The 70,164-nt window shown below is 46.2% G+C and overlaps 3 protein-coding genes across 5 annotated transcripts; all 3 read left to right on the top strand.

The window, feature by feature from the left end:
* Window positions 1–15,684: 15,684 nt before the first annotated feature.
* LIN28A (lin-28 homolog A) lies at window positions 15,685–27,815 on the top strand. The gene is made up of 4 exons (XM_030873538.2): window positions 15,685–15,715; window positions 16,181–16,365; window positions 26,683–26,867; window positions 27,599–27,815. Exons 1-4 carry the CDS (start codon window positions 15,685–15,687, stop codon window positions 27,813–27,815), a joined length of 618 nt encoding a protein of 205 aa, XP_030729398.1.
* Window positions 27,816–32,264: 4,449 nt separating this feature from the next.
* Window positions 32,265–61,636, top strand: DHDDS (dehydrodolichyl diphosphate synthase subunit). 3 transcript variants are annotated; one of them, XR_009566162.1, is made up of 10 exons: window positions 32,265–32,365; window positions 33,095–33,210; window positions 35,255–35,371; window positions 37,760–37,902; window positions 40,693–40,809; window positions 41,636–41,737; window positions 48,014–48,128; window positions 50,657–50,764; window positions 58,352–58,667; window positions 59,305–61,636. XR_009566162.1 is itself a non-coding variant. In XM_060309349.1 (9 exons), exons 2-9 carry the CDS (start codon window positions 33,148–33,150, stop codon window positions 58,589–58,591), a joined length of 1,002 nt encoding a protein of 333 aa, XP_060165332.1. In that variant the 5' UTR covers window positions 32,265–32,365; window positions 33,095–33,147; the 3' UTR covers window positions 58,592–61,636. The 3 variants fall into 3 exon arrangements, 2 of the variants coding, with proteins under 2 accessions (XP_060165332.1, XP_030729366.1); XM_060309349.1 differs by having other exon boundaries at window positions 58,355–61,636; XM_030873506.2 differs by having other exon boundaries at window positions 58,352–61,636.
* A 215-nt stretch (window positions 61,637–61,851) lies between these two features.
* Window positions 61,852–65,550, top strand: HMGN2 (high mobility group nucleosomal binding domain 2). Its single transcript, XM_030873529.3, has 6 exons — window positions 61,852–61,991; window positions 62,991–63,035; window positions 63,237–63,266; window positions 63,633–63,683; window positions 64,117–64,212; window positions 64,707–65,550. The coding sequence occupies exons 1-6, from the start codon at window positions 61,977–61,979 to the stop codon at window positions 64,740–64,742; spliced, it is 273 nt and encodes a 90-aa protein (XP_030729389.1). The 5' UTR covers window positions 61,852–61,976; the 3' UTR covers window positions 64,743–65,550.
* The last annotated feature ends 4,614 nt before the right edge of the window (window positions 65,551–70,164 follow it).

The following is a 70,164-nucleotide window of genomic DNA, read 5'->3' as shown; positions in this document are numbered from 1 at the left end:
AGGGGAAAAAAATAGCAACTTGGCAATGGAGGAAACTGACACCTCAACCAAGTGATTCAAGTTCAACATACAATGGTTCAAATTAATATCATTTATCCCCTGATATGATATACTGAGAAAGATATACCAACTTCTGTGATATTCCTGCCAAAAATGCAAATTTTCAATCTAATCATGAGGAAACATCAGACAAATCCAAACTGAAGGATATTCTACAAAGTAACTGGCCTACTGGACTTCCCTGGTGGTGCAGTGGTTAAGAATCTGCCTGCCAATGCAGGAGACACGGGTTTGGCCCCTGGTCCGGGAAGATCCCACATGCTGCAGAGCAACTAAGCCCATGCGCCACAGCTACTGAAGCCCGCTCACAGGCCAACACAGGCAAAAATAAATAATAAATCAACTAATTAATAAAAAAAATTACTGACCTATTATTTTTTTACATGTCATGTCACAAAACACAAAAATCAAGGAATGATTCCAGATTAAAAAGACAGAGATGTGAGAATTTAATGGAATGGATGATCCTGGATTGATTCTGGACAAGAAATAACATTATTAGACCCTTAACAGGACAATTGAAAAAACTCGAGTAAGTTCTGTAGATTGTAGTGTATCATCCTGGCTTTGATAATTATGCTATGATTATGTTTGAGAATGTCCTTGTATTTTTATTTTTTTATTTTTAATTTTTTTTTTTGCGCTACGCGGCCTCTCACTGCTGTGGCCTCTCCCGCTGCGGAGCACAGGCTCTGGACACGCAGGCTCAGCGGCCATGGCTCACGGGCCCAGCCGCTCCGCGGCATGTGGGATCTTCCCGGACGGGGGCACGAACCCGTGTTCCCTGCATCGGCAGGCGGACTCTCAACCACTGCGCCACCAGGGAAGCCCCGTTGTATTTTTAGAAAACATTCTCTGATGTGTTTAGGGATGAAGGAACATTACGTCTGCAATTTACTCTGAAATAGTTGAGTATACATAGAGAGATGGGGAAGGGAGAGAGAATGATAACAAATGAGGTAACTTTTTAACAGTTGGGGAATCTCCGTGAAGGGTATACAGGAATTCTTTGATTCTTCTTGCAACTTTTCTATAAATCTGAAACAATCTCAAAATAAAAAGTTAAAAGAAAACATTTTACCATTAATTTTCTCATTGGCTTTTCATGTAGAAGTTAAAAGCGAAGGTCTTATTACATCCTTATTTTACAAATGTGGGTAACAAGCGTTTGGAGAACTGAGCGTACTGGCTCAGGCTGTTCAATTAGTGGTGAATCAGAGTTTGAACCCAGATCTCTATGCCTCAGAGCTTCTTGCATGTGGGTCTGAGGGATTAGTATGAGCTAGTACCGATGGGGATGTGCCCCTCTTTTAGGCTCTATCTATCCTAAGAAATTACAACATTCAAAGCATTCTCACCTCTCCCCGCCCATCTCAAAATACCTAAGCAACTCAAGTGGACTGGGCACCCTTTCTCTACAGCACCACCTGGGAAAGGGTCCATGGAGACACGTCTGACTCGGGACTAACACACATCCATGAAGTAGATATCAAAGCCACTGAGGCCCTTAGAGCTGATGGATGGGTCATCGTAATGAAGGAATGAACTAGTGGGTGAATGGACATTGGCATGCACACAGACTTTCATTTCAGCCTAAATACCTTGGATAGTTGAAGGTGGCTCCTCTTCTGGGGACCAGCTAAGGAAGGGCTGAGGAGGGGCAGCTCCAACGCTCTGTAGCCCTCAACATGCTTCTCCACCCCTCTTTCCAAAGGGCCCCTCCCTGGCATTCCTATAACCCATGAGCCATCCACCCAATGTGGGCCACAGGGAGACTGATCGAAGGGAGAGGAAGGATCCTGGGGCCAGTTAAGGTCTGGAGCCAGCAGTCAGGCTCTGGGGTCCCACTCAGGCAGATGCAGGTCTTATTGGGCCTGGAGCTTTTGCAGTTTAGGAGGCCCGCTTTAAGAAAAGAAATAAAAGATTATAAATATAAAATATATAACCCAAGTGAACATTTATTTAGAATGAGAAAAGAAGTCATGATGAATCATAAATTTTATTTAACATCATAAAATATATTTGTATTAACTAATATATTTGTATTAACTAATTGTCTGGCACTCCTCTATACTACTTTTTAACAGACTAGTGGCTGGTATTTCACATTTCAGATTTCCAACTGTGATTAAATATCTCATTTGTGGGGAATTCCCCAGAGGTCCAGTGGTTAGGACTCTGCACTTCCACTGCAGGAGGCTTGCGTCTCCAATCCCTGGTCGGGGAACTGAGATCCTGCAAGCTGTGTGGCCAAAAAACAAACAAAAAAAAGTAATTCATTTGTTCACATTTTATAAAAATATGTCAGCATATGACTTGGCTCCCTCCACAACCTTGGGAGGGGCCCTGAGTTTTCAACTAAATCGATTTCTGTTCCACTCCTTCTGGACAAGTTTTGAGCTTAGGGAGGGCATGAACAGGAATTCTCCCTCCCAAGCTTGGTTACTCTAGAAAGGCCCCAGAGACCTGCTGGCTCTCACTCCTCCCCTTCTCGCCTGAAAATGCAGTTCTCAAGAAAACTGAGCCTTGGAAAGTTGAGGGCTCTAGCTGTGCGTGTTCCACAATAGAAGAGGTTAAACCTCTGACCAAAGCTGGATATAGCCACAAGGCAGGCTTCTTTCCTTCCTTCTGAAGGGGCCCTGATTTTTCCTGCTTCAGGTTTCTGAAGCACATTGTTCCATTTGTCTGAAACACAACCCCTGCACACCCCACCTTCACCTCTTTTCCACATTGTCACCTGGTCAAGACTTAGGCAACTGTTAAGTCTCAGTTTAAAGGGAAGTTGCTCAGGAAGGCTTTGTCTGATCCCCTTTCCCTTAAATTAAATCACAATAATTATCTATTCACTGTAATCCTACCCTGCCAGCACCACGAAGCCTAGGACCTTGTTTGTCTGTCCTTCCGTCTCGTTGGTGCCTGTATTTTTGCAGTCCATGGCGTACTGTCTGGTGCACAGTGCCTGGCACACAGTGGTGCTCAAACAGTATTTTTGAATGGGAGAAGGAAAGAAAGGACTTGACTCTGATGGGTGAGGAAAGGGGAAATGTGGGGACGGAACGCCCCCTACTGGACACGTGGAGTATCAGGGACCCAGGACTCCTCCCTGCACTGGGAAGAACAGTGTGGGGCGGTAAATTCCTTATCTGTGGGGTGGTCTTGGGAAGACTCCTACAGATTTATTCCCTCTCACTTCTATCAGCTCCACCACAGCTCTCCTCCCAAGCTTCAGAGCAGGGTCTGAGCTCTGCACCCATCCTCCCCGACACGGCAGACCAGCCCACACAGCTCCACAGGGACCATCCCCTGAGCTTCCCCAAAATTAATATCCCTCCCTCCTGGACATTTAGCTTCCAATAGAATAGGCCCAGATTCTTCCATCGATCCCTTTTTCTCCTCCTCCCTAATCAATCAATCAGGAGTGATTGGCTAGGGCACTGGGGTGGATGGATGTGGGAAAGGAATAGTGGGCAGGGAGCATGGAAAGTTGGTGGGATGGGGGTGTGGGTGGGTGAGTGTGCTTCCGAAACAGGGTCCCGCTAATATTATGGCCAGAACAATGGGGTTGTTCTTGGAGGGATGCGAGGGATGAGAAGGTACCTGGGATGAGATATTTAGAAAATGGTGAATGAGGAATTCCCATCGACTGCCTTGACTGAAAAAGCATAAAATTGCTCCACATTGGGACTTCCCTGGCTGTCCAGTGGTTCGGACTCCGCACTCCAACGCAGGAGCCGTAGGTTCAATCCCTGGTTGGGGAACTAAGATCCTGCGGGGTGCAGCCAAAAAATAAAAAGAAAAAAACTTGTTCCAGATTATACAGCACGGGGGTCGGGGAGGGAATCACAGAAGGAGCTTGGGCTAGGAGAAATATAGGGTTCCATTGAGGGAGGAACGGGGCTCAGCAACCGAGATGGAGGCTCAGATAGGAGTTTAGGGGTTCAGTGAGGGGAGTCAGTGCTAAAAATATGGGAGGAGACGGAGAGGGCAGAAGGAAATCTTGGGTGCCGGTAAGAAGGGGAAGAGGGTGGGGGTCAAGGAGAGATAGAGGTCTCGTTCTTCCTCTGGTGGGGAGGGGAGAACCGACCACACCTGTGTCTCTCCATAACGGTTCCCATCCCTGGCCCCTCCCCCAGCAGTGCCCCAAGTGGGGCTGGGGAAGAGTGACAGTTACTTAAGGACCCTGAGTCCCACTTGCTCTTCTAAGCATCCTGTGGTCACTGGAGGGCTAAAGGGGGCTGAAGCCAAAGCTTGGGTTATTGATCTCTGGCCCCAAAGGTCAGCTTCAGGGGCAGAGGGAGTGGAGTGGCCACAGTGGGAGCCTCCAGAGACCCCGCAACAGTGGGGCTGTGCTGCACAGCCTGGTTTCCATGTCTGCATCCTTGGCTTCCCATGATCCCCCAACACACACACACACACACACACACACACACACACACACTCATACCTTCTCCATCCAGTCCTGTCTGACACTTCTGCCTCTGAGATGTCTCAGACTTTTTGTGTTTGGATTTTGGAATAACTAGAGAGTATAAAGCAGGGATTTAGATGGAATTATTTACTACTAATCCCACCCCCAAGACAAAACCCTAGGAGTCCATGAATGCATCAGTGAACTCAGTGGGAAAGCACCAGTCTGGTAGTCAGGAAGGATGGCCACAATTTGCAGTGTGGCCTCAGGCAAACCACTTAACCTCTATGGATGGATCTTAGTTCTGATGTATAAAATGAAGGGGTTTAATCAGATGAGCGCTAGCATTCCTTCCAAATAAACAATCTAAGATTCTAAGGAATTAACTGGGAACAGGGACAGTAGGGGTTAGGGTAGGAATTAGGTTAGGTTCAGAAGATGGTAAAAAGAATTCTTGGACTTAGAAATAAAAACTGGATTCTAATTTAGGCCATTATTAACTATGGAATACTGGGCAAGTCATTCATTTATTCATTCAACAAACATTTAATAAGCAATTACTCTATTCCAAGTTTTGTGCTGTATGCTAGCCACACAACAATAAGGCAGACATAGTCCTCATGGAGTTTACATTCTAGTAGCCAGTGTGAGATAAAGATAAATTAAAAAATATAATAAAGTGGGGGCAAACAGTCTGTTAAAGAAGCGCAGGGTACTATAAGAACACATGAGGGACTTCCCTGGTGGCGCAGTGGTTAAGAATCCGCCTGCCAATGCAGGGGACACAGGTTCGATCCCTGGTCCGGGAAGATCCCACATACCGCGGAGCAACTAAGCCCGTGTGCCACAACTACTGAGCCTGCACTCTAGAGCCCGCAAGCCCCAGCTACTGAGCCCGCGAACCACAACTACTGAGCCTGCGTGCCACAACTACTGAAGCCAGCACATCTAGAGCTCGTGCTCCGCAACAAGAGAAACCACCGCCATGAGAAGCCCACACACCACAAGGAAGAGTAGCCCCCGCTTGCCGCAACTAGAGAAAGTCCATATGCAGCAACAAAGACCCAACGCAGCCAAAAAATAAATAAATAAAATAAAAAATAAAAACCCTTCCCCCAAAAGCCATCGGGGAGTTTGGGTCTTTAAAAAAAAAAAAAAAGAACACATGAGAGTGGTGTTGGGTAAGTGAGTGGGTGGAAGCAAGGAGATCCCTGGACAAAGTGTGACATCTTTGGAGCCTAAAGAATGAATAGTGATCAGCAAAGTGAGGTAGGAGAAATGGTGCTGCTGGCAGAAGGTAAGCATGGGAAACGCCAGGGAGGAGAGAGCAAGGCATTCGGAGGCCCTGGAATGCTAACTGTGAGAGGAGTGAGGAGCGTTAAGTTTGGAGGTAAGTCTGGTATTGGGGTCAGAGACCTGTCTCACCTGCAAAACTGAGATAACCACATGCCAGTCATGCCTCCCTCCTTTCCAGCAGCCCTGTTTTCCAGGGTCTGGTGAGATAATGCGTGGGAAAACACTTTGTGGTTGGAAAAGCATTGTGCAAAGTAACGCACAGACAATGGAAAGGAGCTATGGATCACTGAGGATCAAGCTAGGTAAATCTGGCTTTAGGCTAACTTCCACAGGAACGGTGGGAAATTAACCAAAACTGAGGCATTGAGCCTCCAGTAAATTTGTCCAAGGTCACACAACCGGGGAGGGCTGGGACTGGGGTTTGAAGAGAAAGCTTGACCCCAGAGTCTGCTCAAGAGGGAGGGGACTTGTTCTAAAGACCCCAGTGGGTAAAGGCTATCGACCTCAGCTTCAATTCAACGGAAGGAAGAACTTTCTAAGCGTCCTAAGTATCAGGGGATGGAGAAGGCTTCCAAAAGCAGTAAGCTCTCTGCTGCTGGCGGTTTGTAAGCTGAGTCTAGAAAATGGTTGATACTAAGCTTGGGATCTGGCAGGGAGTCAGCCGATCTGTAAGGTTACTTTTGGCTCTGAGAGACAGGCACTCAAGGATCCTGGGTCTCCTTTCTCTTTGTCCCACACCCCATCCTTTAACAGAACAGCAGTGGGGGCATCTCTTTGCAGAAACCTCAAAGTGCAGCTTGCATTCACGAGAGGCTGGAGGAAAGAAGGGACAGCTTCCATGCATCTGTCCTTCTCTCGCCCGTCTTCCACCATGGCCAAACCACAGGAGCCCAGTGGTGAGGAGAGGGAAGAGGTGGTCCCCTGTTATCTGGAGGCTTTGACTCCAGAGTAGCTTATATGGAGTCTGGCTCTGTCTCAGATGTCATCACTGACATGAAGTGTGGCTTAGTAATTAGGAGCATAGCCTACAGCATCAGACACCTCCTGTTACCCCATTTGAAAATGAAGATAGGGCTTCCCTGGTGGCGCAGTGGTTGGGAGTCCGCCTGCCGATGCAGGGGACGCGGGTTCGTGCCCCGGTCCGGGAGGATCCCACGTGCCGTGGAGCGGCTGGACCCGTGGGTCATGGCCACTGGGCCTGCGCGTCTGGAGCCTGTGCTCCGCAGCGGGAGAGGCCGCAGCAGTGAGAGGCCCGTGTACCGCCAAAAAAAAAAAAAAAAAAAGAAGGTTGTTGGGGGATTATATGAGCTAATGTAGGGTCTTGACACAGTACCTGGCATGTGGTAAACACTCAAACATTTTAGCTCTTATTTTGTTGTTGTTACTTGCTGGGAGAATTTGAGGAAGTTATTCAAATAGTCAGAGCTTCATTTTTCTCTTCTGTTAAGTGAGGAGATAACATCTCCCTCATAGGGTGGTTGGAGGGGACTATGCTCGGCACACAGCAGAAGTTAACAGATGTTATTTCCTTCCTTCCACTAATGGACGGGAGTCAAAGATACCATGACACCTTTTGTGCTATTCCTGCTCTGTAATTATCACAGATACAGCAAGTACGAAAATGCCTTAGAAATCATAAATCTGTACTCCCATTTAATAGATGGGGAAACTGAGGCCCGGAAAAGAAGAGATTTGCTCAAGGTCGCACAGTGAGTTAGTGATAGATCTAGGACTAGAACCAGAACTTTCTTACCATACAATTCTATCTCTATTATTGACAAAATGTTGAATGAATGTGTGACTGAAGATTGAATGAAGGGAGTACAGGTCTCTCCAGATGTCTTCACAGGGACGGGGAGGACTTGCTGACGTGGGAACCAAACTCCGTGGCTGTTCACTTTCAAGCCTCCTTGTTTTCATTTCTGCTGTTCCTCTTCTCTGTAATGCCCTGCCCTCCCCTGGCTTTCAAATTCCTATGCAAGGTCCAGTGCAATGCCACCTCCCCCCGGGAAGCCTTCCATAACATATAAAATGAGTCAGCTTTCATTGTTTCCACAGTGCATTACGTATGTCTCTATTATATGTCCCAGCCACAATCTGATGGGATATATTGGGTTGGCCAAAAAGTTCATTCGGGTTTTCCGAACAAACTTTTTGGCCAACCCAGTATATCTTTTACACGTCCTTTCCACTAGTTTTCTCCCCACTACACAGACAGGGAAACCAAGGTACAGAAACCAATCCTGAATTTGAAGCCCCATTCTCTGACTGAAAAGGGGAATACTAGGAAACCTGAGTTTCTAGTTCTTATTATTAGCTAGCTATGGAACTTGAACAAGTCACTTGGACTTTAGGTCTTGTTTCCACATTTACAAAATAGGTTGGGAGAAGATAAAGTCTGAAGATACTAACTTATAAGCCTCTTCTAATAGAAGAAGTGAAGTGTAGATTATTGAACCTGAATGTTAATTCCAGAGTCAACCTACCAGGGTTTTAATCCTGACTCTCACTTACTCCGTGACCTTCAGGGAGTTACTTAACCCCTCTGTGCTCAGCTTCATCTGTAAGATGGGAACAATAACCATGTCTATCTCATATATTCGGTGTGAGAAATAAATGAGCTAATCTATGTAAAGCACTCAGCACAGTGCCTGGCACATGGAGAACCTTCAAAAAGTGTTAACGGTTGTGATTTTTTTTTAAATTTTTTTTAGTATTTATTTATTACTTATTTGTCTGCATCAGGTCTTAGCTGAGACACGCGGGATCTTTGCTGCTGCAATGTGGGATCTTTAATTGCAGCATGAGAACTTCTTAGTTGCGGCATGTGGGATCTAGTTCCCCGACCAGGGATCAAACCCAGGCCCCCTGCGTTGGGAGTGTACAATCTTAGCCACTGGACCACCAGGGAAGTCCCCAACGGTTGTAATTTTTATCCCATTGATACCGCTGGGTTCACAAGCTCAGCATCTAGAAAAGACATCTCCAACTTCGATATCCTCAAAGCAAGCCAAGTGTCTTTTTTCATTCTGCTAGGGGTCAGCAGAGCAGAGTGGTAAGGAGTATGGCTTTGAAACAATCAAAAAAGTAATGTTAAAAAGCAGTAGGCTCAGACTTGTAAGGTCCAAAATATCCCCCTCCCTTATCTCCTTTCTTTTTTTCCTTTTGTTTTTTTTTTGGCCATGCTGTGCAGCTTGCGGGATCTTAGTTCCCTGACCAGGGATCGAACCCGGGCCCCTGGCCTAAACACTGGTTCACCAGGGAATTCCCCCATGCAGCCTTTCTTAGGTGGTTGCTTGAGGATGCTCATCAAGTGTGAAGCAAGAAAAAAAGATCCAGGAAAGAGTAGCTGTATCCACTGTAGTGAGAGGTTGTGAAGGTGACAGCTGTGAAGCAAGTCCGGAGAGCAGCCAGGAGGGAGGGCTTCAGGAAAGGGCTTAGTGGAAAAGATAATATGATGGAGCCCTTGAAAAAAGTTGAGGATATTTCAATGACAAATATTGTGGAGAGAGAGAGGAGGTTAGAGAGTCCAGGGAAAATAAAACAGAGTATAAGAAAAGAAACGTTGTCCTAGTATACTACTTGGCAATGCAGTGAACATTTCCATACTCATGACAATGTAAACACTGGTCATCAATCTAGTTGAAAATGGTGATTTAACTGTACTGGGAAGAAGAGGAAAGGAGAGGTAGGCCCTGTACACAAGGTAAGTCCTCAACCACCACAACAGGAAATCAATAGATAATATCTAAAATTGATAAATCAAGGAACAGAGGTACATGCCTATTACTTAGAGACACGGAAATATCCTCCAGAAGAAATGACCTGTGGGAGTGGAGGGGGTAGGGTAGTCAGGGTACTGTTGGTTTTCATTATAATTCTTTCAATACGAATTGATTTTTTTAACCACATGCATTAATTACTTTAACTGCTAAAAAAAAAAGAAGAAGAGGAAGAATATTTGAGTGAGTCGCTTAACTCCACTGAGTCTCAGTTCCCTCTCCAGTAAAATGGGATCATAGTAGGATGGATGAGGACAGAAAGAGACAATATACACAAAGTATTCAGCTCATACCTGGTATATAATCAGCTCTCAAACAGTAACTGCAGCATCAGGGAAGAATAAGTTAAGGACTAGGCTCAAGTTGTCTTGCGGAAATGACAGCACTTGGTGAGATACCCTGCCTTTTGCCTCCATGGTACGTGACAATCATTGGACACATGCAAATGGACACCAGGTGAAAGACAGCTGGCTGAGTTGTGATTCACAGGCCAGAGTAGAGTCACAGTGAGGAACATTGAAACGATCAGCAGCCATGAGGGAAATTACAGTTTGGCTTGGCAAGTTCCACTGCAGGAGGACACCTGGTGAGTTACAGTCTCTGGACAGTGGGCTATAGCAGGCTCATCATTTCCTCCTCTTGCTTGTACTTTGTGGGGGATATGTCAGAAGGAAAAGATTTAGAGGCTGTCAGGGTGAGGGTCAGAGGTCAGCTGGGGTCAGGAAGTCTATTTCACTGAGGTCACTCTAGTCTCCTTTCAAAGTAATGAAGCCATTATTGGTGAAAGCAAGTGCCTGGCGTCTTGCTCTGTGAAGCAAGGCCCACATGGGGAGCAGGACTGAAAGAAGGAAGGGGACTCCCTTGGCTCATCCTCCTTCTGCCAATTCAACAGGCCTAAGAGGTGAGAGGTGCACAATCCTGCTTGATGTAGGAAGCCCTGGTCCTTGGAGAGGGATGAAGATGACAGCATGGGGTGAAAACAGATTGTTTCTCAGAGCAGTTAAGAATGGGGTCTCTCTCTCTCTCTCTCTTTGTCTCTCTCTCTCTCTGTCTCTCTCTCTCTCTGTCTCTCTCTCTCTCTGTCTCTCTCTCTCTCTCACACACACACACACACACACACACACACACATCATATCACTTTAGAATGTCAGAAACGGAAGAAACATTTGTCTAAGAGCTAACCCATCTCCCTCATTTTACCCTTAAAGCATAAACCTAGGTGTCTTTCTTGAGATCACAGGACAAATTAACAGGCTGGAACTATATATATTATACATTTTACTTAATTATTTGTTTATTATCTGTCCCTCTCCTCTAGAATGTAAGCTCTATGAGGGCAGGAACTTCATCTGTTTTGTTTACTGATGTATCCCCAGTGTTGCAAACAGTGCCACCTGACTCATAATAGATGCTCAATAAATATTTGTTAGATGACTTAGTGAATGAACCGATGAATGAATGGAAACACTGCACACATCGTATTCCCTTCCTCATGAATAACAGAGCATACCACCATACTAAAGGCTTTACAAAGTCCTGTATAAGAAACCTACTTAACATACCATTTTCCAAATGATTTCACTATAGAGACTTTTTTAAAATGGTAAGATGTATTAATGATCTCATGGAACTAGTGTCCTGAGGGACACATTGCGGAAAATACTTTTTTCAAATGCACACCATCACTCATATTAGCATATGGTCATGGCTTTAATTCCAAGCAACCACCCTGGACCTCACCACAGGGTTCTCAAAACACTTCAGAAATGTGAGCTGGATGTGGATGATTGCCCAAAAGAGGACCTGTTTTGGCTCTTGTCAGCTCTTTGATTTAGAAAGTCAAGGAGTTTGGGGGAGGGTGATCAGTAGAAATGGCAGACTAGAGCTCTGGCCCAGGGAAGAGGAATCACAAGCTTGGGTCCTATTTACTAATTATATAGAACATATAGTCTCCTCTCACAGCCATTTTGTTTGCACATGTCTTGTTCTTCATTGGTAAAATGGGGACAGTACTAGTCATGATAACAACATACTGGGACTGTGGAAAGAATGTGAGCTTTGGAGTTAAACATATGGGTTCAAATATATCTCTGCCATGTATTAGCTGAGTTACATTAGCCAAGCTATATTGATTCATTAGGCTTGTTTCCTCCCCTGTAAGGTAGAAACATTAATACCTATTACTTAGAGTTATTGACAGGCTTGAATTAGATAAGAAAAGTGCCTGTATTCTTGATAAATAATAGCTGTTATTATTATTACCTATCAGAATATAAGCTCCACAAAGGTGGGATTTTTGTTTGCATTGTTTACTCCCAACACTTAGAACAATGCCTGCCACAGAGGAAGTGCTCAATAAATATAAATATTTTTTAATGTTGATGAGTTATTAATATTACTAAGACCTCTTTCAACTCTTCCTTTTATGGAGATATGAGCCTACACAAGAGAAACTTAGCAAAGTACTATAAAGGGGAGATGTTCTTTGTGTTGATACTAGACAAGTTTGTCTTTTCTAAAGCGCTCCCTTTTCTTCCTTTTACCTAGATAATATTATTCCCAGAAACCAATACACAAGAAATTTGCAATACTTAGCTATATCATGTCTTGTCCCCCTAACTAGACTGTAACTTCTTGGATGGCAGGAAATGTTTCTTCTTTACTTTTGGGGGTACATTTTTGGTCATTACACTACTTAGTGCATATTATGTATCTGATTCCTCCACCAAATGTGTGAGCTAGCACAATGACTGGATCATAGTGGTTACCTAATAAGTTTTCACTGAGATGGGGACCCAAGAAAGGGAGAAAGTTTAGTCAGGAGCCTCCATCTCCCACATGGAAACAACCCAATGCAGATGAGGAAACAGTTATGTTGGGAGCCATGTGTCCCTTCCTAAATCATCCTCTGCCTCCACATGTACAACTTTATGGAGTCCTGAGCCTTCCTGGGTTTGTATTGCTTAGACTTGAGAGAGGCAGCCTAGAAGAATAAGTATTATGACTGTTGTAACAACGTTCATTATTTCAATCAAAACCTATTCAGACTGGTATATATAGAATGCATAAACAACAAGGTCCTACTGTATAGAACAGGGAACTATATTCAATATCCTGTGATAAACCATAATGGAAAAGAATATGAAAAAGAATGTATGTATATGTATAACTGAGTCACTTTGCTGTACAGCAGTAATTAACACAACATTGTAATTCAACTATACTTTAATAAAAAATAAATTTTAAAAAAACCTATTCAGGAAACTCTTCTTGGGTGTCTTCTGTGGGCCAGCCACTGTGAGAGATGTGAGAGAAGATGCAGATGTGAGAGAAGATGCAGAAAGAAATAACACATGAATGGTCCAAATCCTCAGGGGGCAAATGGTTCAGCAAGTTCTAGATCACAGAATCAGGTGCACAATAGCTATAATAATAGTAATAATTTTCATTGTTAAGAACTAACTATATGTCAGACACAATTTTAAAAGCTTTACTTAGATGATCTAACTTTATCCTCGTAATAATTCTGAGAGTTAAATCCTCATTATCCCTATTGGGCAGAGGAGGAAACTGAGGCATAAAAAAGATAAAGAAGTTGCCCCAGGTGTCAGAGCTATAAATAGATATTCAAACATAGACAATCTGATTTCAACGTCTGTGTTCCCATGAAAAGTGCTAATAATTAGAGAAATAATTTGAAGAAAAAAGATTAGTCTCTCTTCTAGTCTCATTTTATTTGAATCAAAAATATTATTTCCTCTTTCCTCACTCTCTATGGCTACTTGCATAGTTATACCCATTTTTCTGAAGGGGAGCTTGAGATACTTGCGCTGCTCTCACAGAATCATGTACGTCTGGAAATGCCCTCTCTTTAGCGTTCAGAAAAGTCTGTTCCTTCGTCTCAAATGTGTCAGGGTCATTGGGGAGTTGAGAAGAACCAGGTTTTCTGGGAAGGACTTGGAGGTGAGAACTCAAGAAGGCATTCTCAAAGCTGGGAGCTGGGAGCCAGGAGAGCGGGTCTCTATTCAGCACCGTGGACAGAGCTCCGTGCGCCTTCAGGACCCTGGACAGAGAAGCTGGTCGAGCCTGCCGGGAACAAGTCTGACTTGAGAGCAGACCAAGGGAAAGCAGAGCGCTAAATTCCCGTATTCCTTCTTTTCTTCAGCGAGACCTCAGTCACCTGCTCCTGAATCTTAGGAACAGGGGTACAGAGAGTGAGTATATTTTAAGGGGGCTAGTAACGGGAGGAGATAAGACTTGGGTGAGGAGTATTATATATATAAAAAATGGCTTTGGCTGATGTACTCCCACAACTCTTGGAAGATCTAAATCAGGGTCCTCAGATGGGAGTGTGGCATTGTGAGTGATATTTTTTAATGATTTGTATTTTTTTAGGCTGAGTAGCAAAGGGCCACTGTTGTCCTTTTTATCCCAAAGTCCTATCCCCCATCTCATACTGAAGTTTTAGTCTCTTGGAGAGCACTCCTGGCAGGAAAGACAGAGAAATAGTCTCTTCGCAGCCCCTTGCCCTCCTCCCCATCTTCCCGTTCCCTACCCCCACTCATCCCCGTTCTCTGTTTCTCAAGTATACTCGTGCGCGCGCGTGCGCACACACCCACACACACGTGCACGCGCGCGGGTGCAGGGTGAGAAACACGAGAGCTTCCTGCACACTTAGTGGAGACGACTGAATTCCGAGCGAGCGGATGCCCCCGAAAGCAGGCTCTGTCTCTTTAAATGGGTTGTAGCAGTGGGGGAGGGGAACTGGCCGGAGCTGGCATTGTCCAGTTTGAACTGAGCACCGGAAGTGAAGGGGCAGGGCCAGGGCCGTGCACTGAGCCCCGGGCCATTGTCCATCTCCGACCAGGGCACTAGCCACCCCCCTGGCCAACCCTCTTTATCTTCTAGAAGGGGAGGCTAACTCTTCAAATGAGGAGAGCCGCTACTCCAGTTCCCCCACCAACCTCACGATAGGGAAGAGAGCGCACTTCAGGATGGGGCTCAAACGAGGAGGGTCTGGGAACCTGAGAGTGTCGGGATCCCAGCAACGGATAGGGATAGGATGGGAATGGGGGCAGGATGAGGGCAGCTGGTGGAGAGAGGAACACCCTTCAAGCCTCTTTGGGTTCCTCCTGTTCTCTCAGGGAACTCCACGTGGGGTCAGTTTTAGACACAGGCAACAAGGAAGGATTCTTTACGAAGAATCAATTTAGGAGCGCTTTGAGAGATCCAGAAAAACTCAGTCGGAAACGCAGGGAGGCAGAGACATTCAGTTAGTCAGAGACAGACTTTGAGAGGCTGCACCTAGGTCAGGAGTGGAGATCAGCCCTGTTGGGTCTCCAACCTCCCCCCTGCTTCCCCATCCTAGGCTTCCTAGTGTCCTGAACTCCAGGTCTATCTAAGCACACGGGGGTGGGGGTGAGAGCGGGTCAGCGCTGAGCTGCCGGGTCAGCTCTGAGACCTGAAGGGGAAGGGAGGGGGAGGGGCGCTCAAGGGCTGGGGGAGGGGGAGGGCTCATCCATTTCTCCCTTGACAGGTGGTTTGTGTCTCTGATTGGCCAGCGCTGCCAGGCTCACACCTCCCTCCCCCAACTCTCTGGAATGTATAATTATCTGCAAGGGGGGTGGGGGTGGTGTGTGAGTGTGTGTGGGAGCAGTCACGTGGTTTTAAAACTACCCCCCCACAGGCCCCCCACCTGTATGCTGCTTTGGGGACCCCTACTGAGTCCTTAAAGTGCAGGATCCCCAATTCCCGGGTACTCAAGACTTCTAGGGCTGACGGCCCCAATCTCCAGATGTGGGGGGGCCGGGGGGTGTCAAACCTCAAGGTTCTGAGAAGGGACACCCCAGAGGTGTCAGAGACCGATGGGGCGGGGGTGGGGGGTGGGGGCCGGAGCTGGAGCCGGAGGGAAAGGGAGGGGAGAGGAGAGGGAGGGGAGGGGAGGGGGCTGCCCGCGGGGGGTTGGGTCATTGTCTTTTAGAATTTGGGAGCCTTTGAAAAGCCGTGGGCCCTCCCACCGCTATTGTGCTGGGGAAGATGTAGCAGCCTCTTCTCCGAGCCACCCCTTTGCCTCCGGACTTCTCTGGGGCCAGCAGCCGGCCGACCTGGGGCCCGGGTCCGCGGGCTCAGCCGACTACCATGGGCTCTGTGTCAAACCAGCAGTTTGCAGGTTCGACCTCGGGACTTACTGGGGACAACTTAGGCTGCAGGGGCGCCCAGAAGCCACATCAAAGGGAGGTGGGGGAAGTGTCCCCCAGGCTAGCCGAAGGACCCCAAGTCTGCGGCCTCCTGTTTCAGGGGGCGATCTCTGGAGCAAGGAACCCTGGTGTCCCAGTGCCGTGCAAGCTGAAGCTACGGGGGCGGGGGGAGAGAAGAGGAGGGGCCTGTCTGGCCGTCTGTCCCCGGGCAACGTGTAGTGGGAAGATGAGCAAAACTTTCGGGGCACCACTGGCCTCAGTTTAAGCTTGGGGAGCGCGGGAGGCAGCCGGGACAGGTATTTTCTCGTCGGCATCTTGGTAGCTGCAGCGCCTTGGGTGTCCACCCGCGGGCTGCACGCTCAGGTCTCCTTGCCGGGGTCTCTGGTGGGGTCCTCCAATTCCGTGGCCCCCCAGCTGAGCGCCCTCCCAATCTCCAGGTGGCGGCGCCAAGGCGCCGGAGGAGGCGCAGGAGGACGCGGCCCGGGCGGCCGAGGAGCCGCAGCTGCTGCACGGAGCCGGCATCTGTAAGTGGTTCAACGTGCGCATGGGATTCGGCTTCCTGTCCATGACTGCCCGCGCCGGGGTCGCACTCGACCCCCCGGTGGATGTCTTTGTGCACCAGGTGAGACCGACCCCTGTAACTTTGCCGCGGGAAGGGGATGTTGGCGCGCGGATCCAAGGGTGGGCAGACGGCCTCGGCTGTTGGGTTGAGGGAGATCAAGGGCCCTCATTGTGCGCTCCCATCTTTGCCGTGGCACCCCAGTTCTGAGTCCCCTTTAACTACAGCGGGACGAGAGCTGGGGGCAGAGCCGAGTATCAGCACCCCTACCCCCTCCGGGAACCCCCCTGGTTTACCACGTGTCTGTTACCTCTTTCCCCTGGGCAGGGGGCAGGGGGCAGGGGGCAGGGAGATGACCCCATGTGGCAGAACTAAGGTTGTATTGTGCTTGCCAGTGGGGGGAGGGCGAGCAGGCCGGCCAGGGAAGCACATGCCCGGTCAGAGCAGAGCCCTGAGCGCCCGCGCCTTTCACTATGGTGTGAATGGAGCTCCCGGCCTGGAAAGAGGGAGGGAAAGCACTTCGGAACCCAACGGGGTAAAGCTGAGAAGTCAGTGGGGTCTCCTCACCCAGGTGGTCACCCAAAACTCAAGCTCTGGGGCCTGGGTCGGTTTGGCAGATCCTTGAAGGATCTCTCTGGGGGCTTGAAAGTTCCTCGAGAACACAGTCTCAGGCACACGGTTCACTCGCTGGGCTTTTACTGTTCATTTCCTATCAGGAAAGAAAACCCAAGGAGCCCAGGCCTTAGATTCCTGGGCCAGGCTCGGAGGGAGTTAGGTTGCAACCCCAAGTTCTCAGTTAAAGCAAGGCAGCACAGTGGGGGTGAACTTCAGTGTCGCAGGGCAGAGGGTGGAGGGAGGCTAGCCTCTGGACCTATTCTCCTCAGCTTGGCATTTATGGCCCCAGACAGCCATTGATTGCTGTCCTAACATTCCCAGCCTCAAACAAGGAACCAGAGACTTCAGGTTTCCCTCCTCCCTGGCCACCCTTCCTGAATATCTTAGAAGCATTTCTGTGGTCCTGGGCACAAGCCACACATAACCACCACGTAAAGGAAGTTGCTGCTTGTGTTCCCTCCACCTTTGGAGGTTTGGGGCTGGACCTGAGAAGAAATTGCTAATCCCAGGCACAGTAGGTTGACACCCAGGCCGGGCATGGAGGGGTTACTTCGGAGAGGTTGGCTTTAGGAGCAGTGGGGGAGGGGAAAGGAGGATGTGGGGATTAAGGGTTGGAGCCTGAGGGATGGTATTCTGGAGGGGGAGGGGTGGAGATGCTGGGTGGAGTAGTTGGAGGCAGCGGGGAAGTCTCTGAGCATGCCCCTCAGCGAGGACACAGAATGGGGGGAACAGGGGAGATAGAGGATATGGGGAGACGGGGGCCCACCAGTTAATGTTGGGGTCACTGGGCTACTAGAACATCTTTCCAGAAGGGTCGGCAGCAGAATGCTTGGCTATCCCCTTGCTTCACCCAGTTCCTCCACCCCCAACTTTACCCCCTCCCCATCAGACAACTAATTCTGGCTGGTGGCTTTGCCCCCTTCCCCGTCTCATTTACATATGTGAATGATAACCCACAGGAAATAATTGTGGGAAAAAGAAGGGAATTGGCCTCTTTAGATCTATTAAATCACTTTATTACAGGAACCAGCTTTGAATGGCCCTCCTCAGCGGGGTGGCCAGCTCCCCCACTCTCCCATTTATCTGATCACAAAGAGATTAAAATCTCTCCTGGTCTGGAGATGACTGGACAGCTTCCCCAATTTTGGAAGGCTTGGAATAAAAGAGTCAAACCCAACATTTTCTTGCCTCCCTTCCAAAGGCTGTTGAATAGGGAAGGACTGAGGGGAATGTAGCCCCTCTGAGGTTCTTTGGTGATACCCAACTCGCAAGGAAGGTTTTCCTGAGCAAATGCATCTGTGCCTCAGCCCACTTACCCTTAGGATCGAAAGCAGTTGGGAGATATTGGAGGGCATAAAGGAAAGCAGGGACCTTCCGGTTTGGGGAGTGGAGCCCGTACCACATTATTTCAGATGGGTTTGCTGGGAGATAACTGGACTTTGGGGTCTTGGAATGTCCAGGGACATTCCACAGTTGAATAAGTTATCAGGAGGAGTTGAGCTGGGATAAGGAATCAAGAATTTGTCTCCCTAACACCCCCTACTGACAGTCACAGAGGACAATGGTGGACATTCCCTGAGCCTCACCTGGTAGCTCTCTGTCTTTCGATTATGCACTGCTGGGGCTTACGTTGATCCTCAAACCCTACCATAGCAGTTAGACTAGTGATTCCAGTCCTGCACTTGAGAGATTTGAAATCTCTCCCTGGGGATCTAATATAGAGGAGTTAGGTAGATGCAGGACAATCCTTAAAAATCCTCCTGCGGGAGGGGAGTGTTCCCAAAGTGGAGAGAGAGTGAGACATTTGAAAACCTCTCCTTTGGCTGCTGGTGGTGGGTACCTTAGAATTGCAGGGTGGGTGGTGAGCAAGATAACTGTCCTAAGATAACATCTGCTAAGGGAGGGGGTCAGGGAGCCCCTTTCCTAAGGAAAGAGGAGTGGGGAGCAATTAAACATTTTCTTTTCCCTTCCAAGTTTGGGCCTATTTGGTTCCCAACACGCTGTTCACTATTTTTGCACTCCCTGTCAAACACGCAGTGCCCCACAGGGGTGGATGAGTGGGAAAGAAAACCTACCTTTAGCTTTTTAAAAAAATAAGTAAATAAAACCCATAAAGCAAAGAGACTTCTGTAACAACCCTTTTACTCAGCCACAGGTCTTATGCTAGAACTCTCTTCCTGTCCCTGAATTTGGGGGAATTTAAGAATCATAATAATGGCAGGTGGCCAGCCCTTAAATCAAGGTTTCTCAACCTCAGCACTATTGACGTGTTTTGAACAGGATAATTTCCCATGCTGGGCATCCCTCAGTTGCGACAACCAAAAATGTCTCCAGACATTGCCAAATGCCCCCTGGGAGGCAAACTCGCCCCCAGTTGAAAAACAGTTATACATCGCAAGGTGGAACAAGAAAGAGCTAACTACTGTCTCCTGGTTTCCTAAGGTTCACCAAGGATTCTCAATTCTCTATGGCCATTTTAAGAGTTTTGGCTTACCTCATGTTTTCCTGTGGCTCAACTCCCAAACCCCTTAGATTTGTAGAAATTTGAAAATGAGGAAAAGGTCCCCTGCTTTCTCCCACAGCTCTTTGGAACCCAAGTCTGTTTAAAATGGCTTTCTGGCTAAAATGCTGTATTACAAGGCTTGGAGGCCAAAGAAGAGCACAAATTTGACCGAGGGACCAAGTTTGGGTTAGGAGAAGAAATTTCCAATACCGAGAAACTGCTGAAGCCACGTGGCCTGCTTTTTCTGAAAAGGATGAGTGGGGGGTAGTGAGAGCAACTCAGACCCATCTAGAGTAGGGCTCTTGGGTTTGGGGGCAGGGAGAATGTAAAGGGATCTTTCCCACCTGGTTTATAACCTCACTAGTGCCTCTGATTACCCACCTTATGTTTCATTTTTTGATGTACTTGTCTTAACCCCTCTTCTAACCTGTAAACTCTTTGAAGAGAGAGACTAGCAGTCTGGTTAGTTTTCTAGTATGCACCTGGTGGGCTGAAGAAATGAATATGGGTCCCCTGAGGAATCAGGAGTACACTAACAGTTGGGGATCCTTGTCAGCAGAAGTCTTCCTCCAGACACAAAAGGCTGGAGGTAGGGAGGGAATGTTAACTGATAGTTGCTGTCTCTTTCTGGACTAGGGCCTGAATAGGGCCTGGCACTCGGTAGAAACACCATGAAAGCTTGTAGAGTGAGTGTCAGTGGATTGCAGTTGAGCTCCCGATAGGATATTGGAGGCACGGGTTTGATGGGTCATTCATTAGTTATTTCATTTCCATCTTAATAGGAAACTATTTTTTAAATGAGTGGATTTTTTCAGGAAGTTGGCAGAGAAGCACATGAGTTGGTTTGAGCATTATGGGATCTTCTTGGGTCCTTCTCTTTCTGAAGAGACCTGCTTTCTAGACAGTGTCCCAAGTAAAGGCTGTGCCACCATCATGAGCAAAGCTTGTGGTTGGTGACACCACAAGCTTGCCATACAAGTGGTTGTCAGTGATTTTCTCCAGGGCAAGGTTGTTTCTGGAACATTCCTAATCAAACTACCTATTGGAATTTGCTGGTGCTTTTTTTTTTTTTTTTTTGAGAAACAGCCCTAGGCAAATCACCCCTCCTTTCTTCCTGCAGGCAAGAATAGCAATTACTATCAGTGTTAAATCTGGGAGGTCAAAGGAGGTTGGGGGGGGGAGGAGAAAACTTTCAAGAATAGTACCGCACTTAGTACAGAGGCAGCTTGGAGTTACTTAATTCAGACTGGAAAGGAGAGTAAATGGCTTTTGTCAACAGAGCAGAACAACAACTGGGTTACTGGTTTAAAACTCCCGGACACTTTCTTCACTCCATGGGTAGGTGGGGGGGGGGAACCACCCTGGGTTGGGTCCTCATCAGAGTTCAGTCTCCTTGCGACTCCATTTTCCTAAGGACCAAGGAGAAGACGCCCACCCTAAGGAGCTGGGAAGATCAATCTAGGTGAACACTCGCGTGCAGAGTTGAGAACCGCGGTCTCCTTCCTCTCTTCTGCTCCAGTCTCCCTCTGGCTGCCTTTGTGCCGCCTTGCTGATGAGCAGCACCATCTGGTGGAGAACTCCAGGCTGGAGCTCGTGGTCCTGGCTGTGTGTCTGAGCAGAGGCGATGTGTGTAGGGTTGTATGCTCACAGCCTTTGGTTCTGGACGGATCTCTTTCCCCCACCCTCCCTGACACACACATCAAAATAAACTGCTTCTAATAGAACCCATTGGTTTCCTAGCGCCTACCAAACCCTACCTTCAGGAATGACGCTTGGGTTGAACTGCGAGGACACCTCGGAACCAAGTCATTAAAATTACTTTCACCTGCGGCTTTTTACTTTTTCATTGTGGCTGTTAGAAAGTTTTTAAACGGCTGTGCGTCTTGCATTATATCGCATAGTGCTGGGTATAGAGTCCGGCTAGTTGCAATCAGCTCGGGGCTCTCACACTATAAATTTGGTCAAGGTGCTTCACCCCTCTGCCTCTGTGACCTCACCTGTAACACAGGGGGCATGATAAGGTCTACCTCACAGGCTTGGTGTGAGGGTCACATGTGTTACAACATGTAAAGTGGTTAAAACACTGCTTAGCCTATAGTAAATATTAGTAATAAAATTAAATCTTAGTCATTTTAGATAGTAGAGAACTTAAGTTTCTTCTACAAATGTTTGTGCACTGCTAGGCACCTAGAACTGAGGGTATAAACATGCACTAGGTAGTCTTGAGCTGGAAGGGCCCCGGGTTTTGCAGAAAAGCCAGAAACCCAAGCTGTGATCAAGTCTGATCTCCTGCTTTTACAGATGATTATAGAAACCAGAACTTATTTATCCAAATTTCATAGAGCAAGTTGAGGGAAACTCGGGTTCCTGTGAGCTTTTTACTCCATGTGTCCTGAGTGACCCCTTAGGTCCCTTCTATCTCTAACTTATAAAGGCATACTTGATGTGGGGGAAGCTTAGAGTAGGCAGTGGTGAGGTATTAGGGGGGCGGAAAGACTAAGTACTGTAATTGGCCCAAGTCCTTCCTTGCCATCCAAAAAAAGAGAAATGCCTCCTGTAACTGTTTTCTGTCCGATTAAATGCCATCTTCCCCTCTCCCCACTATAGGCTGCCCACCCTCCTACCTCAAACAAATTGGGAAAGGAAGATGGGAGGCCTGCCTCCCTCCCACCTTTAATATAATTTATCTGAATAAATAACCCTAATTAGGTCCCTGAGTAAAAGGTTTGACTGAAAGCCCTGGAAGGGTGGGAGGGCAGGTCAGAAGGAAAGATGGCTGTTGGCAATGGTGACTTTGGCAGACCAGCAAGCTTGACTGGGGAAGAAAGGTATCTCTGTATCCGTTTCTCTCACCGTGACCATAACCCTTATGTGGAGAGGAAGGAAGGAACTGATGAATGCGGTGAATGTGGGGTGGGGGGGAGTCGGGGGAATCTGCAGCCTCTGGAACTCCAGGAATCTGACCACCAGAACCAGCCAGTGTCAACTCTTTGTTTCCCCGGAGCTGGGCTCTATTGGGGGAGCTCAAGCCTTGCCCCTCCCCCCCCCAGGTCTTTTCTTTTTGGAGGGGATGGAGAGAGGGGCGGGGCCCAGGCCCCGCTTTGTGTGTGGCTGGGGGTGGGGTGGGGTGATAGCAAGAATTTCAGGCTCCTTTCCGATCAGGCCCTGTGAGGCAGGCTCCGTGGGGCTGCACGCCGATTACCTACCTGATAAGAGAGGAATTCAAACTATGTGTTTTAGAAAGGGGCGGGGTAGGCCCCCCACCCCCACCCCCGGGAGCCACCCTTGGAGACCACCAGTCTAAATCTTGACCTGTTATGGTGAGGTGCCTGCAGGGTTGGGGGTTTTTTGGTTTTGTTTTTTTTCACCCTTTTAAAGTCTTAAGCAGACCTCAAATCCTCCAGTGATGGAGTGGGTGAGCTGAGAGGGCTGGTCAATTTCATATGTCCCCATTTATATTATCCTCTTGTTCTCATAGTAAGCCTAGGAGGTATGGATGGAGGAGAGTGTTGTCCTCAGTAAACTGGAGCTCAGAGAGGGGATGTTTTTCTGAGTTTCCACTGCCAGTTAGTGATAAAAACTAGAGTTAAAATTCCCAGTCTCTTGACACTTCTTTCTCACTGTTACCCTGCCCTCATCCAGTCTGAAGAGGTTGATGATAATTGCCACTCAGGATTTATGTGTGGCAGGCTATGTGTTAACTACTTTTCATGCATAAACCCTCACAGCACCATCATAAAATTATTATTTACTCCATTTTGTAGGGTAGCACAGAAAGTGGGGACAGGCTGTCAGATTGTAAACCCTGGCTCTTAGTCACTTATCTATCTGCTGAATCACAGCAAGGACTGGGAGTGTTCCAGCCTAAGAGCCCACTAGGCAAATGGGAAAAGCTGGGTTTGCCTGGGTCAAGAATGCTCTTGGTCTGGCTCCTCCAGCACCTCCTGACTCACTGGCTTGTCCCAGCTCAATAAGAGACAAGTCAGATTTAACATCAAATTCAGTGTGGTTGTTACACAACGAGGAGGGGGAAAGATTTCACCTTTCTGAAATGTTTTTATTTTCTGCTTTAATGCTCCACATCAAGATTGGTGGGGGGAGTCATCACAATTCTGGCTGTTCCTGTGGGAAAAAGAAGAAAGGATCCCCAACCTTTGGAATATTTCATTGATATTTATTGAGTATATATTCTTCATGTTTCCCTGCCCGCGTAATCTTCATTAAAATCTTAGGCGGCTTCCCTGGTGGCGCAGTGGTTGAGAGTCCGCCTGCCGATGCAGGGGACACGCGTTCGTGCCCCGGTCCGGGAAGATCCCACATGCCACGGATCGGCTGGGCCCGTGAGCCATGGCCGCTGAGGCTGCGCGTCCGGAGCCTGTGCTCCGCAACGGGAGAGGCCACAACAGTGAGAGGCCCGCGTACCGCAAAAAAAACCAAACAAAAACCAAAAATCTTAGGTAGGGATTTCCCTCGTGGCGCAGTGGATGGGACTCTGCGCTCCCAGTGCAGTGGGACCAGCTACGATCCCTGGTCTCAGATCTAGATCCCACATACATGCTGCAACTGAGATTCGCATGCCACAGCTAAGGAACCCTGGAGCCGTAGCTAAGGGGGCCCGCCTGCTGCGACTGGAGAGCCCACACGGTGCTGCAACTGGAAAGCCGGCGGGCCACAACTGAGGAGCCCGCCTGCCACAACTAGGACCCAGTGCAACCAAAAAAAACAAAAAACCAAAAAAAAACCCTAAGGTAGGTTTTTATCCTGTTCTCTGAGGCCCAGAGGTGAGTGACTGACCAAGGTCACACATGATGCTGGAAATTAGTAGAAACAGCATTTCATGAACCAGGTTGTGTCTGGCACCTGAGCCTATGCTCTTAACCAATTACCTCAACGGAAGTTTTGTCTTAAGCAGTACCATCTAAATTAAAACAAAAATGTAAATGACTGAGGAATTGGGGATCACATCTGGCAAAAGAGCATGTTTCACCTAAGTCCCAGTTTGAAATATCCACCCTGCCCCATCACTACCACCAGCAGCATGACATGCCTCAAGCCAGGACTGGGTGCACGATGATCCCTTTTGCTTCTGAACCGCATTTTCAATGAGGACTGCACCTTGTTGACATATTTGACGTGCTCTTTGGATGTTTTGGAAGCTATCTATAATGAAGCCTATTCTGGGCAGGGTCTGGGAGAGGCTGTCACTCCACTGATGTGTTGTTGACGCAGTAAGTGGCAAGGTGAAATGGACTGTGAGCTTCAAATCGGAAACCCTGGGTTCTTCTGACCCTGGTTTTGCCATTCAACTAGCTGTGTGAATAACTCCTTTTTTTTTGGTTCAGACATGCAGTGTTTTAGTGAGATCGTTCCACACATTCGAAGTCCTTTCCTTTAACAATTTGCTCATCTTCCCAAGTAAAATAATTAAAACCTACCTCCTTGTTCATTCATCCAAAATGTGCTAGGCATTATTTAGGTGTCAAAATGCAGCAGTGAACAAAACAGGGACTTTATTTACAAGTTTACATTCTTTTTAATGGCTTCATGGTATTTTTGTTTTCTGTTGTTTTTTTTTGAACGAGTGAGATACTGAACATATGTGTCATGCTAAATCCTCCTGCAAATTACCTGCTTATATTCTGTTCTGTGATTCTTTTTATTCTTTTTTTATTATTTTTTTTTGCGGTACGCGGGCCTCTCGCTGTTGTGGCCTCTCCCATTGTGGAGCACAGGCTCCGGACGCGCAGCCTCAGCGGCCATGGCTCATGGGCCCAGCCGCTCTGCGGCATGTGGGATCTTCCCGGACCGGGGCAGGAACCTGTGTCCCCTGCATCGGCAAGCGGACTCTCAAACCACTGCGCCACCAGGGAAGCCCTGTGATTCTTTTTTCTTACTGACTTACAGTAGCTTTTTGTAGTTTTATCAGTTTAGTTATCTGTCTTGATTTTTAAAAAAACTGTCTCAAAGTTTTTTCTTCTTAACACTGAGATATTTAATTCTTCCAAAATATATTTTGCATACGTATGATGCAAAGTGTAGATTTCTGGCTTCATTTTCAAATGGATAACTGTTTTCTCAATAGTATTTATGGAATTGTTTTCCTCACCTGTTGATTTCTCCACTTAATCTTGGATCTCCCAGTAGACTTTCCCTTCTAATCCACTGATCTGTCTGCTTGGGTCATACTGCCTTTTCCCTTCAACTTTCAGAAACATTGTTTTGATATAATTTCAAACTTGGGAAAAGGTTGCAAGAATAATACTAAAAACTCCCATATAACCTTTACCCAGATTTATCGGTCCTTAATATTTTGTCCCATTTGCTTTTTTATTTTTTCTTTGTACAGATAGACAGATATCAAGCATCTTTAAATATTTCAGTGTTTTTTCTAAAATAGGGCCATTCTCTTACCTAATCTCAGTACAATGATCAAAATTAGGGAACTTAACATTGAAACATTTATCTACCATATGCAAATTTTGTCAGTTGTTCTAATATTTTTTCTTGTTCTACAAGATCCAATCCAGAGTCATGTGTTGCATTCAGTTTCTTTACTTCTCTGGGGTTTGTCTTTCATGACTGACATTTTTTAAGTGTATAGGCCTGTTACTTTATTTGTTTTTTATTTTTATTTATGTTTATTTATATTTAATTTTGGCTGCATTTGGGTCTTCACTGCTGCACGCGGGCTTTCTCTAGTTGCAGCAAGCAGGGCTACTCTTCCTTGTGTTGCTCGGGCTTCTCATGTTGCGGAGTACGGGTTCTATTCATGCGGGCTCAGTAGTTGTGACTCACCGGCTCTAGAGCACTGGCTCAGTAATTGTGGCGCACGGGCTTAGTTGCTCTGCGGCATGTGGGATCTTCCCGGACCAGGGCTTGAACCCGTGTCCCCTGCATTGGCAGGCGGGTTCTTAACCACTTCGCCACCAGGGAAGCCCAGGTCTGTTACTTTATATTTTACAATTTTACATTGGTTGATTTCTTATAAATGCTATGTTTAAGAATTTTTCTTCTGTTTTATTTTTCTTAGAACTTTGAGACTAGCTGCAAAAAATGCTATGGCATCTGTTTATCTAATGATTGTTCCTAATGTGATGTAGATATTTTGTTCTTCATTGTGATGACTCTTTGAGTCACAGTTTCTTTACCGATAAAATGGAAGTGTTCTTCCAACCTTAGAGGAACATGTGCATGCAGGTTTTTTTGGTTTTGGTGTAATAACGGAGACTAACATTAAAATCTACCATGCTTCCCTCCCCCAGAGTAAGCTGCACATGGAGGGCTTCCGGAGCCTGAAGGAGGGTGAGGCCGTAGAGTTCACCTTTAAGAAGTCTGCCAAGGGCCTGGAATCTATCCGAGTCACTGGCCCTGGTGGGGTGTTCTGTATTGGGAGTGAGAGGCGGCCCAAAGGGAAGAACATGCAGAAACGCAGATCAAAGGGAGACAGGTATGGATTGCAAGGCAGCTTGTGTGTGGGTTGGGAGGGACATGCTGAGGATGAGGAAAACTCTCCTCATTTTGCCCCTTTCTTGGACCAGATTGCCAAAGGTAAAAGGAAGCCTGCGGCCCCTGGGTGTGGGAGGTGAAGAGAGGGCAGTCTGTGAGGAGGGTACTTCATGACCTAGCTCTTCTACTGACGAGTAATGACGTTCTGTTAGCACCAGCCTCCATTGCTAAACGGATTTCATGATACTAACCTCACATGATTATTTTAGAACTAAAAGAGACCATGGATGTGAACGTGTATGTGGTCAGGACGAGATGGTGTATCTGTACCTGTTGCTTCTTCACCACGTCTCCAAATGGCTGGTTTCTTCCATCTTAGTTCTGTGCTCAAACAGATCACATAGTCTGGCTCCTTTAATTTCTATATTTTTATTGAATGACAGGTACTCTTTTTAAAGGTATGGTAGTTCCCAATTGGGGTCCAGAATTTCTGTTCTTGGTATTTTCAAGTTGACATGAATCGGAAGGTATCATCTAGACAATTACGTATCTGGAAAGGACTCAGAGTCATCTAGTCATATTCCTCCTTTTGTAAGTGGGGAAATTGGTCTCTGGGAAGGGAAGTGGGTATAGTAACAACTTGAACCAGAGCCCAGGTGTCCTCTTTCAGAGGAAGGCTTGTAGTCTCTTCTCACTCCTTTCTCTCAACTTTACCATGTTGCTTGGTGCTAGGTGCTACAACTGTGGAGGTCTAGACCATCATGCCAAGGAATGCAAACTGCCACCCCAGCCCAAGAAGTGCCACTTCTGCCAGAGCATCAACCACATGGTGGCCTCGTGTCCACTGAAGGCCCAGCAAGCTCCCAGCTCCCAGGGAAAGCCAGCCTGCTTTCGGGAGGAGGAAGAAGAGATCCATAGCCCCGCCATGCTCCCCGAGGCCCAGAATTGAGCCACAGTGGGTGGGGGCTATCCGTGTGTGATCAGGAAGTTTTGAGGAACAGGCATCCATCGGCAGAGTGGAGAAAGTGGGGACAGGGTGGGTAGGGGGCAGCTGGCACTGCCATATTATCTCAGGCCGGGGGCCAAAGCGTCACCCCCTCTTTCCTCTTGGTGGGGGGGAAGGGGTGAGGCAAAGAAACTCCAATCATGCTCTATCCAAATGCACGTGAGGGCTTTGGGGGGTAACCCTTCCTGCATGCTTTATCTGAGTCTCCATCCCCAGAATCTCCAGCTTTTGAAAGTGGCCTGGATAGGGAAGTTGTTTTACTCTTCAAGAAGGATATGGAATAATATTTCCCGTGCCAGAGTGAAAAGATTAAGCATGAGACCAGATTGATGGACCCAACCCACAAGCCACTACATTCTGTGGGAGGAAATATCTCAGGGGTAAGGCAGGGTTTTCCACATCTTGTCTGCTCACAACCTCCTCCTGGGAGAGAGTGCTGAGAGAACTGTCCCAAGCAGTGGGTTGTGATGACAGGCAAAAGGGGGGTTGAGGGAACAGCTGCAGACCTGCTGCTTCTAAGCTCACTCCCACCCCATTCTGGGCCAATACAATTTTATTTATTTGCTCCCTTGGATGACTGTACCTTGGGTCCCACTTTCTTCAGGATGCCAACTGCACTAGCTGTGTGCGAATGACGTATCTTGTGCATTTTAACTTTTTTTTCATAATATAAATATTCTGGTTTTGTATTTTTGTGTATTTTAATCTAAGGCCCTCATTCCTGCACTGTGTTCTCAGGTACGTGAGCAATCTCAGGGATAAGTCGGCGACAGCTCCGGGTCTGCACAGCAGGAATACTTTTTGTTGCTCTATCACCAGAGAGAACAACTATTTGGAGCGTATAGCCTATTGAACTACCTCATTTTTGCCAATTAGAGCTGGCTTTTCTGCCACAGTGTCCTCTTGAAACCCCTCCATCTTCAATGTTTCATGGGAGACTAGGTTTTAACTGGGTTGCCCCATGGCTTGGTCTCCTTCTACTGAAAGATTGGAAATTGGTCTGAACAGGAAAAGGTGGTACAGAGAGGTTAGGAGAGGCTGGGCCAGGTAAAAGGTGCAGAGAGGGGAAGCCAAGATTAGGCAGAGGTCATCTGTATGTGTGATAAAGGATTCCTGTTCCAGACCTGTAATCCCAGGGCATAGGACTCGCTTTACATACCAGGTCCATCCTTCAGTGGATTGGGCTAGGCCTAACATACACAACAGGGTGTATTGTATGTGTTTTTGTAAAAACTGTGAGTTGGTAAGGACAGGTTTTAAGAACGATGCCTCTGTACCCATCTTGAGCTGCCCAGGGATGGATATATGAAGCAAGGACAAGATCCTTAATCTTTAACAATTCTGGACTTTTCCTCCTTGGTTTCCAGAGAGACCATCAGTGATGGCTTCTTTGTGGTTCCCAGAGCCAGTGTCCTGCCCTGCTGCAGCAGTAATTAGTGTCATGGTAGCTAAAGGAGAAAAGGGGGTTTCGTTTACATGCTGTGAGATCACTGCAAACCTACCTCACTGTGTTGTAACGGGGCAAATGCAATAGAACGCATTGGGTGATGTGTGTCTGATCCTGGGTTCTTGTCTCCCCCAATTGCTGCCCCCCTCTAGTTATTGTATTTGTCTGGACTTCATAGGACTTCACAAGTAGCTGATTTGGTGATTGCTAGGTGGCCTAGTTTGTGTAAATATAATGTGTTGGTCTTCTCCATGTTCTTTTGGGGTTTTATTGTTTACAAACTTCTTTTTATATTGAGAAAAATAGCCAAAGCATCTTTGACAAAAGGTCTGCACCAGCCAAAAAGATCTGAAACATAAACTTGGGGGCCCCTCTTCTTGAAGTGGGAGGTCTTGAACTACACTTTCTTTTGTGTTCCCCTTCCCCTGTTTCCTATTTCGAACAAGATTTTCTGTCCTAAACACTGTATTCCTACCCCCTCTTCTTTCCCCCTTCGTGCCCTCCCCAGAAATACTCCATACACCTATACGTTTAATTTGTGGGGTGTCTGTGATTAAATGATTTGTGCAAAAATCCTGAAGAAGCTAAGAACTCACCATCCCTTGTTCTCAATCTCCTGAGTCATGACCATTCCTTGATTTGATTCATTCCAAAGAGACTGCTGTCTTTGCATGGATTAAAACCTACTTTAATCTCTAATCCTAGGGTTAGAGGAGCAACGAGGGGGCCTTCCATGTAGAAAGTGGGGTTGGGAGACCACGAAAGGAAAGATGAATGTATAGTCAAGTCACTCAGGAACTTTTATGCAGGTGCAAGAAACTTATGTCAAAGTGGCCACAAAATTGTTTAATAGGAGACGGACGAATGTAACTCCATGTTTACTGCTAGAAACCAAAGCTTTGTGTGAAATCTTGAATTTATGGGGAGGGAGGGAGGGTAGAAAAGCATGTACCTGTTCTTCATCCCTTCCCCTCATTACTGAACTGCAGGAGACTGAGCCCCCTTGGGCTTTGGCGACCCCATCTGGGCAGTGTTTATTTGTTGGTTGATTTTGCTGTGCCAGGTACTTCCTTTCCCATTTGCTATCATTTTGTAACACATGCTGACCCCTTTCCCTTCCCCTTCTTTTCCTTGGGAAAATACAATGAATAAAGACTTATTGGTACCGAAACTGTCATCTCCTTGGTTGATATTTAAGGTGCTTTCTTCCTACCATTATTTCCACTTTCTTGGATTGGGACTCAAGTCACAAGAACCATTAAGTTTTCTGTTCAGCCATTTTGTTAGGAGTGAATCTTGAAAGTTCAGTCTTTTTAGCACCTCATTACAGTGGAGTTTTGTTTCTAGTTAAGGCCTCTTGTCCTTTCCTTGGAAGCTGCCACATTCAAGAGGGGATTAAGGGCTTGGCATGCATAAGAATGGGGTTGCCTGTGCCACTGACTGGGATGAAAGGATGGGGCCATGGCTTGGGGCATGAGACCCTAATAATACTTTGTCCCTTGCTCCTCAAAGCCCTTTACAAATCTTAATTAATTAACCCCCTGCAGCAACCCAGGGATGGAAATACAGGGGAAACTGTTGAAATTGAGGCCAGAGGAGATACACTGACCAGCTATAAACACATGTTAACAAGTTCACTAGCCTGATGAACACTGTATTCTTAAACATCTAGCTCCCCCTAAGGGAAGGAGGGTTTAGAAAAGAAAGACTTGATTGGAGGCATACCAACTATCACCCAAAGTGCACCGAAATGTTAACAGAACAAGGGTAAGAAGTTTCATATATCCCTCTAGGGACTTCCTACCAAAAGTCAAAGCTGACCTTGGAAGATGTTAAAAGTAGCAAGCTACTACTGGACTTCACTAAATGGTTTTCCTGCAAAATTGAAGAAATCAGCTAGGCAGAAACTTACTAACCTACATGCAAAGCAGGAAGGATGGAAAAGCTTAAGAGACCATTCATGGGTGGGTTACTCATCTCTGGAGGGCATTCTTTGATCATTTCACTCTGTTAAAAATAACCCTTTCATCAGAAAGAGTGGAAGACAAAAGTAATGAATCGGGAGTCATGACTACAGCATCTCTTGCCTTGTTTCCTTGACACTGCAACCCAAAGTAAGAAACTACAAGAAGGTTCTCTGAAAATGGTAAAGTTTTTTTTTTTTCCCCTTCTCTCATTTTAAGAAAACTAAACTCCCAATATCTTTTGTGAGTTAGTGCCTCAAATTCCTGCAGCCCTTTTCTTTAAAGGTTTGGTACAGAATGAATGCCCTTGATTTTTCTGTCAGGGTTAGTTGATGGCCTTTCTTAAACTTTAGAAGTCATTCTTAGAGTTCTTTCTGGCCTTAACCCTTTTTTGAGTTCTTTGGGTAGGTCCTGAGAATGCAAATCCCAAAATCTTGAGTGCCTTAAATCAGCACAAAATGGACTGATATTAAGTGCCCTCCCTGTGAGGCTAACTACGGCTAGGAACTTCGCAAACGATTAAATTCACTAAATAAGACAAAACAGTATAAAAACAGGATATTTAAGACTTCTACCAAAAAAACAAACAAAAAACACTTGTACCAGAGCTCTAAAGCCAGTGTAGCGGCCTTCCAGCTAGCAGGACGCCGCCTTACCCCTTTTCTCAAAAGTCCAAACTGCCACCAGTGGCTAAGGAGTCCCAGCATTTCTGAGGTGGGGCTCCCCTAATTCTTGCCCCGTAACCTAGCCCGCCTGTCTACAGACTTCTCGGCTGTCCCAGGTGGTCTGAACCCCGCCTTCCCCAGCCGGGTCCCTCGCACGTGGCCCGGAGCCGGGCAGCCCGCGCGGTTATCCCTTTCACCCCAACGTGCCCCGCCCCTGGAGTGCGCACAGTCGAGAACTCTAGCTTAGCTCATCTCCGCTCCTCCTCCGAGCGCGCAGGCGCAGGCCAGGGCCCCGCCCATTCGGTGACGGCAGAAGCGTGTCCCAGCGCCCAACGATGACGTGTTCTTCCAGCGCCCCGTCGTGAGGAAGTGTCGGTCCCCTCGAGCTGTTGAAAGGTGCCGGCGGAGCCTGTCAAGGTGCTGGATTCAGGGGGTGAATTAGAGGAGAAGAGGAGAGAGATGACTGAGCGGGAGGCAGCTGTGGGAGAGACAAAGGGGGCAGTGGAAGATACAAGTGAAGGAGTAAATAATTGGGAAATCTCTGGGGTAGGAGATAACGGGTGCAACAACTGAAGGGGTTAGTGACCCGGAGCCCCGAGAGTGGGAAACACAGCCTGGTGGAAGATGGAGAAGGAAGAAGGGGGAAGGATCAGGATGTAGGCACTACGATGTGACAGGAAGCAGACTTACATGTTCAGAAAAAGGCAGTGCAGACTCTGAGAAAAAAGGGGATGGGAGCAAGGTCCACCAAGCCCATAGAACCAAGGAAAGGCCTCTGCGCCCAAAGGTCCTATTGGCTTATAAATTCTGGGTAGTGAAAGACTAGAGGCTTAGGACAGTGTCTTTTTTTTTTTTTTTTTTTTTTTGGCTCTGCCGGGTCTTAGTTGTGGCACACGGGATCTTAAGTTGCAGCATGCGAACTCTTAGTTGTGGCCTGTGGGATCTAGTTCCCTAACCAGAGATCAAACCCGGGCCCCATGGATTGGGAGCGCAGAGTCTTAGCCACTGGACCACCAGGGAAGTCCAGGGCCAGTGTTTTTGGATTCTAATGCTGGCTGATCTCTACCGTTTTGGTGAATCCCTGCAAGTCAGCCATAGTTGTTTGCAGGTGTGGTGACTTCTAATTCTCTGTCTTGTTTATGCAAGGTTACCTGGTTGGTGACTAATTGTTCTGTGCTGCTTCTGCTGAGGCAAGAACTATGTCATGGATCAAGGAAGGAGAGCTGTCGTTTTGGGAGCGGTTCTGTGCCAACATCATAAAGGTGAGCAGTGGCCCAATGCACCAGTTGGCCTTTTGGTTCGTTGGGTAATCTTATATTAAAACCTGTTATAAAAACTGGGTAACCCATGATATTTATGGATTTGTAGTAGAATTTAGCAATGGTATCAAAGAGCCTTAGAATTGCAGGTAACTTCCAGGTCTACATTTCTGGCAGATTATTGTCCTAACTCTCACATTTTCAGGAAGCCTGAGACCTCCCAATATCATTGGGCAGCATAGACTGTTAGATCTTCCTGAAATTTGTTTCCCTAGAACTTTGATGTATTATTCCTAGTATTGTCCTCTGGGCTTTGTTTTGTTTTTTTAATTTATTTTTGGCTGCATTGGGTCTTCATTGTTGTGTGCGGGCTTTCTCTAGTTGCGGTGAGCGGGGGCTACTCTTTGTTGCAGTGCATGGGCTTCTCACTGTGCTGGCTTCTCTTTGTTGTGGAACACAGGCTCTAGGTGTGCTGGCTTCAGAAGCTATGGCATGCGGGCTCAGTAGTTGTGGCTGGCGGGCTCTAGAGTGCAGGCTCAGTAGTTGTGGCACACGGGCTTAGTCGCTCCGCGGCATGTGGGATCTTCCCAGACCAGGGATCGAACCCTGTCCCTTGCATTGGCAGGCAGATTCTTAACCACTGCGCCACCAGGGAAGTCCCTGACCTCTGGGTTTAGATAAAATAACGAATCTTTCTTTGATGTGACAGTAGAGCATAATGGTTAAGAGGGTTCTGGAGGCAAACATGAATGAAAGTTCTATTCTGTCGTTTATTAACCGTGTGACTTTATATGGTGATTTTGAGGATTAAATGAAACTACATAGAAAACACCCAGCACTGTGTCTAGCAGTTTTTAATTACTATTATTGGGGCTGTCTTTCAATCATTTCAAGACTACAATCACTCTGTTTCCTACACTCCACTCCCTAGATCTTCCCTCAGCTTTTTCTCTAGGAATCACAGCAATGTTATATCCTCCTCACATGAAAGGTTTGATATTGGAGCCAGTCAGCTTGGTTTTATTTTTCAGCCACAGGCTGTCAAGCAGCAAGTAGCAGTGTATTTATGAGTAAGTAAGCCTTGTACCCACACATACACTCACACACAAATGCCAGGTGATCTCAGGCAGTCCAGGAAATAGAAAAGCGTCTCCTCAAGGAAACACTGCGGTCACATGTTGGGAAGAACAAGCTGCATGACTTTACTGGAATTTTTTTTTTTATGGCTATATATGGGGGACAAAAGTAGAAAATGTTGGGAGATGCAGGGGAAGTGGTCTATGAAGAGCCCCTCCAGTGAGGGAAAATAGCCCAAGGAGTGAATTTTTGCTATGATAGACAACAAAGTCTGCTCTAGGCCAGGTAAGAAGTTTTGTTTGCCCCCAAAATGTCTTTTTTGTTTGTTTTCAAATGGCTCCTGACATTTAAATTTTTATAAAAATCTTGATTAGCTTCTCTTGTAAAATAAGAAGATCCAACAATATGAGGCCCCCATTCCTGTGTGACAGGACTCGGATACAACTGAGAAGTGTATGCCTCTTTTATGTGGAGGATGCCCTTTACATTTGGCCATACCCATCAATATCCTTCCTGTGCCTTCCAGTTGAAGGCTAACGAAACCAAGGTGGTGGTTAAAGGCATATGGTTAGGAGATGAACTCTGAAAGCACATAGACCTAAATTTGAATCCCCACTTTGTCTCTTCTTGGCTGTGTGACTTATGCAAGTCACTTGACCTCTCTGAGCCTCAGTTGTTTCACCTATAAAATGAAGATAACACTATTTACTTTATATGTTTGTATGATAAAAAATTAAGATGAAATGTGAAAAGCTCAGCATAGTACTTGGCATGTAGTAAGGGCTCAATAAACATATAAATAAAAATGAATAAAAGTGCTTAATGCTTATGTATTGAGCTAAAAGTACAGAATACCCAGTTCCCTTCCTCAGGGCTTTTATCATATAGCTCAAGCCTGTCAGCTTGGAATATTGTCTCCCTTTATCTCTGAGGAGTATGTGATGTGTTCATTTGTCTTCTTACTTCACAGGCAGGCCCAATGCCCAAACACATTGCGTTTATAATGGATGGGAACCGTCGCTATGCCAAGAAGTGCCAAGTGGAGAGGCAAGAGGGTCACTCACAGGGCTTCAACAAACTGGCTGAGGTGGGTGCACGTTGCAGAACCCAAGGTGAATGGTCTGTGGAGAATTGGATTATAGCTAGAAAACCAGGCCCTGAGTTTGCTGTGGTTTGAGAGTGCTTTTTTATAGCTGTTTGTCTGTTTTATTGCTTGCTTGCTAGCCATAGATCTCATATCAACATTAACAGAAAGTGAAGTCATCCAGTGAATCATCGCAAAATATTAGAAATAAGAACAAAATTGTCTCCTCTTACCACTTTAATCAACAATTTATGTTTTTCTGTGCCTCATCCCAATCCTTGTAATATGTTCAACATGACTTAACATTTATAAAATTACATCTATAGCTTTGATAACCTTATTTTTTTCTTGACATTTTGGCAAGTATTTTTCTAGGTTGATCTATGGCTTTCTACCTATATGTTTTAATGGCTGTGGAACATTTTTCCTGAGGATCTGACATAGTTTGTTTAGCTGCTCCACTATTATTGGACATTATAAATGGTACTAGTTTAGAATAAATTCTTAGAAGTGACATTTCCAGAGCAAAGGTAGAGGGTGACTACCCATCCTGAGGTTGAGGTGTTTCTCAGGACACAGGCCTTTAAGTGCTTAAACTAGGAAGAGTGCCAGACAAACCAGGACATCACTCCAACCAAACGTCATCAACGTTTTATGGTTTTAATGCCCACTGCAAATTGGGAAACAGTAAATTTATCAATAAGAATGGAATATGTCGATCTTTGTGAAACTCTGTAGCCCACGGATCCCAGCTTCTTGGCACAAGAACACGTCCTGAAGCCAGGGCAGTGATATTTTTTGCCTTGAATGAGTGGTTGTGGAGTTCTCTCCAACACTGAGGTCTTCAGGTTTGTTGATCTCAGTTTCTCTTTTGTGACTAAGAGGCAGGTTTTGCCTAGTGCTTAGGAGCTTAAGCTCTGTAGTCACTCAGAACTCATTGGCACCCCTACTCTGCCACTTCCTGGCTCTGTGACCTGCTACAAGTTACGTAGCTTCCCTTTGCCTCAGTTCCTTCATCTGTAAAATGGGGAGATTACATGAGGATTAAACAAGATGGCACAATGAAAAGCATGTGGCACAAGACCTGGCATAAAGGATGTGCTCAAAAAATTGAAGCTGTTGTTATTAGCCTATATTAACTGAGGTCAGTGGTGGGCTCCGACCCAGGTGTACCCACCAAGTTTGCTGCCTGGTAAGATCTTCAGGTCCCAAGCCTATTCAAGTGTCAGGTTTGCGCTGGTAATTTTCCTGAGGTGGCAGTGAATGGGTTTGTATGTCTGATAAGGGATTAGAAAGGTAGCTCTTCAGCTTTATTTCTTCAGTTCTGTTTGAATGTCTTCTGTCCCTTACCTTTAACCTCCAGGCTCCCCATCTCAACACTGTTATTCTCATCTTCAGTTTGTTCTCCACCTTTAGTGGCACTGGGTTAGAGCAGTACCGTACCAAAGGACTGAGTTTAAATTTGAGTTTCACTTCTTTTTTTGTTGAGGTATAATTTCATACAGGGAAATGCACAGATTTGGGGTTTTGACAGTTGCATTCATCTGTCTAATCCACAGCCCTGTCAAGATATAGAACATTTCCATCTCTCTAGCAAGTTCCTTTGTGCCCCTTCCCAGTCAAACCCTGTCCTCCCTCCTCTTCTCCTCCCCTTCCCCCTCACCTTCTGATTTCCATCACTCTAGATGAGTTTTTGCTGTTCTAGAACCTCATATAATGGATTCATATGGTAGAGCTGTGGACTTTTGACTCGTCTTCAACTTTCTGAGCCTCAATTTTATCATCTCTAAAGTAGGCATGAAAACAATAATTCCTTTCTCAAGGGGTAGCTTGAAGAATCAGATGAAATAATGTATGTGAAAACCCTTTGCAGACTTAAATGATACACAGCTGTGCGATTGTTGCTTTTATTCTTATAACTCATCAGCCTCTCAGTCTATTGGAATAATGATGTTATGCTGTGAGTAGTAATACCTTGTGTGTTTATGTATCTTTAGCCACCTTGTGAGGGATGGATTGTGATCCTATTTTACAGATAAGGAGACTTAGGCCCTGAGAGGTTAAATGATATGCCTGCAGTCACATAGCAAGTGCTTGATGGAGTGAGAGACTGGAACCTAGATATTTATTCTCTCAGTGAAGAGCTCTTTCCAGTAAACCACAATAGCATCAGCATAATAGTACTCATTAAGTTCACATTTTTCAGTCTCTCAGGTGGTAGCTTTCTGCTTATTTGGTTCATTATTCTGAGAGAGGCATTGGTATTATCCTAGCTTTACCCAGTTTGGGGAGGAGAAAAGTCTGTCTCTCACTGAGTCGGGGCTGAGGCATCTCCTGTTTCCCTTCCTGCTCTTTCCTTGTACCCTAGCTCCTTGCCTTCTCCCCTCTCAGACTCTGCGTTGGTGTTTGAACCTGGGCGTCCTAGAGGTGACGGTCTACGCATTCAGCATTGAGAACTTCAAACGCTCCAAGAGTGAGGTAGATGGGCTAATGGATCTGGCCCGGCAGAAGTTCAGCCGCTTGATGGAAGAAAAGTAAGATGCTGTCAGAGGGGGAGCCTGTGTTCTTATACCACCTCCAGCCTTACCTAACCCTCAACTGTCTTTTCTGAGGCTAGTTAAGGAACTCTAAACCCTTCTACTGTTAGTTAGGCCTCTTCAGTGGCAAATATGGCAAGCTAGTTTTCCTTCCTTCCTTCCTTCCTTCCTTCCTTCCTTCCTTCCTTCCTTCCCTCCTTCCTTCCTCCCTCCCTCCCTCCCTCCCTTCCTCCCTTCCCTTCCCTTCCCTTCCCTTTCCTTCCTTCCTTCCTTCCTTCCTTATTTATTTATTTGAGGATATAGAGGTATTTCACAGAATTCAAGGATACAGATAGCCAACCTCAGGCAAAACCGAAGCCAGGAATTGAAATCGATTAGGTAGAGCCTCCTCAGACATTTATTTCCTTTGCTCCACAGGCTAACTTTGTCTTCTTCAAGAGAGCTGCTCAGAATGAATTAAAACCCTTAATTGGTCCACCTTAGTTCAAATTTCTACCCCAGGACCAGTGAACTGTGACCAGGGAAGTAGAGTGAGAGAGACTTTGAAAAAGCCATTTTCTGCTATGCAGTCATCCCTAAAAAGTTACTGTACTTCCCTGCATATACCCTTGGACGGGACAGGATGATGCATAAAAGCCCTTTATGGGGATGAGTCAGTACTGTTCTTGCTATCACTAAGTTTACACTTAACTTAGGGAGCAAAGCCAGAATGGGGCAAAGTGGAAGTTTGGTGGAGATTATTTGTTTCACAGCGTGGAACCCTCTTCAGCCAGGACTGCCCCAAAGTGTTCATTACAACCATTCTCTGCCCAGCTCCTCCCCACACCAGGACCAGGAAGATGAGAGAACAGAGAGCTTAGAGCTCTAGTGGAGCTGGGCCTGGGACAGGTCTGTCATTTCCATCCCTGTGTGGGTCAGGGTGCGGGGAGCATAGCCAAGCTTCTCTCTATCCATATTAGTCTCTGGGCCACAGACATTACTCCTTCCCTTGTGGCTCAGAATTCACACCCAAGGGGCTGGGGACAGAGGTAATGGGGCCACATTCCAGGTGTTCAAATTCTTCAAATTCTTCTGTACTTCACACTAATCTTACCTTTTTTAAGTGCTTATACTATGTGTCAGACCCTGAGCCTAACATGTACTCTCATTTAAAATTCACATTATCCTGTGAGAAAGATATTATTATCCCATTTGTAGAGAGGAAGAAAGTAAAAACCAGAGAAGTTTAGGGGTGTATCCTGGGTCACAGCTATCAGGCAGAGCCAAAACACACAGGGTCTTTCTGACTCTAGAGCTGAGCTGTTGTCTGCTGTAGAGACAAGAAGCAGTCTTAACACTTCTTGAAAGATCAAAATCCATGGCAGTAGAGGTGCTCCTGAGATTGTTCTAATCAGTCACGAGTAGAGAAGATGGTCTTAGGTTATTAAGTCCTAGGCAGAGCAAGAAGAAACCTTAGTGGTGGTTTTCCAGCAATGTGCCACAGAACCCCGTAGTTGTGAGGAGTGGGCATGCAAGGACCCAGAGGGAATGGGGTATACAGTGCTTGTTTGCATTTATCTATTTTATATGTTGGGCTTCTGTTTAAGATTTGATTTGAAGAAAGACTTGTTTGGCTAAAAGAAGTTTGGAAAACCACTGGCCTAGTTCAGTTTCATCAGTTGGGAAACTAATCCTGTTTCCCAACTGTGAAGAGAAGAGAAAGGTTTGCCCATGGTCACGCAGCTAGCTAGTGGCAGAGCCAGGCTGGGAGCCCAGATCTCCTGGCTCCTTGCCAGGGCTTTTACACCTCCTTACTCAGGTCATGTGCCTGATGTCTGAGAATAAGCACTTTCACAGTATGACAGGGGTGGTTATGCAAGGTCAGATAGTAATCGGTGGCACTAGGCACTAGGGCTTGAATCTAGGTATTCTTTTTTTTTTTTGGCTACACCACACAGCATGCAAGGTCTTAGTTCCCCGACCAGGGATGAAACCCGTGTCCCCTGCAGTAGAACCATGGAGGAACCGTGGAATTCCTGAATCTAGGTATTCTTATTCAAAGCAACATTTGAACAAAGTAAATTGTTCAAGATCAGACAGCTGGTGAGTAGAAAGCCAGAAATCGAACTTAGGGAGTTTGGTTCCAGAGCCTGTCTTTTTAATCACAACATTACACTGCCTCCATATATATATGTCTGATCTTGAACAAATTACTTAACCTCCCTGTGCCTCAGTTTCTTCGTCTGTAAAAGGGGAATGATAATGGTGTCTGCCTCAAAGGTTGATGTAAGGATGGAATGCATGTAAAACACTTAGACCAATGTCTGGCACTTAGTAAACATATAATTAATGTTAGATGTTACAAAAGTAACCAATAATACAACTCCTGCTGTTGAGGAGTTTATTCACCCATCAAAATGGGACAAACAGCACAGAACACGTGAAATGCAACTTGTTGACAAGGACACACAAGGCGGTGTAATGTGTGGTAAAGAGGTTTGGGTTCTCAAATCAGGCAAACCTGGGATTCTGTCCCGACACAGCACTTGATGGCTGTATGACCTTGGGCAATCCCTATCTAACTATTCTATCTGAGCCTCAGTTTCCCGCTGTAGAACAGGGAGTGTAGTAAACTCCCTTCAGAGTTGTTGAGGGCATTCAGTGAAATAATACTTGTAGATCAGTGCCTGACACACAGGAAGGCACTCAAAAACTGGTAATTGAGTATCAGCTAAGCACTTTGCTTTCTCCAGCTCAGCAGGTGCTCTGTCCCACCTCCCAAACCTGCCTCCTTTCCCCCCTGATCAGGGAGAAACTGCAGAAGCATGGGGTATGTATCCGGGTCCTGGGTGATCTGCATTTGTTGCCCTTGGATCTCCAGGAGCTGATTGCACAGGCTGTGCAGGCCACCAAGAACTACAACAAGTAAGTTTTCAGATTTCCCCTTAGGGACCTGTATTAATCTATGACTCCCTGCTAACTTTAGGGAGACGTCCTGGCCCTTCCTTGGTCTGCATTTGGTACAAGAGGTAATGAGGAGTTGGTTTTGGATGCTTGAGACTTCTTCCTCCATCTGCAGGGCAGACCAGAGGTGGTTCTGCAGCACCTTGTTTTATGTGTGTATACTCACACATACAGTTTCTTATCTTCCTCCTTCATGTGCCTTGCCCCCCATGTACATATGTATTTTTATATATATGTGTGTGTGTGTGTTTAATTGACAGGGAATGGGGTGGGAATGTAGCAGGCCTTATCCCTGTCTCTGAAGACAGATCCTTCAAGAAATTCTCTTTCTGTCCCACTGCTTTAACCAATAGAGGGGATGACCTTGGAAGGGCATGCAGATGCAGAGGAGAACAGTTTAATAATCCAGACTTCATTATGTGTGGCTTTGGGATATAATGCATATTTGGCAGTGGATTTGTTTCACATCAGACTTCCTTCCTATTCTTTGCTTGTTCTAATATCACAGTGAATTCACATCCTCTGAAAGCTGGGGGTTAGCAGAAGGGAAGAAGATTAGGAGAATAATAAGGGTCAGTTAGTATTTTTCTTACTACAAAACTAATATGTTTTTTTCCCAAGAAAACTTGGAAAACTCAAAAAATTAATAATCTCGCTTTTCAGAGGTATCCATGGTTAACATTTGGTGTGTGTTTGTTCTACCACAGAAGGGGTGCTCTGTAATAAGTGACTCCACTCCTTAGTCCTTGTCCCCCTTTGGTAAATTATACTGTTCTTCCCTTCTCAGGTGTTTCCTGAACGTCTGTTTTGCTTACACATCCCGTCATGAGATCAGCAATGCTGTGAGAGAGATGGCCTGGGGAGTGGAGCAAGGCCTGCTGGATCCCAGGTATCGCAGTTGTTGAGCATGATAGGGAAAACAGGCATACACCGAACCATAAAATCCCTCCTAAGTCATGTACTTGAGCCAGAAGTCAAATCGGGAATGTATGTGGAAAGATTTGAGAGGGGTGGTCCCCTGCACTTAGAGCTTTGGAATGACTTATTGTAGCCTGCTTCAGAATTTCTGTGTTCACCACAAACCAAGGAGCTCCAGAAAAAATGGCATGGCTTGTAGCAACACTGTGGCATTCAATAAAACATGATGCCCTGCTGGCCCTTTGGCAGAGTTTTTCTAAGAGTGATTTTTCAGGAATGCAGCTTGTTGGGGGTATTGGCCTTTAGGCCTTTCATGTTACAGTTTCATGCAAGATCCAGGTATTTTTCAAAAAGAAAGTTGTTCATCGTTAGCAACACGGTAGAATTACTAGAGCTGGGAGAGACTTTAGAAGCCATCTGTCTGCTCAGTCCCTCTCCTGTTATTATTAGTGTAACCTTTGGTAATAATATTAGTAAACTAACAACAGCAGTAGTAAAATAATAGTAGCAAAAAACAAGCCAGGCAATGTGTTATGCTGTGTTTATTTGATTAAGTTAATATTCTCATGTTTAAGAGATTTGAGTCTTTTCCCCATTTTATAGCTGAGAAAACTGAGCTCACATTGAAATGACTGTCCCAAGGTCATTCAGCTAGTAAGTGCCAGAGCTGGGACTTCTAACAAAAACTGTCTGATTCCAGAGCTTTTGTCCTTACCTTTATTATATATGGGATTGTGGGACCCAGGAGGTTTTCTGACTCCCTTCTTGGGTATAATTCGATTTTCCTGGGAAACTAAATTAAAAATGAAGAAGTTTCTCAGTGAGAATGAAATTAACATTATCAACATTATACAAATTAGCATAAATTTATAATGATGCTAAGCATGATAAAGGCATTGATGCATGGTTCAACAAGAATTTATAATAAGAGGAATGGACCTGGTAGGGAAGGCTCCCCAAAGGAAATGATAAATGACATAAGAAGGGGGTGAGAGGATAAGCAGTAACTGGGGAAAGAGGCAGTATTATGAGGAGCTTGTTGGTTGCACAAATACCGTTGGAATAATTCAAGTAGAGAGTACTTGGAAGGGAGCTTGGATTATGGTGGTGATGGTGGAATAGAGCAAACAGACTGCATTAAGAGCTATGAAGCAGATCAAATAGAGAGGACTTGCGCGGTGGTTGTGGGATGAATTGGGAGATTGGGATTGACGTATATACACTAATATGTATAAAATAGATAACTAAGAAGAACCTGCTGTATTAAAAAAATAAAATTCAAAAAAAAAAAATATTAGTGAGAGAGAAAAAAAATCGAGAGGACTTGATGGATTGACTCTGGGACAAGGATGTGTTATGGTGACTCCAGGGTTTTTGACTTATAAAACAGTGGACAGTGGTGCCCTTCGCTGTGCTGAGAACCCTGAGAGGCTGCAGTTTGAGGAAGAAAGTCAGGAGTTTGGTTTGGGATATATTATAGATGTTGAACACAGATATCAGGTTGACAGTAGAGAGAAGTGGGGACTGGAGATAGCAGTCTGGTAACTGAAGCAAAGAGAGAGCATGAGGAATCTAAGGGAGAGTCTAGAGTGAGAAGAGAGGGCCTAGGATGGAGTTTTGAGAAACTCATAAGTTTTACTGGCTGGGTAGAGGAAAATGAGCCTTAAGGAAAAAAGAGAATCAACAACCAGAAAGGTAGAAACAAAAGGGCTGCCAGTATTACAGAAGCCAAGAAAAGAGGGTGTTTGTTAGCGCAGGTGGTGTGGCGGGTGTGCATTGGTGGGAGCAACAGTGTCAAATGCTGTAGAGAGGTCAATTAATATGTGGATCGAAAATTAGCCATTGGGGGAGAAACATTAAGATACTGGTTAAGTTGGCGGTATGGGGGCTGGGCAGGAAGATGAGATATAAGTAGATGAGGGATATATAAGTAGATGAAAGTTATTGATAATTTTCTGATTCTTGGCTTGGGGAATGATTTCATAGTTCATTTTATTCTTAGTGCTTTACGATTAATCTTTTATATAATTTTTTGTATAAATTAAATAATATATTTAAAAAAATAAGGGACAAATGTTTATGCTAAAAAGAAAAAAAGCTATTTAGCAAGCAGATTTAATATGCATTCATGCCTGGAACTAGAACTCTGATCTTGCCTCTTAGTGCAGTGTGATTTATACTGATACCACATTGCAGTAGCCACTGACCCCCTGCTTCTTGCCCAGCTAGATTTCTCATATCCGTTTTCTCTGCCCTGCATGGTTTAGTAACTTGCCTGTGTGGGTTAGTCATGCAGACATGGCGTGGACTGGGCGGGTTGCTAGGGTAAGGAGGCTGATGTCTCAACCCATCAGCTCAGGAAGCTTGGTGTTCAACTCAGACTGGGCTGATCAGGGCCTGAGGCAGTGCTTTTTACATTATTCAGCTTTAGACAAATCCATATTTATAACAGAGAGTCAATGAGTTAATTACAGTCAGGCTCTACCCTTCCCATAACTGGAATTTTTCTGTTCTCATCACCACCATCCAACTCCTCATTTTCCTTTCTTCCAGGGTAATATATTTTTTTCTACCAGTCATTTTAACAGATTGTTTTTTGAATCTCAAATTATAAAAGAAGGAATTAGATTTAGCATAAATGATAGTTAATAAACTCTCTTGAGCAGGTCTTGACCATCTGTAGGCCTCTGTCTTCCTCTTAAAACAATAGTGTTAATAATAATTGCCGGGCTTCCCTGGTGGTGCAGTGGTTGAGAGTCTGCCTGCTGATGCAGGAGACGCGGGTTCGTGCCCCGGTCCGGGAGGATCCACATGCCGCGGAGCGGCTGGGCCCGTGAGCCATGGCCGCTGAGCCTGCGCATCCGGAGCCTGTGCTCCGCAACGGGAGAGGCCACAGCAGTGAGAGGCCCGAGTACCGCAAAAAAAAAAAATAAAAAAAAATAAAAAATAAATAAATAATAATAATTGCTAATGTTTACTAAGCATTTACTCTGTGCCCAGCACTTGCTAAGTATTCCATGTACATTATTTCATTTAATCCTTAAGCCCTTTGAAGTAGATACTGTTTTTATAAATTGAACCTTGCTGTGAGGTTAAATAACTTGTCCAAGTTCACACAGTTGACCAGGATTTCCAACCTGGCTCCAGAGCCTGTGTTCTCTTTCACTATGGCATACTGACTGCCTTATAGGAGGGTTGAAATGAACAAAAACACAGTATAAAAATAAAAATTAATAACTAATAGTTATCAGGGACTTCCGTGACTGTCCAGTGGGTAAGATTTCGCCTTCCAATGCACAGGATGTGGGTTTGATCCCTAGTCACGAGCTAAGATCCCACATGCCCCATGGCCAAAAAACCAAAACATAAAACAGAAGCAATATTATAACAAATTCAATAAAGACTTTAAAAAAAAAATGGTCCACATCAAAAAAATATACTAAAGGGGCTTCCCTGGTGGCGCAGTGGTTGAGAGTCTGCCTGCTGATGCAGGGGACACGGGTTCGTGCCCCAGTCCGGGAAGATCCCACATGCCGTGCAGCGGCTAGGCCCATGAGCCATGGCTGCTGAGCCTGCACGTCCAGAGCCTGTGCTCCGCAACGGGAGAGGCCACAACAGTGAGAGGCCCGCGTACCGCAAAAAAAAAAAAAAAAAATATGTGTGTGTGTGTGTGTGTGTGTGTGTGTGTGTGTGTGTGTGTGTATATGTACTAAAAATAAATAAACAGTAGTCATCAGATCTTATTATGAGGCAGGCATGAGACTAGTAGGAGTTTATCATGCATATTCTCATCTAATTTTCATATAAGGTAGTGACTATTATTTGTCTTATTTTATAAGACCAGTTAACGAAGGTTTAAAAAGTTTCATTGACGGGCTTCCCTGGTGCTGCAGTGGTTAAGACTCCGCACTTCCACTGCAGGGCTGCGGGTTCGATCTCTGGTTGGGGAATTGAAATCTGCATGTCATTCCGATGCTGTGCGGCGCGGCCAAAAAAAAAATGCAGACACATTTGAAATTCAGAGGGGTTACGTGGGGATCCAAAGTCCCACAGCAAGGTAGTGGGTCTGGCAATAACCTTTATTCCTCTTATTTATGTAGTGCTTTATAGTTCCCAAGGTACACTCAAATCTGTTATTTCATTTGATTTGACTCTCACAATAACCTATAAGTAGATAGGACAAATGTGCCATTTCAAAAATAAGAGAGCTGAGAAATTGTTGATTGCACAGGGTTTCACTTTTTTTTGGGGGGGGGGCGCTGCTCCATGTGGCCTATAGGATCTCAATTCCCCGACCAGGGATTGAACCCAGGCCATGGCAGTGAAAGTGCCAAATCCTAACCACTAGACCACCAGGGAACTCCCAGGTTTCACATTCTTAATTAAAGAATTAAGATCATGCTATCAAGACAAGACTCAGGGAAATTATCAGGGAAATCTGAACCAGAGCCCTTCCTATTGCCCAGTCATAAGTGAATATTATTTACCATATGACGGTACAGAAAATAAAGCTCCCTCTGTGGTTTGCAAAAAGATGACTGAGAGATGGAGTAACTTACCCAAAGGCACACAGCTAGTAAGTGTAGATCCTTGTTCTGAACACTCAGCCCAGATCTCTGCTTTTTTTTGACTATGCTCCCAGGAAAATGTTCCCACACAGAAATTTTGTCTTCTAGACCCTTCCTAAGATGCAGCTGTTACCACCTGGAGATTCTGAATCCTGCCTCTGGATACTTGGCAGGATAGATAAACAGTATTCTTGGAACCACCACACACCAGTCTTGCAAATACCCTCTTTCCATGGACTGGAGAGTTTAACTTAAGATGAGTGCTGCCAGTCCCCATTCTTCCTTCATTCCGTCTCCTTTCTGAGTATCTGTCTGCTTGGGAAAGTAGCTCTTATCAAACACAAGAGGGCTCATCATTTTGCTGTTTTTTCAAATCCTAAGTAAAGTGGATGTTTTACAGTGTTTCACGGTCCATATGACTTAAATTTAAGTTTTTTTGTTTTTTTGTTTGTTTGTTTTGCGGTACGCGGGCTTCTCACTGCTGTGGCCTCTCCCGTTGCGGAGCACAGGCTCCGGACGCGCAGGCTCAGCGGCCATGGCCCACGGGCCCAGCCACTCCGCGACATGTGGAATCTTCCTGGACCGGGGCACGAACCGGTGTCCCCTGCATCGGCAGGCAGACTCCCAACCACTGCACCACCAGGGAAGCCCAAATTTAAGGTTTTAAAAATGTTCTCTATCATAAATTCAAACAATAACAGAAGTATATAAAGTAAAAAGAGATAGTATTTCCTTCTTATCCAACCTTCCAGAGGTAATCACCATTAATAGAATGGTGTATGCCTTTCTAGATTTTGTTCTTTGTTTATATATACATGTATTCGCATGTGTGAGTAAGTGTGTGTGTGTATTTTCCACACTGTATTTTTTCTGAAATGTGCTTTTTTTCATTTAATATTACATCTTAGACATCTTTCCAAGTCCATGCATTTAGATTTACCTCTATTAAAAACAGTTGCATAGGGGGCTTCCCTGGTGGCGCAGTGGTTAGGAATCCGCCTGCCAACACAGGGGACACGGGTTCGAGCCCTGGGCCAGGAAGATCCCACATGCCGTGGAGCAACTAAGCCCGTGTGCCACAACTACTGAGCCTGCACTCTAGAGCCCGCGAGCCACAACTACTGAGCCCATGTGCCACAACTACTGAAGCCCGCGCGCCTACAGCCTGTGCTCTGCAACAAGAGAAGCCACCGCAATGAGAGGCCTGTGCAGCGCAACTAGAGAAAAGCCCATGCGCAGCAACGAAGACCCAATGCAGCCAAAAATAAATAAATTTATTTAAAAAAAAAACAGTTGCATAGTATTTCATCAAATTGCAGAGTCATAGGGTGTATCCATTTTAAAAACAAGTGTTTTAAGTGAAGGACAACACATATTCTGGTGGGTGCATCTGGTTTTAGGCTGCAACTAAATGGCTTTGGGCGAATATTTCATCTTCTCTGAGCCTCAGTTTCCTTATCTATAAAGTGAGGACAGAAGTACCTAATGTAGTTGTGAGGATTGAAACCATTCATTAATTTATCAAGCATTTGCTGAGGGCCTTCTACATACCAGGTAGTATTGGCTAATGTATTTGATGGTATTCTGTAAACTGGGAAGCTTTATGTAAGGAAGTTCACCATGAGAATAATCCAAAAAGAGATGTGGACTTATCTTTGTCTCTTCCCCACTCACCTTAGCGATGTCTCTGAGTCTCTGCTGGATAAGTGCCTTTATACCAACCACTCTCCTCATCCTGACATCTTGATACGGACTTCTGGGGAAGTGAGGCTCAGTGACTTCCTCCTCTGGCAGGTAGGTCGTTTCCAACCATTGTTCTGTTTGTGTCGAAACTGAAAACTGTGACTGCACCCACAAAACAGATTGGAGGGTCAGCTAAAATCCAGATAAATGTCTCCAGGCTGTGCCTGGTAACTTTTGCTATCCCTTCCTCATCTGTCCCTGGCTTTGTGAGCCTGTGTAGTTCTTGCTGTCTAAAGTGCCCAGGGGAAGAATCAAGGCTATCCAGCTGTGGTGAAAGCTTTACTTGTACCTCTCTTCAAGGAACTGGACTTCTGCCTTAGGTCCCTGAGCATAAGCTTCTGCCCTGGTAACCTGCCATGTCCCCCAGCACCTCTGGGCTAGAACCTCGCCTTGCATTTACTAATTTCTCGCCTTTAGAATAAAGGGCGGCATCTACACAAGCACAGGCCACAGGAGATATAAACTGTATGCAGACTCTTTCTTCAGGGCCTGCCATTGCCTATCAGCTCAGTTATCCCAGTGTAGGTAGTTCTCTAAAAGCCCATATCCAAATAAGTTTGTCTTTGCTTGAAAATCTCCATCATCTGTTAAGTTGGCCCCTGAGTAGCACTTGGCTGGGGGAAATCTTGTTCAAGGAGAGGCTGAAGGGAGAAACTCAGCTTGGAAGCAATTCACATGGTAAAGTTCTGGAAATTTTAATGGACCATAGTCTTAAGAGTGAACTAACAAGATTTAGCTACTGAAGATACTTTTAGTCTTTGGCTATATTGAAAGCAGTATAATGTGCAGCTTGTGGTTTTATGGCCCATTCTGCTGGTCAGATTATGTCTAGAGAGTTTACTTCTGGGCACTGGGTTTTAAGAGATTGCACTGGTAAACTAGAGGACTTAGCAGAAGAGGCCAGCCTGGATGGCAAGGAGTCTGAAGCTCATGTCCTATAAGGCAGGGGTCCCCAAGCCCTGGGCTGCGGACCACTACCAGCCTGCGGCCTGTTAGGAACCGGGCGCACAGCAGGAGGTGAGCAGCGGGCGAGCAAGCGAAGCTTCATCTGCCACTCCCCATCGCTCGCATTCCTGCCTGAACCATCCATCAATCCCCCCACCCCACCCTGTCCGTGGAAAAATTGTCTTCCATGAAACCGGTCCCTGGCACCAGAAAGGTTGGGGACCGCTGCTATAAGGAATGAGTGAAGAATAATGGTCTGGGAAAGAGAAGAATGGTAATAGTTTATTCTCTTGGGAAAAAAATATTAAGTTCCTCCTTTGTGCTGGAAATATGGCAGTAACCAAGTTAGAAATAATCCCTATTATCATTTATTTATTTATTTACTTACTTATTTATGGCTGCGTTGGGTCTTCGTTGCTGTGCGTGGGCTTTCTCTAGTTGCCGTGAGCGGGGGATACTCTTTGTTGCAGTGCGTGGGCTTCACATTGTGGTGGCTTCTCTTGTTGCGGAGCACAGGCTCTAGGTGCGTGGGCTTCAGTAGCTGTGGCTCGAAAACTCTAGAGCGCAGGGTCGGTAGTTGTGGCGCACGGGCTTAGTTGCTCCGAAGCATGTGGGATCTTCCCGGACCAGGGCCCGAACCCGTGTCTCCTGCATTGGCAGGTGGATTCTTAACCACTGTGCCACCAGGGAAGCCCAATCCCTACTATCTTAAAACTTACAGTTTGTTGGAAAAGACAAGTGAACAAGTCATTACAACCTTGGGAACAGATAACAGGCAGTTCTAAGCTAGCCTTCAAATATTTGAAAGACTGTCACTTTGAAGAAGAAATAAAGTTGTTCCAGAGAAACGACCTGAGACCTTGGTAGGTGACATTGGTTTAACTTAATGAGCTATCTGACAGCTAAAGTTATCCCCCTTGAGGCACTGAATTCCTCACCACTAAAGGTGTCAAGCAGTGGCTGTCAAGAATGTTCCAAAAGGGAGTCTTATATCAGTGATTATTGTTAAAAGTTCACCCAGCTCTTTGCTCTGCTTTATGTATGTTATCTTGTTAAATTTTCACAGTACCTTAAAAACTAGTTATTCTTATTACCCAGTTTTACAGTTGAGGACACTGAGGCCCAGAGAAGTTAAGTAACTTGCCTGAGGTCAAGTAGATGGTAAACGGTGGAGCCAGAATTCAAAGCCAGGCAGTCGGGCCCCAGAGCCCATGCTCTTAACCATTGTCCCATACTCTGCTACTTAAAAATAACAATGACAGCTACCATTTGTTCATTGCTAACTTTTATCAGACACTGTGTCTCCCAGATGACCTCTAAGGGCCAGGAGCCAGTAACATAATCTAGATGTTATTTCATAGTCCTAAAATTGGCTTAGAAAAATCCTGGTGGAAATGTTGATCTAGTCTCGCTTTGGTTCTGCCTTGCTACAGGCAGGTGATTTTACTGCCTCAGATGACCCGTCCCCCTATTAGTGAGTGAATCCGGGCTGGCAGCAGCAGCTGCAGCTCAGGATGCCTGTCCAACCTCATCTCTGGGTGTGATCAGCCTGCTCTTTCTTTGGAGCCTGACCAGGGATGTGTTCCAGTAACATGTTATTAAACCATACTCTCTTCCTTCCCCACCTTTCCCAGACCTCCCACTCCTGCTTGGTGTTCCAGCCTGTTCTGTGGCCAGAATACACGTTTTGGAACCTCTGTGAGGCCATCCTGCAGTTCCAGATGAACCATAGCATGCTTCAGGTAAGAGTTCAGGGCTGGCCTGACTGGATGGAATGGAAGAAAAGGTTAGCATTGATGACCACCCACGGCTATATATGTCAGGCACTTGCTAATAATCATGTTAATGATGAGTAGCTACCACTTACTGAGTATTTACTATGTGTCAGGCACTGTGAACAGTTTATATGCACTATCTCATTCAATGTTCCCAAGAACCCAATGAGCTAGGTATTATTAGCCCCATTTGTGCAAATGAGTAAATCAAAATTATTTAACTAAGGACACATAACCAATAAAAGATGGAACTGGGATTCAAGTTATAAATCTTTAATCTCTTTACTATGGAAACCCAGGAAAGGCTTCTCAGAGAGATTGGCCATTATTCCCTGAAGGAATTGGCCTAATAAAAGATTGTAGAAGTGGAAGTATACAAAATCCAAGATGCTTCCAGAGGGATTAAAAATGAAATAGCACTGTCTTTTTATGAAACTGTGTTCTACCAAGACTGGAAGTTCTGCTTTCAGTTTTGATCAGCAGATCTTGAAACAGGTTTCATTAGGAGGCAGAGTCACCTACGTCTGATTAGGACTCTTAATAATAATGGCAGTGTGTGTGGTGGTGGCAGCTAACGTATTGAGGGTCTATTAAGGCACTTTGGTGTTTTCATGTAAGTTTTCTTATTTAACCCTTCCAGCAATCCAGCAGGCTTGGCGTCCTTGTTTTTCAGATATGGCAACAGAGGGGCAGGGAAACTGTCCCAAGGTCACAGAATTTTAAACCCAAAGCTGGTGATGCTTCTTGAGTCTGGAGAGATAATGGCCAGGAGGAAATAATGATCTAAGTCAGGGCTTTTCGGTCCCCTTGGCATCACAGACTCCTTGGAGAAGCTAACGAAAGCCGTAGACCATCTCCCTAGAAAAATTGCAAAGATCACTCTAACACATGGCATTTTGCATAGAATTACATTAATCCCTTTAACACATAAACTACTTCTGGGGGTTCACATAACTCCTGAAATCTTTCCATGAATCCCAAGTCCGGAACTCCTGGAATAAGTCAATCAAATCATGAAGGTTTGGTCATGTGCTTGATCACTTAGTCTCAGAATTTGAAAAAGGAAGTTAAGTTCAAGTAAAAGGAAAAACAGCAAAGTCTCAATTATCCACTGTCAAAGAGGAATGAATATCAGATTTTTCCACATGACCAAGTCTCCCGTTAAGAACTAAAACTTTTTTAAATCCTATTTTGATAGAAAACGTTCTGAAACAGGTCTTGTGCATAATTCATTAACACCTTCTGTATACCAGGCACTTGCTAATAATGATGATGATTAGAATAATCACATTCTAATGATGCTGATAACGATAATATTGTTAGTAACTGCCCTCTTGAAGTACTTCACTGTGCAGGATGGCCTTGAAGGGTGGGACTCTTTCTCTAAGCTAGATTGTCCCAAAATACTTGGCTTTGGGATTTCTTGTATATGGTCAATGGCTAATTTTGACAGCATCCCTTCTTCCCTTCTCTTCCTATTTCCAGTTTTAAATCAGCTACAGGCAAGGAAACCAGGCAACCAAGCTTGTTAGAGTTGTCTGTAAAGTGAGAGTAAACTGGCCTTGCATGAAGCCCAGAGGATCTTGGTGCACGAGCTTTTGTGTATGGATATTCTTGTCTCTGAGTTGGCTGCTGAGAAGTCTTTTAGTAATTTCAGGTTTCTCAGATACTTTCCCACATGGCTATTGGAGGAATTACCTCAAGTTTCACTCATTTCATAAATGTCTATTACTGAGTACCTGGTCTGAGTCAGGCACTATGTTAGTATTAGGCACAAGAGAGTCAAGCAGTTAGTTGGCCAGACAAGATCCCTACCTTCATGGAGCTTGTATTTTTACTTGAGGAGACAGATAATAAGTAAACAAGTTTATACAATAATTTCAGATTGTAATAAGGCAATGAAGAAAATAGGGTGATATGCTAGAAGGTAATGAAGAGAGCAGGAGGTGCTGAATAAAGCAGTCAAGGAAGGCCTCTCTAAGGAGGTCTTTTTTAAGCCATTATATTAGAGATGAGAGATAGCCAGATGGGTAAAAATCCAGGGGGAAAGAATTATTCTCTGCAGAGGGAGCAGCAAGGGCAAGGATACTAAAGTTATAAAGTTTAGGTCTTGGAAGAACAAAGAAAGAGGTCAGCACACATGAGGGAGAAGGATGTGGGATGAGGCTGGGTAGGAGTCAGGCCTCTGATCACTGAGGGCCTTGTAGGCCATGATGACACATCTGAAGACTTTTGATCAGGGGAGTGACAGGATCTGATTTATATTTTGTAAAAATCACGCAGGATTTTCAGAGGGCAGGAGTCAGAGACCAAACTCCTACAGTAGTCCAGGTGGGAGAATGTGCCTCAAGGTGGGGTTGCAGCTGTAGAGAAGGGGAGGGCTGAGTGGACTGAGATGGAGGAAAAACAAAAGTTAAAACAGGAACAAATGAAACTAAGTTGATAATATAACCCCCAGTGAAAGGGATTAATTCCAGTTACCTGAACATAGTTCTCTGACTATATATTTTTGGTGGGATATATTCTAAGGATAATACAAACTGGAAAGCTAACTTAAACATTACTTAGGTTTATTAATGGTAATGTTGATGATGTAACTCCGAAACTCTTTTATTCATCTTGTAGGATAAAACAAATGAGTAAAATGTTAATGTTATTAGGAACCAAAACATTTAGGTTTTGGCCTGGGCAGCTGGGTAGATGGCTCTGCCGTTTCCTAGGATGGGGTGGAACGTGTTTGAGGACAGCCATTAAGAGTTTCATTTGGTACCTAAGAATCATAATTTCAAACATTTATTGAGTTCTTACGTATCAGGCATCCTTTTACTTATATTCTATGTAGTTCTGTAAGGTAGATACTATTATTAATTGCCCCCATTTTTAGAGTGAGGAAACCAAAGTAATAACAGAGATGCTGACTGCCCTGAACCTTTTTTCAGCAGACCTCATAGAGGTTTTGGCCAGATTTCCTCTACCCAGGAGCCCTCAAACTCTGTTTCTAGAAATCTTAGCACCTCAGCAGAAGCACTAAGCGTACAATCCAGACTGACAACATCCTGGCCAGTTTGGCCTCAGACCAGAGAGCTGATCTTTCTAATATCTCCCTTGTATGTATCCTGTATCATCACCAAACTGGACTCTTCACAGTTCCTTGTTCCCAAACCCTTTGGTATTCTGCCTCCACATCTGTGTTCTTGACCCATCTCCCAAATTCCCATTGTTAAATTCTGAGCTGCTCTGTCTCTAAGCCCAGCCCAGTATGTCCCCATTCCCTGCAGGAAGCCAGGGCAGGGAGTTGGGTTCTTGATCTATAGTAGCTCACTGGGATGAGGGCAGCTGATGGATGCTAATGGAAACAGGGACTCAGCTACAAATTGTTGGAGGCTAGACCTTGGTATCTGAAGGGACCATGGCAGTTTCCAGGTGGTCACCCATCAGTCTTAGAGAATGGGGGCTGGCAAATGGAAGAAATCTCGACTATGACACAGTAGGACAGATAGAAAATTAGGGCAAGGAAGGGGTGGGCAGCAGTACAGAGCCACTGATCCTCAGTTACAGGCTGCATGGATGGTAGGTCCATGGGGGGGATCTTTGACAGAGATGAGGAATAAGTGTTCGGTCCACTTAATCTGTAATGATATAGAGGGAGAATATACATATTCCCACTAAACTTCCTTTGATGCATTTGTCAGAGGTTAAACGCCAGGGTGGAACAATCAACCATTTTATTTCTAGTGCTCTTCAGGTAGTCACTATCTTCTTCTCAAGAGAAGTTAATAACTTCAGCTATTGTCTCAGACATTCCTGACTTTGAGTCATGGCACAGCCTTCTAGCTGTGTGACTGACTGGGCAATTACTTAACCCTTCAGAGAATCACTTTTCTCCTCTGTAAAATGAGGGGAGTAATGATAATAATAATACCTGCCTCACAGGTTTGTGATAAGTCTTCAGTAAGCTAATACACTAAAAGCGCTGGAACAGAGTTCATTTTCAGAGACTGGTGGCCAATATCGTTCACAATGTATGTCTCTGGGCTCTTCAGACTTCATCTGTCTCCAGAAAAACCACAGACACTTAGCATCCCGCTCATCCCATCGCTAGTACAGTTCCCTTAGCAGGGAGACTCTGGGTGCTCGTCAAAACATCATGTTTCCAGCAAGAGGTACTGTCTCTAACAACCCTCAGAAATGCACCCCCCCCATGCCACTGACCTGGGCATATTGATTGTGGCAAATGGGGACTTTTGGGAAGACTTGTCATTAGCTAATGAATGTTTTGAAGCCCAAGACCTGCATCCTCTCCATGCCCCAGTGAGGTCAGAGGACTTGAGGGTTTATATACTGGAGGGGCTATTACATCTTGTTCTCTAATTCTGCTGAGGAGAGAACAAGAGCAGAGAGGCTTAATGCCCAGGAGAGATTTATATTAATAGGTTCGGGCCCCATTTCTCAAAAGGAGCTCCTTGGAGCCCTGACACCAAGACCACATAAGGTCTGCATAAGAAGTGTCTAAGGTAATTATTAACGCCCTCTCCCCTGATAGGTCATTATACAGGGTAAGTAGACAGTATGGTCAGGGAGAGAGAAATTGACTATTAGGACTTCCATTAGCCTAGATTTTCAGAGGCTGAGTACCTGAGAAGAACTTACAACACCTTTGAGATAGGGAGGTAGATCTAGACCATGTGGAGGTTGCACAGAGGTGCCCAGATGCAGGCCACTGGTTCCCCACTCCACCCCTAGAAAGTACAGCTTATCCAGAGGCACGAAACACATTTCCCAAAGATCTTTCAAGAAGTTATCTTAGGGCTTCCCTGGTGGCACAGTGGTTGAGAGTCCTCCTGCCGATGCAGGGGACGCGGGTTCGTGCCCCGGTCCGGGAGGATCCCACATGCCGCGGAGCGGCTGGGCCCGTGAGCCATGGCCGCTGAGCATGCGCGTCTGGAGCCTGTGCTCCGCAACGGGAGAGGCCACAGCAGTGAGAGGCCTGCGTACCGCAAAAAAAAAAAAAGTTATCTTAGTGGAGAAACCAAGGGAACTTCAAACCACTGTGTGACCTAGGCCAGGCCCTTCCCCACCTCAGCCTTGGTGTCCTTGTCTGTACAATGAGAAGGCTAGAGCTCATGGTCTTTACGAGCTCCCCTGACTCTGTCATCCTAACAGTGAATCGCTGATTCCTGGCAAATTAGGGGCCAGGGTCTGCTTGGCTGCAGCCTCCCTGCTCAGCACTCAGTCTAGGGCTGCCATTTGGAAAAAGCCTGAGCCTCATGGAGCAATTTTAACCAGCTCCGCATTTCCTCCTTCTGTGGCTCGGTGCCCTCCTCCTTCCTGTTCAGCCAGGACTTAGCCTACTTAGCCCTAGCCACAAGCAGTGGTGACAGAAGAAGGGCTAACTGTTAATAGCCAGGCACCAGATTGGGCATTCATTATCTCATTTTTCCTCAAACCACCTAGTGATGTGGACACTATCGTCCCCATTTTGCAGATGAAGAAAGAGGTTTGGAGAGGTGAGGGAGTCCTCTGGACAGAAACTTCTCAAACCCAGTATTCCAGGCAGACTCACACTGGCCTGATCACGCTCTTTGATTTCCTGAGTGATCTATAGTAGCCTATTATTCCCCCGCTGATATTCTCCTCCCCCCATACACTTTACCTTTATCTGAATCTTCCCCGTTGGTTAAAGCTCAGCTCAGATTCTGCCTGACCATGAGATTTCACTGCCCCCTTGACCTTCATCAACCACAGTTTCTTTCCTCTGAACTGCATGGCCCTTTCTCTTACCTCCATGATGATCCTTACCACATTCCACCTTGTATTATGGTATTTGGGTACATCTCTGTGTCCTACTCAGCCTGTAGGCACATGGATCGCGGTGACTATGTCCTGTGCATTTCCATACCCCCAATAAAGTCTTGTATGTAGGACCCAGGGTTCCTCCTGACTAAGGCCAGGAAGAAGCCCTTCTAACAAGATGAAGACCCTTACAGCAACTTTTTAAGCTTGTTTTAGTCTTCATAGCTCCACATGGGAGTTCGTTATCATAGCAGAAGAGTATCCTTGAATGCCTTGGATCATTCAACAGCCTGGAGGGGGGATTTTCCAGATTTTTCATTTGTCATCTTTATTCATGCAGTAAGTCTTTATTGCTGAGAGACCCTAACAAATCACTTCCCTACTCTGAACCTCCATGTCTGTCTCCAGCACCTCCGTAGCTCTTTTGGGAGGGTCAAGTGAGACAACAGATGAAGTGCTTGTGTACATGTAAGATATTCCTTAAAGGATTAAAACAAAGCAATCCAGGTGTTCACAGGCTGAGTAGGACACAGACAGGTACCCAGATACCACAGTACAAGGTAGAATGTGGTAAGGGTCACAAAGGGTATAGGATACCAAATCGGCAGCAAAATGGGAGTTTCTCACACATGGAATAGGTTTGGCAGGAGGGACTCTGGTGCTAAGGTTCTGCAGCCTGTTAGAGTGGCAGGAGCAGAGCATCAGTGAGGCACAGCAAGGCCTTGGTTCTGCTCCAAAAGGGTTTTCCCCTTCTGTGCCAGGAGCATCCTCCTTGTCCTCCTGGGATCATACAGTCAGTGTACTGAGCATTTCACATGTACAGGGTGCCCCAAGTGCCAGAAAGGAAAAGCCACAGTCTCTGTCCTCTAGGAGTTTATGGTTTGTCTGAAGACACACACAGGGTATGAGAAGTGCTGCCAAGGAGTATAATCACTTACCTGGTGTCAGAACTGGTTCCAGGAGCCTGAGGGCTCCACTGAGCCTTCAAGGGTTCATTTTTCTAACAGAAAATGTGGACTGTGGACACTAATGCCTATTCTAGAGGCAGGATGAAGTAAGTGGCTTAAGAAAGCTGAACCTGCTTCTCATAATGTTCACAGGAGGGCCATTTGCTGCACGAGTCAGCCTGGTCTCCATATGAGAGGCAGTTCTGGATCCAGACTCTGAAAGATAACTTTAGGCAGTTGGGAGGATGGCACCCTTAGAGTGACCTGGGAAACCAAAGAAATGACCCACTGCATATGCCCCAGGCAGGAATAGAACCTTCCTTGCATCAGAGTGATAACTTGTAAAATTGCTGTTTCTGTTTGAGAGCCTGCTAATATGCTGGAGGGGTTTTGCATACATTATCTCTAATCCTTAAAACCACTCTTCAAGGTAGGCACAACCCCGCTTTACAGATGAAGAAGTGAGGTTAGGAGAGGATTTGCCCAAAGCCACAAAGCTAGGTGGTGGGGGAACCAGAAGTCACACCCACATTTGCCTTGTTCCCTTCCAAGTGCAAACCTGAGAAGAATTTCAAGAAATATAGAAACTCCCACCCAAAACAAACCAAGATGGATCCAGAACTGCCACTGCCCTGCCTGTACAACATGGGCACCACCCATTGCACACCTACTCCCAAAGCTTTCCAGATCTGCTACAGACTTCCCACTGTTCCACTTAACTTGGCCCGTCCTGTGCCCCACCCTTACCTCCTCCATCCCAATTCCACCCACGCCTAAAAATGATCTCCCCACCCCAATCCCCACTTTTCTCTAGCAGAAGGCCCGAGACATGTATGCAGAGGATCGGAAGAGGCAGCAGCTGGAGAGGGACCAGGCTGCAGTGACAGAACAGCTGCTGCAAGAGGGGCTCCAGGCCAGTGGGGACGCCCAGCTCCGACGGACACGCTTGCACAAACTCTCAGCCAGACGAGAAGAGCGGGTCCAAGGCTTCCTGCAGGCCTTAGAACTCAAGCGGGCTGACTGGCTGGCACGTCTGGGCACTGCATCAGCCTGAGTGAGGCTGGCCTCCTGCCACTTTGCCCTGCCCTCTGCCTCCAGGGCCCCACTCCCCTTTCTTTTCTTGGTGAAAGGTACCTCCCTCCTGATGATGAATTGTGTTTCCTTTGCTTGGCAAGGGAGCCCCAGAGGCCAGGTTTGCTGGCCATAGACATCTTTGGGCTGCCTGGGACAGTGCCCCTGGAGAGGGTTGAGGGTGAGAGTCTCTCACAAGTACACTAAACCCAAACTCTGATCCAGGTCAAACTCTGATCACAAATAGGTTCAGAGAGCAGAGGGCCCCAGCTCTTCCATCTTTGCCACCTCTACCTGTACTCCTAGGTGCACTTTCTTTTTCCACCAGCACATCCTTCAACACAAAGAATTTCGGGGAAGAGTTCTCCCCAAAACCTTAGCCCTTTACCCATCCATCTTAGTCTTCACAAAAGATGTGGACCCACCTTGGATCTGCTGGTAAATAGCTAATAGGCAGCCAGCGTTATTTAGGCAAGGAAGGGGAGGGAGAGACAGAAAGAAAAGTTGCCCATCTGCTGCTCCTCCCCGTTGGCTGTCCACCTGGGATTTGCTATTGAATCTCTACCCCCTCCCACCACACAGTGCTGACTGCTCACTGAAAGCAGCGCCCCCAATGGTGCGCGGAAGCCAGGCGGGTGATTACAATCCAATTACCTATTGTCGACTCAGCCCACACAAGCTTTTCTCCTCTTGCAGGGCATGGGGCCAGGCTCCACTCCCCAGTGAGACCGGTCCCCTCCATGGCTACAGAGTAACAGAAGACCTATAGGCCCTGGTGAATCTAATCCAGCACAGGCCACCTTCCCTGGATCACATCAGGACCAAGAGCACAGAAACAAGCACTTCTCCCAACTGACTGCCTCCTGCCCTCAGCATCTCGGACTCTGCTTCCCACCTCAACAGCCTTTGAGGCTTTTCTCAGCTTTTGACCTGTCCCCCTAAGTAGACCGTGAGATGATTTATTCCCAGCATGGCAGAGTCTCAGCTTGTGAGGGCCAAGGTTGCCCAGCAGGGAGAAGAGGGCCAAGTCAAGGGCCGTGTCCTTTTCCTTACCTCTCCCTGCCAGGCCTCGCTGCAGAGCTGCTGAGAGGATTAGTGCCTTTGAAGAGCTGTCTGAGCAGCTCTGTGCTTCAGGTGCCCCAGAGCAGCAAGCACCAGCGGGTAATACCAACCAAAGGCTACTCTGTTTAGTCTTCCCGTTTTACTTTCTGCAAACTGTTTCCCAGCACCTCCCTCTAGGGGAGAGGTAGGATCTTGCAAGCAGTGCTAAGAGCATATTCTTTAAAACCTGTAACTTCCCTATACGCCAGTCTCCTCCCCTTTCTGTGCCTGGATACCTGGCACAAGAGACCCTTTGGGCATCTTCCCTGCTCCCAGAATCAAACATAAATGCCCGGCACTGCGATTGAGAAGCCAATCAATGCACCCTTTGGCAAGTCCCCCTCACACACCTGGCACTACCCACTACCAATCCCTGGCACGGGGTTCCCAGAGAGCAGGTGCTGTACATTTTCCAGCTTTACAAGGGGGCTGTTGACAGCCTTAATTAGGGAGGCATGAATTATGCGGCTATAATGCAGAGCCCTACAATTAAGGCGGGAATGAGGGGCTGGAGGCAGCAAATGGAATCTGCCCTGTGAGCATGGTTGTTGAGTCCTATCTCCTTTCTGGGTCTGACTTTCCCTACTATGATTGGGGTACAGCAAAGGTGATTAATGGGGCTGGTATCTTTGGCCTGAGGTCCTGTATTCTGGGAAAGGTACACAGTGGGGAGGGGTGAGGAGTGGCTGCCTCTAAGGGGTGGAAAGGAGAAGAGGCGGAGGGATCGCTGCTGCTCAGGAACAGGGGCTGCAAATAGTTGATATGAACTCACAGTGATTGCTTTCTACCGGTGTGATTTGTACAAACCAGCTCAACCCTTGCCTCAAGAAATTAGGTGAGACCTATTTAAATGTCTTCCCACCTGTGAGCCAACCCCCCCCCAGTTGAGGATATTTATCGTGTTGCGTTCTCTCGGGTGTCAAATAGAATTTTTAAAATTCTTAGATGTAAAACTTGTTTGCGAACAGTGCAACAGAAAATCATGTTTTGCTGCAGCAATTGTCTACCTTCCTCAGGTGCACTTGGCTACCTCCAGTATCCCTAGCTTTGGGGACGGGGTGGGGGAGCCACTGGAAGAGGCCTTTTTCCATCGCAACCCCTGTACCTCTACTTGTTTCCTAATGCCCGGACGCTTTCCTCCACCCTCCTTTTCCCTCGCGCAAGTGAAAGGAAGCCAGCCAGCCTGCCAGTGTGGAAGGAGGGATTTCGCCAGCTGCGTCTGCAGCGCCCAGGGTTAGAGGCTGCATCGGGTGGGGGCAGCTGAGCTTCATGTCTCCGTAGCGGGTAAAGATTAGAGGGAGGGGAGTGCTAGTAGGCCTTCTTGGCGGCCACTCTCCGTCATTCGGTGGCGGGGTTCTGAGGTCCAGGAATACAAGGACCTAGGAGAGCCATCCACCCGACAGGCTTTGGGGGGGCTTCGTTGGTGTTTGGGGAGGCGGCTGAGCAACGGGTGCTGAAAGGACAGCTCCTACCTGCCCCACTGCACCCGAAAGGCACCTCTGCGTGTAAAGTCTCCCCCTGGAACCCCCACCCCACCTCGAGTGGACCGCCTTCCAGGTGAGGTGCCCGAGAGGCGTCCTCCGAGTGGCAGCCTGGAAGGATGCACGTCCGGCTGCGCCGAGCTGGCTTCCCCGCTCTTTCCCCACTTCAGCGTCAGCCTTGGCCCTGGGAACTGCAGCCTGTGCCTCCAAGCCGCGCGCTTCCTCCCGCCTCCGGCGGAGAAGGGCAGTGCGGCCAGGCCTAGCAAACCCTTCTGCTGGGGCCCCCAGCGGGAACAGGAAGGAAAGCGGCTGAGATGCGCCCTAAGTGTCGCATGGCTTGGAGAAGTGGGTAGCTCGGTTGCATAAGGTGGAAGGAACTTGGTAGTTTGGAAAAGCCAGCTCTTGGCGGGAGCCGAAACCCAGAGCCCGCCGAGTCGCACCACCCTCCCTCATTTATTGCCCTCGACGCGCGCCTCCCCCACTGCGCCCCCACCCCCTAGGCGCGCCGCCGTCTCGCGCGCCCTCCCCCCCATACCCCCCTCCTCACTCCCTCCAGAGGAGGTGAGTTTAAACCCCGCCCACGTGACCCCAGCTGGGCCAATGAACGGCGGCGGGAGGTGAAATCCGGTTCTAACCGGTCCGGGGCTCCCAGCGCTATAAAAACTTTATAAACCCCCCGGAGCCCGAGCAGTGTGAAGAAGAGGCGAGAGCGACCCTTGGACTGGCCAAAGCCGCGAGCCACTGCATCCCCGTGTCCAGCGCATACGTCCCGCCGCCGTCGCCACCATGCCCAAGAGAAAGGTACGTGGCGCGAGGGCCCCAGGCGCTGGGCCGCCGCCGCCGCCACCACCGCCACCACCACCACCAATGCAGCAGCCGCCGCCGCTTCCCCGGCTTTGGGAAGCGCGAATCAGCGGCGAGCTGGAGCAGACTCAGCCCCCCGGCGCGGTAGCTCGAGGCGGTGTCAGGCGGCCCCGGGCTAACCCTGCGCGGCTTGGCTGCCCGCGGGCGCCAGAGGCCATATTGGAGGAGCGGCGGCCGCGGCGGGAGGAGCCATGTTGGCGGCTGTTTATCCCGCTCCCCTTGGGCTCGACGTGCCCGCCCCGCGCCCCCTCCCCCCATCGCTAGCCCCCCCCCCCTTCCCCGCGGGCGGGCAATTCAAACCCGAAAGGGCGGGAAGGCGGCATTCGGGGTTGGCGGGCGGGGGAACGCGCTGCCGCCAAAAAACCGCCGCCGTGAGGGGGCGGGGCCTTCTTCCCTGGGGGCGGGACTTCGCAGTGTGGCCCCACCTCCACCGCGCGCCGCCCACGGCCCCCGCGCACGAGACTCGCCCCGGTGCGCGCCGCTGCCGCCCACGAGTTCCCCCGGCTGCGTGCTCCTCCCGTCTCCCGCCCTCGACGGCTGCCATGGCAACGGCGCTCGGGCCCCGCCTCCGGAGGGGTTTGTTTGCTCCTAGTACAGCTGTTGCTTCTGCCTGGCGCGGCGGCGCGGGCTGCGCTTCGCGCGCCTCGTTCCAGCTTTGCGCGCGCTTCGCGGGGCCCCGCCGTTCCTGCGCGTTATGAGCCAGACCGGGTGTGAGGCTGACACATAACAGCGTTCCTAGCGCTTTCTGAGCATTTCGGGGATTTGCATAGGAGCTGGGGATGCTACAAACTGAGGATTTGTATGTCTTAGGAAAGTTGTGTGCAAGATTCCCTTCGATTTTTTTTCTCCCCCCTTTAGGACTTCGTTAAGTTTACTGAATCATTAAGAACTGCTTCAGAAACTGCAGCTTTCTTAGCTTTTGCTTGTTTTTTATAGGCTGAAGGGGATGCTAAAGGAGATAAAACCAAGGTGAAGGATGAAGTAAGTCTTATTCTCACTGCTTTTGGAGTCTCACAAAGCCTTGGGCTCCTTTAGTGGTAATTAACCATATTCATAGTCCTGAATTTGCCTCAGTAAGCTCTCTTTACTTCCTATAGTCTAGAACAGTTCAGGTGCAAAACTTTTTTGTATTTAAGTGGTTCAACTGTCCTATTTGTAATTTTCTTTATTTTTTTTAAATAGCCACAGAGAAGATCTGCAAGGTTATCTGCTGTAAGTGTGTCTGCTTTTAAATTTTCATATTATTCCCTGAAACTAAAAAGCATTGAAAAACGGTTCCCTTTGCTTCCCATGAATTACGGTCAGTGGCTGGTATTGAATGACTTACTCTGCTATGGACTCTTGCCCATTTGGAATTTGCTCGTTCTGAAATTGTGATGGCTGTAGCCAAAGTGGGACACTTCCGAGTGTTACTTGAGTGGGTTTCTGAAGATATGAAGTTCTAATGGAAAGCCCGCCACAAACTTTACAAAGTAGGAGAAACTTCTATGCCAGTGGTGCTGTGGTTTGGTTGTGGGTTGTTTTCTTTGGTCCATTGTACTGATGTTCTCTGCTTTCCTTTTCTCCCCCAAATAAAAGAAACCTGTTCCTCCAAAGCCAGAGCCCAAGCCTAAAAAGGCCCCTGCAAAGGTGAGTAGGACGGTGAGACAAACACGCATCTAGGATTTACATAAAAGCCTGAACAGTTTCCCATGTTGCTGACAGGGAGACCTGCTATATAACAACTTCATCTGTTGACACAGAGTTGAGATTTGACAGAGTTAATAGGACTGGTCCTTAACCAAGAACTCTGTCTTCAATTTACAGGAAACTGTACACTTGGGTATTAAACAAGTGCAAGTGTTTAAGCTGTCTTATTCTATTATTTACATTCAGATAAAGAATTCCGTGTATTGAAGACCACAGTTTGGCCTTGTTTTTATGAATGGGGGAGGGTATGTAGTTTATTTGTGTATCTTATATTTGATCAACAACCCTACTTTGTGCAGAGCTTTGTAGACTTGTATCCCGGTGATATGAAATGAGGAGAAACAGCTTTTTTCCCCCCATCCCCCCATTTTAGAAGGGAGAGAAGGTACCCAAAGGGAAAAAGGGGAAAGCTGATGCTGGCAAGGATGGGAATAATCCTGCAGAAAATGGAGATGCCAAAACAGACCAGGTACAACTATTTTCACTTTATGTTAAGTCTGCCCATTCAATCAGTTAATGATCCCAAAAGCTTTTATGGCCTTTTTCTTACATCTGTATCACTCCAAGTGCACCTTTTAGTCTGGAGTTTGCTTGTGGTTTTTTTCTGTGAGTTTAATCTGGATTCTTGAAGGCTCTGCCGTCCAATAAAGAGAGCTGTGGTATGAGCCTTGTCCTGTCGTTAGGTGTCGCGCTCATGCTACACCATGGTTTTCAAGTTGGGAATAACCTCAGATCTTGTAATACTGGTGTGCCCCCTTCCCCAATTTTACAGTAAGGTCCAGAGGGGAAGTGACTTAGCAAAGTTACCTGCCAAGTCATTTTCAAAAGAAGTACTGAGTCTCAGTGTCAAAGTACCTAAAACCTGAACTTTGGCCTGGGAGCAAAGTAATGCTATAAATGAAATATAAATGAAGATAGTTTCCACATCTATATATTGTATTCATCTGTCTGTTTTTCTTTTAGGCACAGAAAGCTGAAGGTGCTGGAGATGCCAAGTGAAGTGTGCATTTTTGATAACTGTGTACTTCTGGTGACTGTACAGTTTGAAATACTATTTTTTATCAAGTTTTATAAAAATGCAGAATTTTGTTTTACTTTTTTTTTTTTAAGCTATGTTGTTAGCATACAGAACACTTCATTGTTGTTTTTTGGGGGAAGAGCACATGTCACTAATAGATTGTCTCTGAAGCTGGATTGACATGGGAGAAAAACACCTTTCCCGTCTGGTTTTGAGAGACTTCCTCTTGGTTCCCAGGAAGGAGGGGGTTCCTTGATACTGACACACAGTAGCCACCTTGGCACAAATGCCTTGTGGTGTGGAAACTACAGTTAGTTTTTATGTTCTCTTCTCCCTCTCCACCTTCAGCATAGACTTGACTCCCTTAAACCCAGAGACCTGTTGGAACCTGACCCCCAAAAATTGGTTACCAGTATGTCAGGCAATCTGGACTTTGCATTGTCACCATTGAGATGGCGTCCCTCAAAAGAGCAGCGGTTCCTTTTTTAGATTGTGGATCTTCAGATTGATACTTTTGCCATTTTCATTTCCTGAAAGTCAGGGTCGGCTTGTGAAAAGTTGTTAAACAACATACTAAATGTGAAATGTCAACCCTCACTCTAAACTTTCCCTGTTCAGAGCATCACATGAAGACTTCATGGGGTTTTATAGTGGCTTTCTGATTTTGGTAGTCCATTGCAAAAGGGAGTTTGAAAGTTGTATACTGTTAACGATTGTCTGCCCATGTCCTGCCTGAAATACCATGATTGTTTATGAAAAGTATCTTTAATAAAGCTGGATACAGTTTGACTTGGAATGCTGCCTCTAATCTTTTCCCAGGAGTGGGGGAGCCTGGTTTCTCCAAGTCTCTTGGGACAGGATGCATTCTGGTGTGAGGTGTAGAGGTTCCATGTACAGTCAGTCTTTATGGTCCATCTGTAGAACACAGTGCTACGTGGACTTGGGAAAGATCCCAGGAGTAGACAGGTGGTGAGAGGCTGGGAGCAGAGAAGTGGTTTCTGTACTTGGTTATGTAGCACTACCTGAAGTGTATTTTTAAATGCAGGTATTTGGTAGATCTGAGGTTTGGGCCTGGCAGCTGATGGTACAAGAGCCTTTCCACTTCATTCACATTTAAGATCTCTGTAAAATTAGCACGTTAATAGATAACGGCTGTATAGTCCTTGTGTGAGAAGAAAATGCCTGTGTGTCTACACGGTTGGCCATAAGATGTGTAAGGCAGATGGCGCCCTGCTGTTGAGCAGACCTGTAAATCTTCTGTGAATTGGTTAAATTCTTGTCCTTGTTGGTAAACTGCTCTAGCTCCGAAAGCAAAGACATTAATGGGGACTTTGCTGATTGCCTTATTCTGGAGACCCTTCAGAGAACCCCTTTCCTCTAGGGAAATAGCAAGAAGTTATGTTAGGAAATAGAACTTGTAATAAATCGATGCTTGCAGTTTGCATTTGCTTTCATGGGTCACCTGTTGTTTGAGAGGAATAAAGTAAATTGGAGGCTATTTTAAAAAAAAAATCTTACATTGCTTTGTTTATCCCTTTAGTCAAAACGGTAGAGCTTTCATATCAGTTAAGCTCTTCATTGATAAGTTTTCTGTGTATTATCTCCAATCTTCAGTTTTGAGATAGTTGTGTAATGCAAGTGTTTAACACCCTTTTTACCGATGAGGAAACGGCTCACATGAAGAGACTTGTTCAAGGTTATGTGTACATCTAAAGAGAAGCAGTTATGAGTACATCTAATGAGTAGCAGAGTCTTGGTTCAAACCGCCAACTTTAGTCAAAAATAATTTCTGAGTTCGACTTTTAAGGGGCACCTTTTGGATAAAGTAACGTTTACCCACTTGGGCAATTTCCAGGCATTTGCTTCCATTATTGCTGAAATAGTTCTAGGATGTAGGTTGTTAATTTTTATTCGGGGATGGTGTCATCTTCCGGAGTGGAGCCTGATACAGCTGTTAGGAGTGGGGGTATGGCAACTTGTTACTTGCACAGAAGTTGCAGGATTTGAGGAAAGCCACAGTTGGGGTTATCTCATTAGTATTTGTTAAGAGTTCAGGTTGTCGAGACGTGTTGAGCCATGGACCATGCTAGAAGTTCGGCCAGATGCTCTCCTTTAATCTTAGGGTCAATCCTGTGTAGGTATTACCCCCATTTGATAGCTAAGAAACACATTCAGATATGAAGTGACTGGCTTGGGTTATACTCAGTAGTAACCATTTTTTTGTGTTACCTAGAAATTAGGATGAGAAGAGTGAACTTGAACTTTTTTTTCCTTCCCAGAAAATATTTGCCGATTTGACTGGCTGTGGACCATGAGAGTGCCTGGGCTTAAAAATCAAGAAACCAAATGTGAAAACCTGGTGAGGACATTTACGACAGCCATAATAGTTTGATCAGTGGCAGTCCTGACCTGAACTAAAAATAATCAGAATATAAAAATGGATTCCCTTCCCCTTAGTCCTGTCTCCAAGCCCATTTGGGAAGAGTTACTGGCGACTCTGCTTTGGCTCTTTAAATTAAAAAAAAATCAAACGGCTAAAACAGGAGGATTTATTCCCTAAGAGAAGTACTGAGGTAGAGTGGTTCTAAGGACCCGGGTGGTTATTTCCAACTTTGCTGCTCTGCCGCTCTCAGAATGTTGTCCACCCACCTCAGCCTCCAAGTCAGCTGCTCCAGACCTCAACTTGACACCAGTGTCCAGAGGCAGAAGACTGTTTCTTTTTTTCTCCTTAAGAAGAGTGAATTATGCAGGACTTCCCTGGTGATTCTTGGCCGGGGAACTGAGATCCCGCATGCTGCTTGGTGTGGTAAAAAAAAAGAATAATGAATTATTTCCCAGAAGTGCCTTAGTAGCTTGTGTCTAATTGGGCAGAAGTAGGTCACCTGCCCAGTCTTAAACCAATCGTGGCAAGAGGGATGAAACCACAGAATCTGTTTCGGATTCAGCCAGAATTATTGAAATTGAATTGGGAAGGGATAGATGATGACAGAAGAAGGGTTGAGTGGACAATCACTGCTGCACTCGGTTCCCGTGATGTCTCCAAGCCTCACCTTGCGTGGCTTGAGTGCAGTATTTGACACTGCTGAGCACAAGCCTCCCACCTTTATTTTAAGTTGAGAAATAATTCAGACACCATGAAATTCACCATGTCAAAGCCTGTAGTTCAGTGGTTTTTAGAATACTCAAAAGTTGTGCAACAATTACCAATAATTCCAGAGTATTCTTAGCACTCCAGAAAGAAACCTCATACCTATTAGCAGTTGTTCCCCATTCCCTCTCCCCCCAGCCCTAGGCAACCACTAATCCACATTGTCTTTACTTTTTAATTTTTTTTTTTTTGGCTACGTTGGGTCTTCGTTGCTGCGCACGGGCTTTCTCTAGTTGCGGTGAGCGGGGGCTACTCTTCACTGCGGTGCGCAGGCTTCTCATTTCGGTGGCTTCTCGTTGTGGAGCACAGACTCGTGCAGGCTCAGCAGTTGTGGCACACGGACTTAGTTGCGGCATGTGGGATCTTCCCAGACCAGGGCTTGAACCCGTGTCCCTTGCCTTGGCAGGCGGATTCTTAACCACTGCGCCACGAGGGAAGTATGTACTTCATTTTATTGCCAAATGTCCATTGTATGGATGATATACCATATTTTATCCATTGATGAGTTGGACGTTCAGGTTGTTTCCACCCTTTGGCTATTACGAATACTGCTATGAGTATTGTGTACAAATTTCTGTGTGAACATGTTTCCAGTTCTTTGGGGTATATACATAGGAGTGGAATTGCTGGGCCATATGGCATCTCTTAACTTTTTGAGGAACCAACAGTTTTCCAAAGCAGCCGTGCCATTTTACATTCCTACCAGTGATGTATGAGGGTTCCAGTTTCCCCACATCCTTGTCAACACATACTTTTCTGTTTTATTATAGGCATCCTGGTGGGTATGCAGTGATATTTCATTGTGGTATTGATTTGCATTTCCCTAATGACTAGGATGTTGAGCATCTTTTCAGGTGCTTATTGGCTATTTGTGGGGGTTTTTTTTGCCACATGGCATGTGGGATCCTAGTTCCCTGACCAAGGATTGAACCTGCAGTTGGAAGCATGGAGTCCTAACCACCAGACCACCAGGGAATTTCTTTTTTTTTTTTTTTTGAGAAATGTTTATTGAAATCCTTTGCCCATTTAAAAATATTTATTTATTTGGTTGCATCGGGTCTTAGTTGCAACATGCAGGATCTTTAGTTGCAGCATGTTGGATCTAGTTCCCTGACCAGGGATTGAACCTGGGCCCCCTGCATTGGGAGCATGGAGTCTTAGCCTGTTTTATTTTTGGTTGCTTGTCCTTTGGTGTCATATCTAAATCCACCATTGCCTAGTCCAAGGTCATAAAGATTTACACTTATGTCTTCTAAGAGTTTTAAGTAATTTTAGCTCTTAAATTTAGGTTTTTGAACCATTTTGAGTTAATTTTTGTATATGGTGTGAGGTCCAAGCATTCCCTCTTTTTTTTTTTTTTTTTTAAATTTTCTTTTGCGGTACGCGGGCCTCTCACTCTCCCTTTGCGGAGCACAGGCTCCGGACGCGCAGGCTCAGCGGCCACGGGTAACGGGCCCAGCCGCTTCGCGGCATGCGGGATATTCCCAGACCGGGGCACAAACCCGTGTCCCCTGCATCAGCAGGTGGACTCTCAACCACTGCGCCACCAGGGAAGCCCAAATTTATATATATATATATTTTTTTTTTTTTTTTTTTTAATTTTTATTTTTGGTTGCGTTGGGTCTTGTGCGGGCTTCTCATTGCGGTGGCTTCTCGTTGCAGAGCATGGGCTCTCTAGGCGCGCAGGCTTCAGTAGTTGTGGCACATGGGCTCGGTAGTTGTGACACACAAGCTCTAGAGCGCAGGCTCAGTAGTTGGGGCACATGGGCTTAGTTGCTCTGCAGCATATGGGATCTTCCCCAACCAGGGCTTGAACCTGTGTCCCCTGCATTGGCAGGCGGATTCTTAACCACTGCGCCACCAGGGAAGCCCCCACATCTCTCTTGAGTTTAGTGTTTCCACCAACTTCCTGTGCAATCCCACCTAGACATACCACAGGACCCCAAATTCAGCGTGACCAAAATGGAACTCATCTTGTTCTTCACAAACTGATGTCCCCTGCTGGTCCCACATCTGGTAAAAGCATTCCATCCCTCAAGCAATCATCCTGAAAGTTAGCCCAGATGCCCACCTCCCTCCCCATTATCACTCATTTCCAGTGAGTGCCTAAATCATGGTGAACTTTGGGAAAAATTTTTTTCATTTTTTTTGTCATGGAAAATTTTAAATATGTGCAAAACTAGAATAATGTAACAAACCGCCATGTACCTGTCACATAGCTTCTGTGATTATCAACTCGTGGCCAGTCTTGTTTT

Source organism: Globicephala melas, chromosome 1 (genome assembly GCF_963455315.2).
Source record: "Globicephala melas chromosome 1, mGloMel1.2, whole genome shotgun sequence".
Lineage (NCBI taxonomy): Eukaryota > Metazoa > Chordata > Mammalia > Artiodactyla > Delphinidae > Globicephala > Globicephala melas.
This window is presented reverse-complemented; position numbering and strand designations above follow the sequence as displayed.

Coding starts and splice junctions, on each gene's coding strand:
- HMGN2 (XM_030873529.3), top strand. Junction 63,036..63,236: donor AAACCAAGGTGAAGGATGAA/GTAAGTCTTATT, acceptor TTTTTTAAATAG/CCACAGAGAAGATCTGCAAG. Junction 64,213..64,706: donor GAGATGCCAAAACAGACCAG/GTACAACTATTT, acceptor TTTTTCTTTTAG/GCACAGAAAGCTGAAGGTGC.
- LIN28A (XM_030873538.2), top strand. CDS start 15,685: ATGGGCTCTGTGTCAAACCAGCAGTTTGCAG. Junction 16,366..26,682: donor TGGATGTCTTTGTGCACCAG/GTGAGACCGACC, acceptor TCCCTCCCCCAG/AGTAAGCTGCACATGGAGGG. Junction 26,868..27,598: donor CGCAGATCAAAGGGAGACAG/GTATGGATTGCA, acceptor GCTTGGTGCTAG/GTGCTACAACTGTGGAGGTC.
- DHDDS (XM_030873506.2), top strand. CDS start 33,148: ATGTCATGGATCAAGGAAGGAGAGCTGTCGTTTTGGGAGCGGTTCTGT. Junction 33,211..35,254: donor TCTGTGCCAACATCATAAAG/GTGAGCAGTGGC, acceptor CTTACTTCACAG/GCAGGCCCAATGCCCAAACA. Junction 35,372..37,759: donor GCTTCAACAAACTGGCTGAG/GTGGGTGCACGT, acceptor CTCCCCTCTCAG/ACTCTGCGTTGGTGTTTGAA.